At 41.3% G+C, this 72,089-nt stretch overlaps 2 protein-coding genes across 2 annotated transcripts; both read right to left on the bottom strand.

Annotated features, from left to right (window-relative positions):
- Nucleotides 1-28,507: 28,507 nt before the first annotated feature.
- Nucleotides 28,508-30,277, bottom strand: LOC150039563 (syncytin-1-like). The gene has a single exon (XM_090327752.1). It carries the CDS (start codon nucleotides 30,275-30,277, stop codon nucleotides 28,508-28,510), a length of 1,770 nt encoding a protein of 589 aa, XP_090183878.1.
- A 3,613-nt stretch (nucleotides 30,278-33,890) lies between these two features.
- Nucleotides 33,891-36,010, bottom strand: LOC150039562 (endogenous retrovirus group K member 10 Gag polyprotein-like). The gene is made up of 3 exons (XM_090327750.1): nucleotides 35,558-36,010; nucleotides 34,778-35,249; nucleotides 33,891-34,669 (listed from the first exon to the last, which is right to left on the bottom strand). Exons 1-3 carry the CDS (start codon nucleotides 36,008-36,010, stop codon nucleotides 33,891-33,893), a joined length of 1,704 nt encoding a protein of 567 aa, XP_090183876.1.
- Nucleotides 36,011-72,089: the final 36,079 nt, after the last annotated feature.

Here is a 72,089-nt window from a genome sequence, read left to right as displayed (position 1 = left end):
TGTAAAAATGGCAATCTTGATAAGGACTATCTACAAATTCAGTGCAATATTCATCAATATCCCAATGTCATTCTTTAAAGACACATAAGAGGAAATCCAAAAGTTCACTTGGAATAATAAAAGACCCCTTATAGTCTGTCTTCTTGCATGATACATAATGTTTAATCTCACCTTCTCCACCAAAATCTCACCTTTCTCATTGAGACATAGGTGGCCCTGTTTACTAGCAGCAAAGGCTCAAACGCGCAGTTTCAGGTGTCACCACTGCCTCTGTTACTGGGTAGATCCAACTCTGTCATTGATTCTGAGGTGTGTCTGTGATTCACTAAAACTTCAGGTGCAAAGATTCTGAAGCTTGATGCCATGTGTTTATTCCATTTAGTAAAATTATTTTAATGCACTGTATAAGTTAAAACATTTGATAAGAGTCAGGGGTAGTGAAAATATTGTTCTTGAATTCAGGTGTCTGGCAGGGTAATGGGGGGGTGTTGGTGGCTGGGACTATGAAGGTGGAGCTGCTATCAAACCATGGATCATGGTCCCCTTTGTCTGGGAGAAATGACTCCAAAGATGAAATTTGAATGGTGAGGAAAATATGATGATGTACTCAGGAAATTTCTCCTAAACAAATGCTCATGTGGAAGTGGGATAGGGGCTGGGCATATCTGAGGCAGAGCATAAGGGGGCTTCTCATGGCGTTGAGAACCTTCCTTGCGACTTCAGGCATGGAGCAGGGTGTTTTAGATGACCATTGTGAGATGGATGGAATAAGACTGGAGACAAGATGAATGCTGGGATCCTGCAATGCTCTTGCATGAGTGGCTGGTGGCTCACCTGAAAGAACTAATTATGTCTAAAAAAGAAATCAGGAATTTGTTTTGATTATATAATACCTATAATCCGAGGCATATTCAGGATCCTGATCTTAGTATTGTAGTTTAAAAACAACCCAGCAAAGGGAAAAATGCATGAGACTCATACTCCCAGTTTAGAACAAGAACAAAGATTGAAGTAGAGCTGTGGCTCCAGAGCTAGAGTGCTACCTTGAGCAAAGAAAAGCTAAGAAAAACTCCAGGTCTTGAGTTCAAGGCCAGGAATGAAAGAAGGAAGGTAAAAAAAGGGAAGTATGTGAGGAAGGCAAATATATAAATGAAAGAGAGAAGGAACTAGAAATTTAAAACTAGAGAATATTTAAAAGTCATCAGTCCTTCTAAGAAAAGTGTTGGAGTATGGGTTCTATATGTGGTGAACTGGAAGCCCAGCAGTGACTTGTTAACCAAAGAGTCACCATGATGAGCAAAGGATAGAAATCTGCATGAGCCTCTTAGCGGATGGAGTCACAGAAGAGAACCTCAGCTCCCATCCCATAGTTAGAAGTATATAGAGATGGGGAAGTTGGCATCACCTTGATGTCATTGTGTCCATGGAGACTGGAAGCCATGGCTCTGTGAAAGCACAATGTTCTGGTTACTGAGCTGGGAGGCTGAGGAGAGCCAAGTCCTGGCCATGAAGAAATCAGGGTGGCAGCAGAGCAACTCTGCTGCAGTGTGTGCCTGCTTGGCTGTTCTTATTCTGTGGTGGATCAGGCCGGAGCGGGTGATAGTAACAGTTTTGTGGTCACAAGCCCTTCACCAAGAGCTTCCTCTGGGATCCTCATAAGCTACAGGGTTGCTGGTGTTGGGTTGTGTGTGGGGTGGAAGTTACAGAGGGATGGACGCATGGCAAGGTGGGTGAAGAGATGAGAGGAATGATGAGAGCCCAGTTCATTGGTTTCCAAGGTTAATGGGTGGGAGGTAGAGAGGCATGATGGAGGAATGATGGAGGCAGGGGAAGGTGGTGACAGAGTGAGGCCATCTGTAGTGCCAGCCTGGCCATCATCTGAAGCCCATAGGCAGCTTCCTGATCCTTCACTTAGTCCTGCTCCTTGTGGAGGGAATGTCACGTGTACCCAGAGTTAGGGGTGGGGCAATGTTAGTAGCACCTGGAGAACCATTGGCCTCTACCTGGGTGAGGGGTGGTTATGGCTCCCATGCTGGGTGGCCTGATAGCTATGGAACAGATCTCTCCTTAGCTACCACAGTCAGTGGCTGCTCTCCATCTAGGGTTAGGGCATCTGCTCAGCCATCAGGACACCCCATGCCAGGACAGAGGCCTACAATTCAGATGGCAGCACAGGGGTGAAGATGATCTCACCGTAGCCCTAGTTACATGGCTGTCCCTACTTGCAGGACAGGATGAGCTGGGGGAAGATGTTCTCTGTGTTTTTCCACAGCCTATCCCGGCCTCTTCTTCTGTCTGATTAGACCAAGAGAGTACCAGGTTCCCTCTCATAGTCCTGGTTCTTTTTCTTTTACAGTCATGAGGCTTGAACTCAGGTCCTGGGTACAGTCCCTGAGCTCTTTTGCTCAAGGTTGATGCTCTACCATTTGAACCATAGTGCCATTTCCAGCTTTTCCTTTTCATGTGGATCTCTGATATGTCCAGTACTGTGCCTGCAGGGAGGCACTCACCCCACAGACAGAGCCACCTCTGCCGTGACTGTGACTACCCACAACCCTCACACCCACTCCTTGCACACCCCTCGACTCCAGTTTTAGCTCCTCTTGGACTGGGTGTCCAGCCTATCCTTTCCTACACTCACAAAGGGTCTACAATTGTCTTCCCAGGGTCCTTTCTTCTGCCAGCCAGAGTACAGACTGTGCACATCTTGACGATCACAGAGCTCAAAGCCAAAGGCTGAGATGCAGAAGGGGGTGACCCAGTAGCTGCACAGGGCCCATGGATCATCCTGTGCATCCCCCAGCCTGTGACTTCCCCCACCCCCTTGGCAGGGAAGCTCCATGCCCACATCCTGATCCATGGTCCCCTCCAATTCCATTCTCCATTGGATTTTGCAGACTGTCTACCATCAGGATCTAAAATTCTATTCATCACTTTATGTCCTTATCACTGATTTGCTACTTTGACAGGATCTCCCCGTGCCTGGAGAGTGGGCATGTCATGTACTCTCTGTGGAGAAGTTGCCCCAGGAGAAGAAATACGCACTTCATGTGAGTGTTGGACAGGGCAGGAGGGCTCCCTAGGATCAGAAGCCACAGGAGGGGTGCAGATGGGGGAATGCTAGGGGCCCCAGGGGACAGTGGGAGTTAGGGCACAGTTGGTTCCTTCTGCAGGGTTGACACCGGTTCACAAACCCAACAGTATGAGGTTCACATTACAGATGTCAGAGACAGTGCAGATTGCCAATGGGCGCAGGGGTCACTGTCACCCCCAGATGCTGGCTGCATGCTGGGATGCACGCAGAGATGTTTTCAAGATCAGATAATGAGGATGTTGCAGGGTGTAACCATTCTTTTCAGATGGCTCTCTACCTCTCTTGAGCTTCATCTCTATCTTTGGCTTTTTCTTGGCAGTTAACTGGAAATGAGAGTTTCATGGACTTTCCTTTCTGGACTGGCTTCAAACAGAAGCTATGCACAGTTTTCAAACCATACCCTACTGAAGAAGGGAAGCTTGATCTGGTGCTTAACTGGGTTGCACTTTGGCTCTGTTTGCTATGCCTCACGGGAGGGGGCTCATCATTTGTAGACTAAGATCTCATGACCTTCAAAGCCAAATGCTACCTGAAAGTTCAGGGCCCCAGCCTATATGTTGGGCCGGGGTGAATACATTCTCTGTTATGCTGGGTCATCAACCCATGTTTTAAGCTGGAAGTAGGCAGTGCCACATTTGATAAGAACATCTGCCAGAGATTGTCACCTCATGAAAGCAGATTCTAAATTTGTATTCCATTTCCTGTGGTGGAGAAATCCCCTCCAAGTTAGACAGGCTCACATCCACCTGCAGGTCATACTCCTAATGCACCCTTGAGTGTCCTCATGGTATTGGGATCTAAGTTTGTAGGGAATGCTGGTTTAGTCCATGAATTAGCTGGACAAGTGATGACAAACGTGTTGGGGATTAATATGAGAACAATTGAAGAAGCCCTGGAGGAGCATCAACCTGACACTCTGTGGTGCTATAAATCTGACAGGATGTTCCAGACTGAGAAACAATCACATGGCTTTGTGTTTGGCACCCAGACAAGTGAGTGCATGTCTTAGCTGTCAGCCAATACAGAGGAGGACATGAATAAGTGGGTGGAAAGCATCTGTCATACCCCTGTCTGGGGGCAGGTGGAGAGAACATAGGAAGGTAGATACCATGGCTGTGGTGGGGCCAAAAGAAAAAAGGTAATAGAGGCAAAGGAACCAGGTACTGGTAGCTCAAGACTGTCATCCTAGCTACTCAAGAGTTTGAGATCTGAGGATCACAATTCAAAGCCAGCCCAGGACAGAAACTCCATGAGACTCTTATCTACAATAAACTACTGAATGCAAGAAGCTCAAGCTTAGTGACAGCATCCAGGCCTAGCGTTCAAAACCCAGGACTGGCAGAAAAAAGTATCAAAGGACAAGAAGCTGGCCAAAAGTTAGAGGGACTCTATCTTGACAAACAATACAATGGTAAGTTGCACTCAGAAGACTTGCACAAAATCTGGAAATGCCTGAGACCTATCTATGTATGTTTCCTGTTTGTCTAAATACATATGTTTATGCATTTATATATTAGTATAGAGAGACAGATCAATACATATGACTATATATAGCTAGACACTTACTGGTGGGTGGTATACTGTGTGAGAGTTTGTGTTTGTGTTTTGTGGATGGCTATCTCTGTTTAAGAAAGATAGAAAATATGTAAATATCTTTAAAAAAAACTTGATAAAATATAGAGAGACATAAGCTCTTGAGGGAATCTGAAATGACAAGATTATTCACAGGCACGTTTATCCTTATGGATTCCTCAGCAAGTTTTAATTTTTTTCATTATTTTCTTTCTTTTTTTGAACCAGTGCTAAGGATTTCTCTCAGGGACCAGGTGCTGCCAATTACTAATTTTCTCATGGCTGGTACAAGAGGAACTGAGCCACAGTTCCACTTTTGCCTTATTTATTCGTGCTTAACTGAAGATAAAGATTTCTATCAGTGACTTTCTTTCAGGGGCTGGATTCTAACGAGGATCCCCAGACCTCAGCCTTCTCTATAGCTAGAATTAACAATATGAGAACCCAGCACTGGGTTCCAATGCACAGGGCAAGAAATTGAGTGAATCTCTCAACTCCAATTAGCTATAATAAGCTACAAGTGAAAGACCAATACCTTTGAGGAAAAGATGCTGAGGGTTATCACACAGGCCCTATGAGTAAGCCCTAAACCCTGTACACATGTGTGCATGCACACATTGGCAGATACACACACACACATGCACACACACAATATCTCAGGCAATATTGTATTTTGAATTAATATCCAAAGATTGGACAACAGGATAGCAAGTAATAAAATCTGTTTTTCTTGTCTACATTGAGGGAAAGGGATAAGTCACAAGATGCAGAAGCGAAGAATTCAGAGGCAAATGCTGTGAGTGAATAACTTGTAAAAAGCACATTTCTTTTCTTTTCTTTTCTTTTGTTTTTTCTGCCATTCCTGGGGCTTGAACTCAGGGCCTGAGCACTGCTCTTGGCTTTTCCCAAGTCTAGCCCTCTGCCACTTGAGGCGCATTGCCATATGGGTTTTTATATCTGTGTGATATTAAGGACTCAAACCTAGATCTTCATGGATGCTAGGCAAGCACTCTACCACTGGGCCAAACTCTAAACCCCGATAAAGTATTTATAAATAGTCATCATCATCATATCAAAATATCCTTTCTCCTACAAAGAATGAACACTTATCTATGTCTGTAAGACTTTTTTTATGTCACCAATGCTTCTGTGATTTTCCCACTTGCATTTTTACAGATGACAGCACAGATATTCATCAGGAAGAAAAATAGATTACGATACAGAAACCTAACAACGTCCTAGTAGATTGAAGTGAATAATATGTGCAAGATGGCCTGGGTGTTTCATCTATTTGTAGAGTGCTTGGCTACAACACAAAAAGACTCTGGTTTGATTCTGGAGTACTATATACATAGAAAACGCTGGAAGTGGTGTTGTGGCTTGGTGGGACAGCTATAGCCTAAAGAAAGCCTAAGAACAATGGTCAGGCTCTGAGATCAAGTCCCAGGACTAGCAAAGAAAATGTGCAAGAGGCAAAATGCAAGCTGAGAAGGCACTGTGAAGCAAAATGTCTTGTGAAGGGTAAGGGGAATAGTGACAGTTAAGTTTGGATCTTACCTAAGAAAGGCTTCTTGAGCCTGAGACCAGGCTAGCACTTACGCCTAGTTAATGACTTGGGATTTGAACAAAAAGGTGTGCTGTTTCCTACATCCATATTTGAGGTGGGAAGGGAGATTCAGCCTCCAGTATGTCTTTGGGGAGGTGTTCTGTGAGCAAGGAGCTTTGGTCATTGGGCCTTGAAAGGTGACCCTACCTACCTCACAATGGAACAGAATATGGAACCCTGGTAATCAAGCCACTGCATGTGACAACCAGCTCAAGCCAGCTCCCTTGGCCTGTGGCTCAGGAGGAAGAAAGATGTTGCTGTGCTGTTGCCAACGGTCAGGAGGCTCGGATCTCAGGCATGAGAGATATGGATCTCTCACTTGAAGAAGTAGATTCTTGATCAGTGCCAAGCCAAAATTCCCGTATATCAGGCATTTCTCTAGGAAGAAAGCCAGGAAACTCCAGGGCAACTCAGATGAGGTATATTGAGAGGAAACCTATTTGAACCCATCATCCTGCCCACACACTACAACCTTCTTGTGTGCTTTCAAGTGACTCTACTGAGATTAGAGTGTGTCATTTCCAATCTACTCTATTCCAATTCCTCAGTGTGAAGTGTGGTCCCATTCCTACGTTTGAAATATCCACTGTTTTGCCAACATAATGTGATGGTAAGTCAGCTCAGACTCTGAATGAGCCTTGTAACCTATGGATCCCGGAGGAAGGCCTGTTGGAGATGCTGCTGACAAAGCTGATCGCTGCCTATCAGAAAGGTGATCTCTTTTATGTGGGAAACTTCCTGCACAATTTCAAATAGTGGAGGACAATGTAGTAGTTGCTGGAAATTCTCTTGAAAAAGTGAGTGTTCCTCCTCCAAACCCAGGTTTGCTCACCCCTCCTGGCCAAGCCTTGGAATACTTGGCTCATCTCTGAGCCTGTTTGCTTCACTGGGGTGTTCACAGGGGAGCTAAACATGATACAAGTGCACAAACTACTTCATTATGACTGGGACACCATGCCATTTCATTTCCCTCACAAGCTACTGGAGTCTCAACAGTGTGCTTACTGAGAAGTTTGATTTCAAGCATGAGGAAGTGGCTCCCAACTGCAGCCCTCACCTAGGTGACATCCTAGGAAATCCCATTTCGCAGTAAGAAATGAGGTGTCAGTACTAATGGCGGAGGCCTGTGAAATACTGGCGTCAGAGGAAAAGCTTGGTGTGAATCACTTTTGAGCCATCAGGGAGGGATTGTGATAGCTTTGCCTGTTAGAACCTGAAAGCATTTACATTTTGGTGTGTGGTCCAGTGCTGCCACTTGAACCTGAACCCAGGTCTAAATACCATCCCTTTGGTGTTCAAAAATTAGCACTGTACCATTTGAGTCATAGGTCAAGTTCTGGCTTTTTGCTGCCTAATTGAAGACAAGTGCCTTTAGACTTTTACTGACTAGACTGGCTTTCCACTGTGATCTTCAGAGCTCAGCCTGCTGGGTGGCTAAGATTAGAGGAATGAGCATTTAGTTCTTTATTTAGAGCATTCACTTATTGATTTATTTAGAGCATTTACTTAGTTAATTTAAGATGCGTTTACTTTGGACAGATGGATAGAGGCCTCTCTCAGAAGCTTCTGGAAGTGGGGTGTAAAAGTCATCCTGTTCTCAAGTGTCTCTTACCCCCCTCCCAGCACATAAGTGCACATCTCTGCAGGACAGCCACAGCATTAGAGTCCTGCAAGAAAGGGGCTTTGGTAAAAGGCTCAGGATGGAGAGAGAGGGCTCTCACTTTCCTTGTACCAAATGTGCCCACAGCATCATGTGTTCCATCTATACGATGTGAATGGACTTCTACCCCAGTGATTTCTACGAGTTCAAGAACTGCCACACCCTGACACAACTCAAGCTCTATATGAGGCTCCACATGCCGGCTTTGGACCTGCTCTTCTAAACACATACTTTTTGACCAGCTGGAGGAATGTGCAACCAGTAAGACCAAGAAAAAGTAGAAGTCCTGGTGTGGGTGCCTCAGAGCCTGTGAGTAGGAAGTCCGTGTGGGTGCCTCACAGCCTGTGAGTAGGAAGCCCATGTGGTCTAGATATTGGTTGGCCCTTACTTCTACAGAGCTTGGCAAAATGCCCTTTATGGGTGGTGTCAGCCAGGTAATGTCTGTCCTCTGAAAGGACTTGGGAATAAGCACTCATTAGAAAGACCCTACACCTCCTCAGTGTTCAGTCCAACCTCCAGTTCTACAGGTTCCTCCATTAGATCCTCATGGAAGTTGAGTGACACTTCAACTTGCAGAGTCCACTCTGTCCACTCTGTACCTATTTCCATTCTTAGGTTTGGGTCATCGTGGAAGAGCTTATCCTGAACTCCGGATGAAAAACCCACCAATGGAGCTGGTGACTGATGGAGACTGAGAATCATCATTGCACTCCAGAAACCATGGGCCTTCTGTAGAAATTACCAAACAGGTTTAGAGTCCTGTGGATATACCTTTTGCTCTGAACCCCATGTGTGACACAGTTGAACCTGCAGATACTATGGAGGAAGAAAAAGAGCAGCCAGATTTCCTTCCGTTTACTTTCACACTCCACCCAGAGTCAGTCCATCTGAATCAGAGTAACACTCCACTTATTGTGCAAGCTGAAGTGGCACACGCTGGGCTCATGATAAATGTCACCATGGGAAGCAGCAAGCATACTCTCAATACTGGATTCATTGGAGGAAAATGAATCCATCCTCACAGAATATCCAGACCCATCCATCCCCCTAAAAAAGACTCAATCTCCATTCGACAAACCGGAATCCATCCCCCTCTTAACTCAGGAAGGACATTCTGTTTCTCATGAGGAAGGAGACCCTTCTGACGACTCTGAAGTAGAATTGCTGTCTGAAGGCAACTTGGAGGCCAGTCTGGATTTAGAGCTTCCCTGTCCCCTTCCTAAAAAGACATCTCTTTATCTTGCTCTCATGATTCTTGTCAAGTATTCATTGTATTTACTTTGCTAACTATTAAACTCTCATTGTTAATATTATGGTGTGCAGTTCTTCAGTGCTTATTATACTGTGTTTTATTTTCCACTTATAATGTGAGACCTCAGACACATAGGTCCTGGGTGGGCCAAAAACCAGACAGGTCTGGTCCCATAGAAGACAACCTTACTGGATATACAGGGAACTATGAAATGCATGGAATCACCAGGAATCCACGCCAGGCCTCCATGGAAACACAAGTCAGCTACCAAAGCTTAAGGACAGAGCAGATGCCTGGAAATGTGTTTTGTCAATTGGGAGAAGTGCCAGAGTAACTGTAATATTATGTGGGACTCTGTTCTGTGAGTTCAAGTCTGTTTATATATCCATTGTGCTTTGTACAAATATTTAAGAAAATTAAAACTCCACAATAGCATCAAAAATCTACTTTGGCTTTGAATGTGGCCTAGTTGTAGAGAGCTCGCCTAGTATACAAGAAGACCTTGATTCAATTCCTCGGCACTGCATACACAGAAAAAGCAGATGGGGCACTGTGGCTCAGGTGTCAGAGTGCCCCCCTTGAACAAATGTGGCCAAGGACAGTTCCTGGTCCCTCAGTTCAAGCCCCAGGACTAGCCCAACAAGAAATCATACCATTTTCCACACATTTGGAAATAAATCTGTTTTATCTAACCCTACTTCTTTTTTGCCAGTCCAGAGTGTTTGCCACCAAGCCAAACTACTGGCCCCCAACCTTACTATTTTTAATCATTTAATTTTTTTACATAATCATATTTCATGCTGTCTGTATTAATAGTATAAACAGTATGCTTAGTGTAAGAATGTTAAAGGTAAAACATAAGAAATTAATAACTAAAATTCCTTTTTTATTATTTTTATAGCATTACTACAATTTTATGAGAAAAATTACCTAGAATGTTTATTTTAGAGTTCAAGTAATCCATTTTGATAAATATATCAACCTACATCATTTATTTGAACACATTTTAAACTATTTTTTTCAGGAATGAAAATACATACATATTTGTTGTAAATGAAATTTATGACTTGGGGGGAAGGGAAAAAGAAAAGGGGGAAGGGGGTAACAGTGTTTATAAGAAATGTACTCATTACATATGTAACAGCAATCTCTTTGTATATCACTTTGACAACAAATTTTTTGAAAAGTACAATGCATTTAAATGTCTACTTTGGGCAGAATTTTTTTTGCCAGTACTGGGCTTAGACTCAGGATCTGAGCACGATCCTTGTTTTTGTTTTTGTTTATTCTTAAGGTGCAAGTTCTATCACATGTGCCACAGCACCACTTTTATCTTTTTTTATCTATGTTGTGCTGAGGAATTGAACTTGGGTCTTCATTCATGCTCGGCAAGAACTCTTCCACTAGGCTTAACTTATGGCCCCAGTGGGAAGGAAGTTTTCCATAAAATATGTAGGAAATATGTACACTAAGGAAAAGCCATCAAAAATAGAAAAAAAATTATATACTTAGATAACGACATGCCAGTATTATGGCAGATCTCTGTAATTCTAGCTTCAAGAGTGGCCTATTTGGACCGGGAGTTGGCTGGCTGAAGTAAAGTGCTATCCTTGAGCAAGCCCTAGGACAGTGCTCTGGCCATGAGTTGAAGCCATAGGACATGCAAAAAATAATAATTTAATGCCCGTGACTGGTGGCTCACCCTGGTAATCCTAGCTACCCTGGAGGATCGAGGTTCAAAGACGGCCCAGGCATAAAAATCTGTGAGAATCTTATTTCCAAATAATCCAGAAAATTCAAAATGACAATGTGCCTCAAGTGGTAGAGCTCTTGCCTTGAGCTGAAGAGCTTAAGGTAAACATCCAGGCCCAGAGTTCAAGCCCCATGAGTGAAAAAAAGAAAAAGAAAAAGAAAGCCCTTATCTAAGGCTGGAGTGCACACTAGTGGTGGTTTGCTTGCCTAGTATGCACAAAGCCCTGTGTTCAATTACTCTGTACCACTTACACCAAAAAAAAGCTGGAAATGATCTCATAAGGTTGGGTTCTGAGGATCACAGTTCAAAGCCAGGCCAGACACTAAAGTCCATGAAACTGTTACTTCCACTTAAGCGCCAGAAAACCAGAAGTGACACTGTGGCTCAAGGTGTTTAAGGTTGTAGCCTTGAGCTGAGGAGCCCAGGGACACTGCCCAGGTGCACAATTAAAGTCTTACAACCAAAAGAGAGAGAGAGAGAGAGAGAGAGAGAGAGAGAGAGAGAGAGAGAGAGAGAGAGAGAGAGAGAGACAGAGACAGAGAGAGACAGAGAGAGACAGAGAGACACAGAGAGACACAGAGAGACACAGACAGAGACAGAGAGACAGAGACAGAGACATCAAACAGTCAGGCACTGTTGGCTGAAGCGTGTAATTCTACCTACTATGGAGGCTGAGATTGGAGGATCTTGGTTCAAAGCCCAAAGCCAGCCTGGACACATATGTTTGTGAGACTTACATCACCAATTAAATACCAGAAACCAAAAATGGAGCTGTAGAGGAAGAGCGCTAGCCTTGAGCTGAAGAGGTCAGGGACAGTCCAAGGCCCAAATTCCAAGCAACATGACGAATCAATAATAAAAAAGAAGATAGCTAATAGTAATGATGAATAATTTTGGGCTGGGAGTTTGGCCTAGTGGTAGAGTGCTTGCCTAGCATGCACGAAGACCTGGGTTCAATTCCTCAATATCACATACATAGAAAAATGCTGGAAGTGGTGCTGAGGCTGAAGTGGTAGAGCCCTAGCCTTGAGAAAATATAAGGACAGTGCTCAGTCCCTGAGTTCAAGCCCAGGACTGGCCAAATCAAAAGTAGTAGAGCACTGGCATTGAACTGAAGATCTGAGGAACAGCCCAGGCACAGAGTTCAAGCACCGCAAAGAACAACAACAAAATCTATGAAATGGCAGTGGTGGTTTTAAGCTAAGCAAAAATAGAATAGAAACTGGTAAAATACATATTTGTGTGTAAGCAAAATAGCCAGACTTATGCATTAGAATAGGATAGCAACTTGAAAAAAAATTTTGTTTTCCATCTCACTAGGTCCTGTCTCTTAATTTATTCAAGTAAGTAAAATGCTGGGTTTTATAATCGTTGCTCTGAATATTAGAAAATCATAATATCTCTCATTAACCAACAAAGACCAGGAACTGGGGCTTCGTTCAAATGGCAGAGTATCAGACAAGAGAAGAAAAAATTGAAGTAAGAACTTGAAGTTCTTGATCCAGAACCTGCATAGTAACAGAGCAGTAGCCTGGTGATGGTACCCCACACCTATAATCTTAGCTAATCAGGAGGCTAAGATCTGAGAATCAAAGTTTAAAGCCAGCCAAAGTACCCAGTTAACTGCCAGAAAAACCAGAAGTGGCACTGTGGCTCACAGATTAAAGCACTAGCCTTGAGCTGAAGAGCTCAGGGACAGTGCCCAGGCCCAGAGTTCAAGCCCCACAATTGACAAAAATCAAACAAGCAAACAAAACTCACAAAGAAGCCTGCAGACCACAGTGGTTCTGCTGAGTCTCTTCTCTATGGGGATCAGGAAACATTTCACTTTTTCTGTCTCTTCCCATCTCAACATTCATACTAAAATAAGACTGTGTTGAAAGTTTCAATTTATAAAAATGTTTTTCATGAAGCACCCTGAAATATTCCTCGCTTATATCTCAATTGAAGATAGTTGATTTGGGGCTGCATTGGTAGAGTGCTAGCCTTGAGCAGAAAAGGTCAGGGATAGAGCTGAAGCACTCAGTTGAAGACCCAGTGCCAACACACAAAGGAAATTATGCACTTTATACATATTTTTTAATTTCTTAATGAATTTTTCAGTCTGTATAAATATAGGGTACATTCCTTGTTACTTAAGTAAGATTGCTCTTTTTTTTTCTTTTTGCCAGTCCTACGGCTTGGACACAGGGCCTAGACATTTTCACTGGACTCGCTTACCCAAGGTGAGTGCTCTGCCTCTTGAGACACAGCACCACTTCTAGCTTTTATTCTGAGTATGCAGTACCGGTGAATAGAACCTAGGTCTTCATGCATTCTAGGTGAGCACTCTACCATTAGGCTACATTCCCAGGCAGTGAGATTCCTCTTACAGTCATTGTATGTTCATAGAGTTTGATCTCACACACTGTAGGGCCCTGGTTGGCTTTGACCTGTGATCCTAAACCGTGAGTATCCTAAGTAGCTGAAATTAAATTGTGAGCCAGCATGATGACTTCCATTCTTTTTTCTACAAAAATATATGTAGTTATCTAAAATATATCTATAGCTGAAAAAAATGAATCTCTCCCAAACAAATCTTCAAAGAAACAACCATCCTATTAAAAGGTGGGCTAAAGACTTAAAAGAGTATTCTCTGAAGAAAAAATTAAAATGGTCTTTAGACACATGAAGAAATGCTCCATATCTCTAGCAATAAGGGAAATGAAAATCAAAACAACTTTGAGATTCCACCTGACTCCAGTCAGAATGGCCATTATCAAAAAATCTAATAAGAGATACTGGTGGGGAAGTGACCAGGGGGATCACACCTACACTGTTGGTGTGAGTGTAAACTCGTTCAACCACTAGGGAAAGCAGTGTGGTGGTTCCTCAAAAGACTGAACATAGAGCTCCCCTATGATCCAGCAAATCCACTACTTGGCATCTACCCAATTGTCCACAAAAAAGGACATTCTAAAGCCACTAGCACAATGATGCTCATTGCAGCACTATTTACCATAGCAAAGCTATGAAACCAACCCAGATGCCACTCAGTAGATGACTGAATCAAGAAGATGTGGTACTTATACACAATGGAATGCTATGCTGCCATCAGAAGGAAAGACATCGCCCCATTTGTAAGGAAACGGAAAGACTTGGAAAAATTCATATTAAGTGAAGCAAGCCAGACCCAAAGAAACATAAGCTCAATGGTTTCCCCCATTTGTAACAATTAGTTCACATCTAGGACTCTCCTAGCAGAGGATTACAATAACTCAAAAACCTAGGTATATAAGGTCATATAGGATGAGACTAAATGAAAGGATCTCTAGGATATGGGAACAAGAGCTATATCTTGTGTCATCGTTGCTCTTAATCTTGTGTGATTTTTGTCCTTAAACTACTATGTTATTTCTCATCTCTTATTTTGCCCTTTGGTTAATGTCAGATTGTTACTGTATCTGATTTTTTCCCTGGCATATTGTATATATGTTTATTTGTTTATGTCAAATAGGAAAGGGACGGGGGGAAACAAGATGATTGGGAAGGGGAGGGGAGAGGGAACTGGGGACAAAAACATGTGGACTGGAATAAATGTGTGAGAAGTAATGCAGTCCACTACCTGTAAATGTAATCGTAACCCCTCTATACATTACCCTGAAAATAAAAAAGAGACTATAAAAATATCTGTAGAAAATAAGGCTGGATGATGGAAACAACCAGATGCCCTACTACAAAAAATGTGATACACGCACACACACACACACACACACACACACACACACACACACACAATGGAATGATACATAGCCAACCGACAAGATAAAATAATGGCATTCTCGGGGAAGTGGATGAAAAGGAAAAAAATCATATTAAGTGAAGTAAGCCAAACTCAAAGAAACATAGGCCCAAGAATCTCCCTCATTTGTCAAATTCAGTAGAAACCTTGGGCTCTGCTACCAGAGATTTACAATAGAACAAAATCTAGAGACATCGTGTCAAATAAAATGACACTAAATGTAAGGACCTCCAAGATAAAGAAACAAAACTCATACAATGAGTGATTGTTGTCCTTAATGAACTATGTGATCTCTTATCTCTTTTGCTATCCCTTGGTTATATCATATTGTTACAATATTTCACCTTGTTTTCTGATATATTTCATATGTGCCTAATTGGTTATTTGAAATTGGATAGGGAAGGGGGGAAATGAACATGAGTGGGGGTAGGGGAAGTGAAATGGGGACCATATCATTACATGGGGTATCAAAGTTTGAGAAGTTATGCACCTTCTATCTGGTGAATATAATGTAACCCTTCTATAAATTACAACAAAAATAAATACATAAAAAGAAGATCTGCACAGAAAAAAATAATAATGGCATTTTTGGGGTAGTGGATGAAATTAGAGTGAATCCTGTTGAGTGAGATAAGCCAAGACCAAGGAACAAAAGGTAAATGGTATGCTTAATATATGGATATTAGTTTCAAACAGTAGTAGAGCGATGATTGAATAGTTGATACCCAAAGTTCTGGACATAATTTTGGAGATATAAACATAACTACATAGACATAAAAATCTAGGATAGACTATACACTCTATAGACATGTGTTTTATTATAGATTAATCTGTATCTATGACATACAAAGACTCAGCTTAATTTTTCCAAAATGAACCAGGTTGTGGTGGCAGCTCACACTTGTAATTCTATCTACTCAAGGCCTGAAATCCAAAGATCTGGACTAAGTCTGTCTGTTATGAAAATATTCCTGTCTGAAACATCATCTCTGTTATCACAGCCCAGCTGATACACTCTGCCCAACAGTTTCCAAACACCAAAGTCCATCTCCGATCTGAAATACTAGCAAACGTACTCACACAATATTTCCTCTCTGGGAGATAGTTGAAGCAAGTACCAGAATCATTTCCCTGGCTTCAGAGTGGAAGTGGAAATGTATACTCACTAGAAGCCCATCTAGTAAATTACAGTCAATCATCTTTCCTCACGTCTTGTTAGTTAAATTGAACAATGAGTGTTTGGATCAGAAGCGATGTGCATGAGCATACAGGTTGTAAAAGTACTGTAATCCTAGCTACTCAAGTTAAGCTGAGACCTGAGGATTCCAGTTCAAAATCAGCCATGCAATAAATTCCATAAGATTTTTACTCTAATTAACCAGCAAAAAACAGAGCGTTGAATTGTGCGTAAAATGCCACAGGCCTAAGCTTTGCATAAAAGTGGTAAGGGGTAGCATGCAGGATGCCCACTCTCTCCACTCCTTTTTAACATAGTACTAGAATTCCTAGGCAGTGCAATAAGGCAAGAAGCAAGCATAAAGGGGATCCAAGTGGAGAAGGAGGAAATAAAAATATCCCTCTGTGCAGATGACATGATTCTGTATTTAAAGAATCCTATGCACTCTACTCCCAAGCTCCTTGAGCTGATTCAAAGCTTTGGAAGGGTAGCAGGCAATAAAATCATCCCTCAAAAATCAACTGCTTTCCTTTACGCCAACAGTGAGAGGAACGAGGCAATAATCAGGAAAGAAACTCCTTTCACAATAGCCTCAAAGAAAATAAAGTACCTAGGAATTAGCTTAACTAAGAATGTAAAGGACCGTTTAGATGAAAACTTTAAAACCCTAAAAAAGGAAATTAAAGCAGAACTATGGAAATGGAAAAACCTCCCATGCTCCTGGATTGGAAGAATCAACATTGTGAAAATGACAATCTTGCCAAGGGCTATCTACAAATTCAATGCAATACCCATCAACATCCCAATGTCCTTCTTTAAAGAAATAGAAGAGGCAATTCAAAATTTCATATGGAATAGTAAAAGAGCCGTATAGCAAAAACACTTCTTAGCAGAAAGAACAGCTCTGGAGAAATTTCAATTCCAAACTTTAGACTCTATTACAGAGCTATAATTCTTAAAACAGCTTGGTACTTGCAAAAGAACAGGCCTGAAGCCAATGGAATAGAACTGCGGACCCAGATATTAAACCACAGACCTAGGGCCACCTAATCTTTGACAAGGGAGCCAAAAAAATAGAATGGAAGAAAGATAGCCTCTTCAACAAGTTGTGCTGGCAGAACTGGTTAAGCACCTGCAGAAAACTAAGGTTGGGTCCTTCTTTGTCACCTTGCAATAGAATTAACTCCAAATGCATCAAAGACCTGGAGGTAAAAGCTGACACACTGAAAAGTTTACAGGAAGGAATAGGAGATACACTAGGCCTCCTTTGCACAGGTCGAAACTTTCTTAATAAGGACCAAGAATCACAACAAATCAGAGAAAGGCTGGATAAGTGGGACTGCATTAAACTGCAGAGCTTTTGTATGGCAACGGATATAGCTAGTAAACTAATCAGGAAGCCTACAGAGTGGGAGAAGATCTTCACCAACCAAACAACGGACAAAGGCCTCATATCTAAAATATATCAACAACTCAAAAAATTGAATCACTCCAAAACTAACCTCCAAAGTAACACCCATCCCATTAAAAAATGGGCCAAAGACTTAAAGAGAGTCTTCTCTGAAGAAGAAACAAAAATGGCCTATAGATACATGAAGAAATGCTCCACATCCCTGGTCATAAAAGAAATGCAAATGAAAAAAACTCTAAGATTCCACCTCACTCCAGTTAGAATGGCCAGGATCAGGAAAACGAATGACAACGGATGCTGGAGGGGTTGTGGCCAGGAGGGATAACTACTACACTGTTGGTGAGAGTGCAAACTCGTTCAACCCCTATGGAAAGCAGGGTGGCAGTGCCTCAAAAGGCTAAACATAGAATTCCCCTATGACCCAGCAATTCCACTACTTGGCATTTACCCAACAATCCAGAAACAAGGGCATACTAAACCCACTAGCACAACAATGTTCATTGCAGCACTATTCACCATAGCAAAGATATGGAACCAACACAGATGTGCCTCAGTTGATGAGTGGATCAACAAGTTGTGGTATTTGTACACAATGGAATTCTATGCTGCTGTTAGAAAGAACGACTTCGCCCCATTTGTTAGGAAATGGAAAGACTTAGAACAAATCATATTAAGTGAAGTAAGCCAGACTCAAAGGAACTTAGGCTCAGTGGATTCCCTCATTCGTCATAATCAGTAGAAACTTTGGGCTGTACTAGCAGTGATTTGCAATAGAGAAAAAGGCCATATATAAGGCCATATAATGTGAAGGTAATTGAAAGGACCTCCAGGATATTGAAACAAAAGCCACATAATGAATGATTGTTGTACTTAATGTACTATGTTGTCTCTCATCTCCTTTGCTGTCTCTTGGTTTTCCCATATTGGTGTAGTGTCTCACTTTGTTATCTGATATATTGAATTTATTTGTATTTGGATATTTGAAATTTGATAGGGAAGGGGGGAAAACCAAGACGGGTGGGGGTGTAGCGTTGGAGGGAAATGGGTACCAAGACATGTGAATGGGTATCAATGTATGTGTATTAATGCACCTTCTATCTGGCAAATATCATGTAACCCTTTTACTAATTACAATAAAAAATTAAAAAAAAAGAAAGTTGTAATGTGTGGGGAGGATGATGGGGTCAAATACATTTCTTCTTAGAAATATACCTCATCAGGTTGCCCTGGATTTTCCTGGCCTTCGTCTTAGAGAAAGGTCTGTTATACTGGATTTGTGGCTTGGCAATGATCTAGCATGGACATCTCCAAAGAAGACATCCACAACTTCCATGCCTGAGACTCAAGTATCCTGATCTTTGGCAACAGCACAGCAACATCTTTCTTCCTCCTGAGCCACAAGCCAAGTGAGCTGGCTTGTGTTCGTTGTTAGTTACAGTGGCTTGGTTACCAGGGTTCCATATTCTGTTCCATTGTGAGGGAGGCAGGGTCACCCTTCAGGGCCCAATGACCAAAGATCCTTGCTCACAGAAGACCTCACCAAAGACATACTGGAGGCTGAATCTCTCCTCCAATCTCACAATACACATGTGGATGTAGTAAACATCACATCTTATTTGTCCAAACCCAATGTCTTCCACTAGGCCCAACTACCAGTCTGGTCTCAGGCTCAAGGAGCCTTTCTTAGGTAAGATCCAAACTTAAGTGTCAATATTGCCCTCATCCTTTACAAAACATTTGCTTCACAGTGATTTCTCTGCCTGCATTTGGCCCCTTGTCGAATTTTTTTTTGTTTTTGCTAGTCTTGGGACTTGACCTCAGAGTTTGAACATTGTTCTTGGGCTTTCTTTAGGCTTTAGCTGTCCCACCGAGCCACAGCACCACTTGCAGCGTTTTCTATGTATGTGTTAATGAGGAATCAAACCTGAGGCTTTTTGCGTGGTAGCCAAGGACTCTACCACTAGGTCAAACACACAGGGCACCTCGCACATATTTTTGACGTCAATCTACTAGGATATTATTAGGTTTCTGTATCATAATCAATTTTTTCCTGATGATTAGCTTTGCTGTCATGTGTAAAAATGCAAGAGGGTAAAACACAGAAGAAGTACTGAAATTTAAAAAAAAACATTACACACATAGATAAGTGTTCATTCTTTGTAGGAGAAAAGTTATTTTGATATGATGATGATGACTTTATAATTACTATATCGGGGTTGAGAGTTTGGCATAGTGGTAGACTGCTTGCCTAGCATCCATGAAGATCTGGGTTTGATTGCTCATATCACATAGATAGAAAATCTAGATGTGGCACTGTGGCTCAAGTGGCAGAGGGCTAGACTTGAGAAAACCCGAGGACAGTGCTCAGGCCCTGAATTCAAGCCCCAAGACTGGCAGAAAGATAAAAGAAAATAAAAATGCTTTTTACGAGCTAATTCACTCACAGCATTTGCTTCTGAAATCTTCGCTTCTGCATCTTGTGAAATACCCCTTTCCCTCAACGTAGACAAGAAAAAGAGATCCATCCCATGGTCCACTGTTGGGCTAAGAGCTAGTCGTGCAGCAACACATAAATTTTATTCTAATACTTTCCAAATTTTGTACTCAAATATGTTACCTACTTACCAACTTAGGTCAGTTATCCTTATGCTATACATTTTCTTTATTACGACAATATTCTTACACTCCTACGTTAACCCTCTTGTACCTCCCTGACCTTTCATTCTATTTTTCTATCTCTGGACCTCTGCTCGTCTTTCAACCCTTATACTGCACGGATCTACACTTGATGGCTGTTGAGCAATATTGTATATGTAGGTGGTTAATTATTCTCTAGGCTCAGAGGGACTTAAAGACAATAGAGATTGGATTGAGAGGCTTATTGCTTGGGTATAAATCGCTTATCAGTGGTTGTATTAGACTGGTCTGTAAGTGCACAAATAGAAAGAGTGATAATACCAATCAAAACTTGTGAACATCTAGTGTCTGCCAGCTACGGAGGTCTAGGTTGGTTATATCTGAAAAACTATAATCGTATTTAGTAGTAATCTTGCTCCCATTTTCAAATGGGCAGAACAAGAAACTCAAGAAAAATGTCAAATCAAGAAACAACATCCCCCACCCAATGTAAACAGACAATGGAACAGTCACTGGCAAACCTAGAGGAGAGTCTCCCAATTGCTACACAAATGCAATTTATAAACATCATTAATGAAAAATGTGAAAATATAAAGAAAGAGATAATGGAGGAAGCCATAGCTGAACAAGAGGAAAGCAAAAACAAGGTGATAACTGAAAAAGAAGAAGCCATAAAGGAGGCCATAATAAAGGTTTTTCAAAGAAAGATGGACGAATTCATAGAATCCACGAATAAAAACGTGACCAAACTCCAGCAAATGTCCAAAGAAAATAAAGCTACTGAGCTAATCACTCAAAAGGAAATCAAGGAGATAAAGAAATCCATACATGATCTAAAACAAGAGATGCAAGGCATCAAAAGTGAGCGATAAGAAACAAGGGACGAAAAATAAATTAGATAGCTTTGATAGCAGGTTATACAATGCAGAGGAGAGAAATTCCGGGGCTGAAGATAATTTAGGTATTATAGAGAAAGAACAGAAAATGAGTCAATCCAAATCTAGGAAATATGAGAGAGCGCTTCAGGAGGTCCAAGATACAATTAGGAAGCCTAATTTAAGGCTAGTTGGTATTGAGGAGGGCGTGGAGAAAGAGGTCAATGGTATTGGAAATATACTTCAGGGAATCATCTCAGAGAATTTACCAAATATCCAGAAGGGCAGGCCCATCCAGATACGAGAAGCTTTTAGAACCCTAAACTGACCTAACCAGAAAAGAAGATCCCATCGCCACATTGTGATCCGAACTGGATTAATAGAAACGAAAGAAAAGATCCTAAAGGCAGCCAAGGAAAAGGGATCAGTAACCTATAAAGGCAAACCATTCAGAATAACCCCAGATTTCTCAGAGAGACCATGCAAGGACAAAGTGACTAGAAGAATATATGTCATGCCCGTAAATCAAATAACTCTCAACCAAGAATACTGTAGCCAGCTAAGCTCTCATTCATAACTGAGGGAACAATAAAAACATTCCATTCCAGGTAAAGCTGCAACAATATGTCGAAACAAAACCAACACTACAGAGAATTCTCAAAGATGCTCTATACATAGAAAACCAAAATAAATGCAATATTGGGAAAGAAATGGCACCTATACAGCATACAATCTAAGGACCACAAGAACTGTCAAGACACAGGCCCTACTAAAAGCTTTTAAAAAATGGTAGGAACTAATAAATATCTCTTAATCCTACCTCTCAATATTAATAGACTTAACTCTCCAATTAAACGGCATAGGCTGTCTAGTTGGATCAAAAAGCAAGAGCCATCGTTCTGCTGTCTTCAAGAGACACATCTTACCCAAAAACAATCATCTTTTGAAAGGGAGAGGTTGGAATAAACTCTATCAAGCTAACTGCCCCCATAAACAGGCTGGAGTTGCCATCCTCATATCAGATACAATAGACTTCAAACGAAAATTAGTAAGAAAAGACAAAGAAGGTTACTACATACTACTAAAGGGATCTTTCCTCCAGGAAGACATAACGATCCTAAATATTTACACCCAATCCCGGAGCTCCAAACTTCATCAAGCAAACTTTACTTACACTGAAACCATACATAGATCGAAATAAAGTGATTGTTGGTGAGATTCACACACCATTCTCACCTATGGACAGGTCAACAAGGAAAAACTCAACAGAGAAACCTTAGAACTGAAGAACTATATAGACCAACAAGATCTAACAGACATCTGCAGAATATTCCACCCAGTAACAACAAAATGTACGTTTTTCTCAGCAGCACATGGAACATTTTCCAAAATAGACCACATATTAGGCCATAAAACAAACCTGGACAGATTCAGAAACACTAAAATTATTCCATGCACACTCTCAGACAATAAAGGCATTAAATTGGGACTGAACACACATCTCCACCAACGAAAACCCTGTAACTCATGGAGACTGAACAACACATTGTTGAATCAAAAACAATGGGTAATCGAAGAGATCAGACAGATATCCAAATGTTTATGAAATTTAATAATAAGGAGCACACAAATATCAACTCCGTAGGGACACAACAAAGGCAGTACTCAGAGGAAAATTTATAGCGCTGAGTGCCTACAACAGCAAGTTGGAAAAATGGCAAACCAACTAGTTAATGTCTCACCTGAACCTCCTGGAAAAAGAGCAACAAACCAACCCTAAACCCATTAGGAGAAAGCAAATTATTAAAATCAAAGCAGAATTAAATGATTTGGAATAAAAAAACTATAGAAAGAATCAACAAAACAAGGAGTTGGTTCTTTGAAAGAATTAACAAAATTGACAAGCCCTTAGCAAATCTTACCAAAAAAAGGAGAGAGCATATCGAAATAAACAAAATCGCAGATGAAAATGGTAATATCACGACAGAAATTACCAAGATCCAGAATATCATGAGGGAATAAATATTTACACATCCAATCCCGGAGCTCCAAACTTAATCAAGCAAACTTTACTTACACTGAAACCATACATAGATCGAAATACAGTGATTGTTGGTGAGTTTAACACACCACTCTCACCTATGGACAGATCAACAAGGCAAAAACTCAACAGAGAAAACTTAGAACTGAACAACTATATAGACCAAGTAGATCTAACAGACATCTGCAGAATAGTCCACCCAGTAACAACACAATATACGTTTTCCTCAGCATCACATGGAACATTTTCTAAAATAGACCACATCTTAGGCCATAAAACAAACCAGGACAGATTCAGAAACCCTGAAATCATTTAATGCACACTCTCAGACCATAAAGGCATCAAATTGGAACGAAAACCCTGTAACTCATGGAGACTGAACAACACATTGTTGAATCAAAAACAATGGGTAATCGAAGAGATCAGAACAGATATCCAACTGTTTATGAAATTTAACAAATATCAACTCCTTAGGGACACAACAAAGGCAGTACTCAGAGGAAAATTTATAGCGCTGAGTGCCTACAACAGCAAGTTGGAAAAATGGCAAACCAACTAGTTAATGTCTCACCTTAACCTCCTGGAAAAAGAGCAACAAACCAACCCTAAACCCATTAGGAGAAAGCAAATTATTAAAATCAAAGCAGAATTAAATGATTTGGAATAAAAAAAATCTATAGAAAGAATCAACAAAACAAGGAGTTGGTTCTTTGAAAGAATTAACAAAATTGACAAGCCCTTAGCAAATCTTACCAAAAAAAGGAGAGAGCATATCGAAATAAACAAAATCGCAGATGAAAATGGTAATATCACGACAGAAATTACCAAGATCCAGAATATCATGAGGGAATATTTTTCAAACCTTTACGCCAACAAATTTGAGAATCTAGTAGAAATGGATAAATTCCTAGACAATATTAACATACACACACTGAACCAAGAAGAGCTAACCCAACTCAAGAGGCCTATTTCAAGCTCTGAAATAGAAATGGAAATTAGACAACTTCCACTTAAAAAGAGCCCAGGGCCAGATGGATTCACAGCTGAATTCTATAAGGTCTTCAAAGCAGAGCTCACACCAATACACCTCAAGCTCTTCAACGAAATTGAAAATGAAGGTTCTTTACCAAACTCATTCTGTGAAGCCCCATTTCTTTGATGAACATCGATGCAAAACTTCTCAACAAAATACTGGCCAACCGTCTACAACAACTCATCAAAAAAATTATACACTATGATCAAACTGGATTCATCACATGGAGGCAAAGCTGGTTCAACATACACAAATCAATTAATATAATTCAACACATCAACCGGAGCAGGGATAAAATCACATGATTGTATCAATAGATGCGGAAAAGGCATTTGACAAGATCCAAAACCCCTTTATGTTAAAAGATGTGGAGAAACTAGGAATCCATGGAACATTTCTCAATGTAATAAAGGCTGTGTATGAGAAACCCACTGCTAGTATTATACTTAATGGTGAAAATCTAAAGTCATTCCCTCTAAAATCAGGAACGAGACAAGGATGCCCACTCTCTCCACTCCTTTTTAACTTAGTACTAGAATTCCTAGGCAGTGCAATAAGGCAAGAAGCAAGCATAAAGGGGATCCAAGTAGGGAAAGAGGAAATAAAACTATCCCTCTTTGCAGATGACATGATTCTGTATTTAAAGAATCCTATAGAGTCTACTCCCAAGCTCCTTGAGCTGATTCAAAGCTTTGGAAGGGTAGCAGGCCATAAAATCAACCCTCACAAATCAACTGCCTTACTTTACGCCAACACTGAGAGGAACGAGGCAATAATCAGGAAAGAAAATCCTTTCACAATAGCCTCAAAGAAAATAAAGTACCTAGCAAATAGCTTAAGTAAGAATGTAAAGGACCGTTTAGATGAAAACTTTAAAACCCTAAAAAAGGAAATTAAAGCAGAACTAAGGAAATGGAAAAACCTCCCATGCTCCTGGATTGGAAGAATCAACATTGTGAAAATGACAATCTTGCCAAGGGCTATCTACAAATTCAATGCAATACCCATCCACATCCCAATGTCATTCTTTGAAGAAATAGAAGAGGCAATTCAAAATTTTATATGGAATAATAAAAGACCCCGTATAGCAAAAACGCTTCTTAGCAGAAAGAACAACGCTGGAGGAATTTCAATTCCAAACTTAAGACTCTATTACAGAGCTATAATTCTCAAAACAGCTTGGTACTGGCACAAGGACAGGCCTAAAGTCCAATGGAGTAGAACTGCGGACCCAGATATTAAACCACAGACCTATGGCCACCTAATCTTTGACCAGGGAGCCAAAAAAATAGAATGGAAGAAAGATAGCCTCTTCAACAACTTGCGCTCGCAGAAATGGTTAAACACCTGCAGAAAACTAAAGTTGGATCCTTCTTTGTCACTTTGCAGTAGAATTAACTCCAAATGGATCAAAGACCTGGAGGTAAAAGCTGACACACTGAGAAGTTTACAGGAAGGAATAGGAGATACACTAGGCCTCCTTGGCACAGGTCGAAACTTTCTTAATAAGGACCAAGAATCACAACAAATCAGAGAAAGGCTGGATAAGTGGGACTGCATTAAACTGCAGAGCTTTTGTATGGCAATGGATATAGCTAGTAAACTAATCAGTAAGCCTACAGACTGGGAGAAGATCTTCACCAACCAAACAACGGACAAAGGCCTCATATCTAAAATATATCAACAACTCAAAAAATTGAATCACTCCAAAACTAACCTCCAAAGTAACACCCATCCCATTAAAAATGGGCCAAAGACTTAAGAGACTCTTCTCTGAAGAAGAAACAAAAATGGCCTATAGACACATGAAGAAATGCTCCACATCTCTGGTCATAAAAGAAATGCAAATCAAAACAACTCTAAGATTCCACCTCACTCCAGTTAGAATGGCCAGGATCAGGAAAACGAATGACAACAGATACTGGAGGGGATGTGGCTAGGAGGGATCACTACTACACTGTTGGTGGGAGTTGAAACTCGTTCAACCACTATGGAAAGCAGTGTGGCAGTGCATCAAAAGGCTAAACATAGAACTCCCCTATGACCCAGCAATTCCACTACTTGGCATATTTACCCAACAATCCAGAAACAAGGGCATACTAAACCCACTAGCACAACAATGTTCATTGCAGCACTATTCACCATAGCAGCACTATTCACCATAGCAAAGATATGGAACCAACCCAGATGTCCCTCAGTTGATGAGTGGATCAACAAGTTGTGGTATTTTTACACAATGAAATTCTATGCTGCTGTAAGAAAGAATGACATCGGCCCATTTGTTAGGAAATGGAAAGACTTAGAAGAAATCATATTAAGTGAAGTAAGCCCGACTCAAAGGAACTTAGGCTCAGTGGTTTCCCTCATTCGTCATAATCAGTAGAAACCTTGGGCTCTACTAGCAGAGATTTGCAATAGAGCAAAAGGCCATATATAAGGCCATATAATGTGAAGCTAATTGAAAGGACCTCCAGGATATTGAAACAAAAGCCACATAATGAATGATTGTTGTACTTAATGTACTATGTTGTCTCTCATCTCCTTTGCTGTCCCTTGGTTATCCCATGTTGGTATAGTATCTCACTTTGTTATCTGATATATTGAATTTATTTGTATTTGGATATTTGAAATTTGATAGGGAAGGGGCGAAATCCAAGACGGGTGGGGGGTGTGCGGTTGGAGGGAAATGGGTACCAAGATATGTGAATGGGTATCAATGTATGTGAATTAATGCACCTTCTATCTGGCAAATAGCATGTAATCCTTTTACTAATTACAATAAAAAAATTAAAAAAAAGAAAGTTGTTGTGTGTGGGGAGGATGATGGGGTCAAATACATTTCTTCTTAGAAATATACCTCATCTGGTTGCCCTGGATTTTCCTGGCCTTCGTCTTAGAGAAAGGACTGTTATACTGGATTTGTGGCTTGGCAATGATCTAGCATGTACATCTTCGAGTAAGACATCCACAACTTCCATGCCTGAGACTCAAGTTTCCTGATCTTTGGCAACAGTACAGCAACATCTTTCTTCCTCCTGAGCCACAGGCCAAGTGAGATGGCTTGAGTTGGTTGTTAGTTACAGTGGCTTGGTTACCAGGGTTCCATATTCTGTTCCATTGTGAGGGAGGCAGGGTCACCTTTCAGGGCCCAATGACCAAAGATCCTTGCTCACAGAAGACTTCACCAAAGACATACTGGAGGCTGAATCTCTCCTCCAATCTCACAATATACATGTGGATGTATTAAACAGCACACCTTATTTGTCCAATCCCAATGTCTTCCACTGGGCCCGACTACCAGTCTGGTCTCAGGCTCAAGGAGCCTTTCTTAGGTAAGATCTAAACTTAAGGGTCAATATTGCCCTCATCCTTTACAAAACATTTGCTTCACAGTGCCTTCTCTACCTGCATTTTGCCCCTTGTCGAATTTTTTTTTGTTTTTGCTAGTCTTGGGACTTGACTTCAGAGTTTGAACATTGTTCTTGGACTTTCTTTAGGCTTTAGCTGTCCCACCGAGCCACAGCACCACTTGCAGCATTTTCTATGTATGTGGCAATGAGGAATCAAACCTGAGTTTTTTTGCGCAGTTGCCAAGGACTCTACCACTAGGTCAAACACACAGGGCATCTTGCACATAGTTTTGACGTCAATCTACTAGGATATTATTAGGTTTCTGTATCCTAATCAATTTTTTCCTGATGATTAGCTTTGCTGTCATGTGTAAAAAATGCAAGAGGGAAAAACACAGAAGAATTAGTGAAATTTAAAAAAAGCATTACACACTGCCCCGGCCCGCAGGGTTCAGTCAACTGAGACCCGAGAGGGAACCATACCTAAATGAGTGGGACAGACAAACACAAAGAATGAGACCAAGACAGTGCTCTGATCAAGGTCTGTTTATTGAAAGTCAGAGGGGGTTTATATAGGGCTCTAAAGCAGGGGCTAGCGCAGCAGAATTTTTACTTTGCAAGATTCATTATAGGCAGAGAAAGGGGGTTTGGGAAGACAGAAGATGGAGCAAGTGACCTGTTGAGATAACACAGCGTAAATCAGAATAGTCTCTAAATTAACTGTCAAGATACCAGTCCAGATGTCTCCTGGCACGGAGTAAAGCAACCAGTAAATAAAGATAATGATCCAGGTGTCTCTTAGCACAAAGTAAGCAGCCTAAAACTTTTTTTACTAAGCTTATCATATTAAAAGTATTAGACAGCAAGTTAAAAGACCCTGAGGCAGTCTCCAACAAGTCCCCCTTTTTTGTTTTAAATATAGAACGCATATGGCAACATTGGTGATGATAGGCATTAATCTGAGAGGGGAGACAGAGGCACTGATCCTTCATGCACTTTTGGAGGTGGAACAAGGGGAGCGAACTGTTGGTTGGCAGTCGAGTCCCTTATTCAGAACCTCGGGTGTCGTTTTGAGAAGGAGGGGGTTGTCAGGGGAAACGGTCCCGTACTCACAAGGCCACGTCCCATGATGATGCGACACCAACCCCTATGCTATCATGCGTATCTCTGAAGGGGTCCCACGTGCTAGCTTTACTAGCCCCTTTGCACTAGCAGTGCACCTCTTAAGCAGATGCCTTCACCCAGAGGGTGTGCGCTATGTGGGACTAAGGCGCAGTCTCCATAGGAGAGCCATATGGCATATCCAGGTCTTCGAGAGCCAATTGATGATAATGGATTTGTATGGGTTTTGCCATCAGGGTATCTACCTGCTGCTTAATAAATGAAACAAGCCTATTAACAATACATGGTCCAATCATAGCAATTAGTAATAGAGCAAGCAAGGGTCCTAGCAGGGGCAAGAGATAAGGTAAGAGTCCATTGAATCCGCTCCAGAGGGGGTTGTCAGCCAGCTCTTTTCGCCTTCTTTCCAAATCCTCCTGAAGGTTTTTGATTTTGTCCCGGACGATGCCAGACTTGTTTGCATAGAAGCAACATCGTTCCTGTAAAGCCAAACAGATACCTCCCTTTTCCGCAGTTAAAAGATCTAGCCCTCTCCTGTTCTGAAGTACTACCCCTGCCAGGGAGTCTAGCTGGTCCTGTAAATCTCGCACAGTGCTGGACAATGCTTGTACATCTCCAACTAACTGCGTTGATAATCGATGGTACTGATGTAGAGACACACCCAGCCCTGCTGTTCCTGACCCTATAGCTGCGGTGATCCCTAAGGTCGCAAGGAGGGGAATAAGAGTAACTGCTCGTTTGTGTTTCCTTCCTCCTATCATATCAAAACTAGGGATAGGCAGAGGCTCGTCCCCCGACACGACACTTATATCAGGGAGTAATAAGGCAAGAACACAATCACCTGTCCAATTGAGCGGTAGTCTGGGGTAGGCCAAGTTTCCTCCACAGATGAATACTGTGCCATTAGGGGGGCAAAGAGATGGGGTAGGTGAAGAGTAATTATTTAACATCCAACAAATATCAGAGGGGTATGCGCCAACATCAACATCCATGGTATTGTTTTGCATTGCTCCTGAGAGGCAGGTTGTAAAGTTGCCCATAGGCTGTACCCTAAAAGGGAGGCCAGGGGAACACGTATCTTTGGTACTTATATTATAATTGGCAGAAATAGCCAAAGGCATAACCGCCCCCGCTGCCAGGCAAAGCCAACAATCACTAGCAAGCGTGGGGTTAGAGCTGTTGAGTAGGACAAAGGTGATGTTTAGAATATCCATTGTATTTGTATCTAATTCTAACACCTGAGACTTGGGTAAGGCTAGGGGATGATATACAAGCTTAGACAGCTGAGATTTTAATGAATTTAGTACTTGAATATGTTTAACAGCATCCGTGGGCCCTCCTCCATCGGATATGCCTATAGGGGCCTTAATGGGCCAGCAAGAGGGCTTACCAACAGCACCTTCACAGCTGGCAAGCTGTAACTGGGTATGGAGTCTTGTATGTCCAAAAAGAACACTGGTCACATGTGTAGCTGTTCCTCCAGGAGAGGCAGTTATTGTCAGGGAGGCTTGGAAATACTGAAGGCCTTGCTTGCCCAAACAAATAGAGGCTGAGGTATAGCAAGAACTGTGCACTGCCGTGGTATATGTGCAAGATGCTGAGCAATTTTGCCTAGTCTGGTCTGGGTTAGGGGGAACTATTTTTGGCTTGTTTTTACAAATCCATACAGGTTTGTGAAATCCTACAGATTCAGTATTTTTCTCCGCGCGGAGGTAGGCCACCTTAGTTGTGCAGTCAACTGTTTGGGTGTAGCTATTGGGAGCTTCAGACCAATATCCTCCCCTGCATTCACAGGGAGGGCCAAAGAGTGCAGCATAAAGCTCCTTTTTCGAGGGGGTTGGTCCAAAACCTGAGTCTACATTTTTAATTATTATTGAGGCCAAAAGCCATAGAGGCACAAGTTTTGGCTGCATCTTTAATCTGTCAAAACACAGGGGTGGCCACTGAAATATGTTCTATTTCCCAAGAGGTCCCACTTAGCCAATTCACAAACTGCTGGGATGGCTAGAATAGCTCAAAGGCAGCCAATGAAAAGAATTACCAGAATGACGAACAGGATTTTTCATCCACGATTTTCCATATGGTACCTGGAAAAAGAAAAAGAAAAAATTCTCAGAGCCCGTTATAGGCTCTGGAGGGGTATTATTAAAATTTTGGCATCAAAATTTTGAGATCTCGCTGGCTGGTTGCTGGTCATTCTCTAGTACCATGCTGTCAATTGGTTTTAAAAGCCTTTCAGGCAGCCATCTGGCTGACCCTTCAGTATGATCAAACACACATGCTGATCCTCGTCCCCATATCAGGACAGGGTCTGGTCCTTTCCATTGAAATGTTAATGGATCTTTCCACATGGTTTGAGCAAAATTTTTACTTGTTTGGGGGTGCCACAGTCGATCAGCTGCAGACCTTTTATTGGCATCTAGTGTGAGGAAATTAATAACGAATAAAGCATGATGGAGAATATTTTTGGGGGATCCTTTGGTGGGGTATAAATGTCCATTGTTTATTTTATGAAGGGTATTTTTAATTACTTGATGAGCCCTTTCAACAATTCCCTGGCCTTGAGGATTATAGGGGATGCCAGTGACGTGTTTTATTTGCAATTGATGACAAAATTGCTGAAAATTTTTTCCAATATATCCAGGGCCATTATCAGTTTTAATAATATTGGGCTTTCCCATAACAGCCAGACAATTAAGAACATGAGCAATAACATTTTTTGAGGCCTCGCCAGTATGTAGTGTGGCAAAAATGAACCCACTAAAAGTATCAATAGTAACATGAAGGTATTTAAGAGTACCAAAGGAAGGGATATGGGTAACATCCATTTGCCACAATTCATTAGGAACCAACCCTCGAGGATTAACACCTAAATGAGGAACTGGCAATAGGGTGACACAATTTTTACATTGTTTAACAATCTGTCTCGCTTGTTCTCTGGTAATCTTAAACATAAGGCGGAGGGTTTGGGCACTTAAATGATGTAAAGCGTGAGCTTGTTGGGCCTGGGCTAGAGGACTAGGTTGTACATAAAAAACCTGTTTAGTGGCTAAATCAGTTAATTTATTGCCCACAGCAAGGGGTCCGGGGAGCTCAGTATGGGCCCGAATGTGCCCAACAAAAAACGGGTGCTGCCTCTGATGTATGTAAGACTGGATAAGGAAGAAAAGTGGGGAGGCATTGGTGTTAGGTTTGATATAAGGAACGGTCTCAAGTAAAGGAATGGAATGAGCGACATAGGCACTATCTGTATATAAATTAAAGGGTTGGTTGGGGAGTTGTGCAAAGACTTGGAGAACTGCAAAGAGTTCCACCAATTGGGCTGAGGTATAAGGTGTGTCTAGGGAGGCGACCTTGCCCTGGATGGAAAAGGCTGCTTGTCCATTGGCAGAGCCTTCAGTAAACACCAGAGCTGCACCAGCTAATGGCGACTTTTTTGTCAGGGAGGGAAAAGTAAAGGATTGATGCTGCAAAAACTGTAAAAGCTTATTGGCGGGATAATGATTGTCAATTTTCCCAGCAAAGGAAATGCAGGAAATGGCCCAATTAGCATCGTTTTGTATTAGCCACTGTACTTGCGAGGGAGTATAAGGACTAATAATTTCATCAGGGTCTTTGCCAAAAAGCTTGCGGCTTTGTTCTCGTCCCATAGTTATGAGGTCTCCTACCCACATAGGATAAGATGTTAAAACTTTAGAGGGGGAAGCTGGCAAATGAAGCCAGTAAAGGGGACCTCCTTGCCACAATACTCCAGTAGGGGTAACTTTGGTGGCACAAATAATAAGCTGGAAGGGTTTGTTATAATCCAAATAGACAATGTGCTGAGCTGAGATAGCTTGTTCTACCTTAATAAGAGCCTCTGTAGCAAGGGGGGTCAAAGATCGCGGGGAGAGGGGGTCAGAACTCCCTTTGAGTATGTCAAACAAGGGCTTTAACTCACCCGTGGTCAGTTTTAAATAAGGCCTGAGCCAATTAATATCTCCTAAAAGCTTTTGAAAATCATTAAGATTTTTTAAGTGAGAAGTACGTATCTGAATCTTTTGGGATACTATTTTATGAGGGAATAACTCAAAGCCCAGAAACAAATAGGGTGGTTTTAACTGTATCTTGTCAGGGGCAATTTGTAATCCTGCCTTTACAAGTGCCTGGGACATTTCTTGAGACACTTTTAGTAGGGACGTAACCTCCGGTCCTGCCAATAAAATATCATCCATATAATGAATAACATATATGGAGGGGTAAAGCTTTCTAAAGGGGTCAATAACTTGTGCTACAAACTTTTGGCATAGGGTGGGGCTATTAGCCATTCCTTGTGGCAATACCTTCCACTGATACCGGGCCATAGGGCCTTTAAAGTTGATCACAGGTAAGCTGAAAGCAAAATGCTGCCTATCATCAGGATGAAGGGGTATTGTAAAGAAGCAATCCTTTAAATCTATTACTATTTTTTGATAATTATTTGGGATGGCGGCTGGTGAGGGGAGGCCAGGCTGCAGGGCCCCCATAGGGACCATGGCCTTATTAACCTGTCTCAAATCCTGAAGAAGTCGCCATTTTCCTGTTTTCTTTTTAATAACAAAAATGGGTGTGTTCCAAGGAGAGGTAGTAGGTTCAATCCTGCCGGCAGCTAACTGCTCCTGCACTAGCTCTGTGGCTGCTGCCAGCTTTTCAGTAGTAAGGGGCCATTGATCAATCCACACAGGTTCTGTCTGTTTCCAAGTGATCTTATCTGCGTGGAGTGCAGGAATGTCAATGGCCATTATTGAAAATTTTTAAATCCTAGGCCAGTGCGATCTAATTTAGGTGGGATCTCAAGAGGGATGGGGAGGCCCTGCTTTTCTTTACCGAGCCCCTGGCCAGGGAGAAATCCTTGACTAAGCATCTGCTGTGTTACAATCTCATTCGGCCCGCACATAAAAAGCTTCATTTGAGAAAGAATGTCCCTCCCCCATAGGTTAACTGGGATACCTGGAACTACATAGGGCTGGACTGTGCCTTTATTCCCCTCTTGATCTTCCCATGTCAGGATCTTTGAACTCTGGAGGGGGTTGGAGGACTGGCCAATTCCTTTTAAATGTGTCAGGGAAGGGGTGAGGGGCCAAGTGACTGGCCATTGATTTTGAGCAATAATGGTTGCATCAGCTCCTGTATCCAAAAGTCCCTCAAATAACTTTCCTTCCAATTTTAAATGTAATAGGGGTCTAGAGGGGGTAATGGCCTGGACCCAATAAGCATCGGAGGAACCAAAATTGGAGGATTTTCTAGGCTTTGAGAAGCTGGGGTTATTGGTATTCAGAGGTAGTAAAGCCAATTGAGCGATTCTCTGTCCCGGATAAATGGAGACAGGGCCGTCCTGTGCAGAGGCAATGATTTTTATCTCACCTGTGTAATCATTATCAATTATGCCAGGTGAAATATTAAGTCCCTGAATAACTGAGCTGCCTCTTCCTAAAATAAGGCCAAATACATTTGGCGGCAGGGGCCCAAATACTCCAGTGGATAGGAGCTGGGTTCCCGCCTCAGGAGTTAATATTGTATGGGTGGAGGAACAGAGGTCAAGTCCTGCGCTCCCTGGGGTGGCCCGTATGAGGGATGAGACACTGCAGGGGCCACCTGCTGTGGGGTAACAAATCTGACTGCCCCAGAAGTTTGTTGATAGGGGCCCTGAGGCTGGCCCCTCCTGTAGTTTCCCGCCGGCCCAGAAGTTAAAGGTTTTCCTTGAATATTTGTCTTGGAGTGGCACTCGGAAACCCAGTGTCTGCCCTTCTTACACCGTGGACAAAAGGGTGGAATCTGTCCCTGCTGTGGGGAGTTCCCTGGAGCTGAGTTGATAGTTTTGGGCTGGGGGCACTCCCGAGCAAAATGTCCAGCCTGGCGACAGTTAAAACACAGGCGCGTTTTTTCTGGGTGTAACTCTTTAAGCGCCGCTCCGATAGCTAGGCCAATATTGCGGGAGGTGGGGTCTACATCTGAGCAGATTTTTATATAATCAGAGAGAGTCTTAAGTCGCCGATGAGGCCGTAACGCGGCTTGGCAGGCGGAGTTGGCGTTTTCATAAGCCAGGTGTTTAATAAAATCACTCTCAGTTTCATCCCTACCAGAAATACGTTCAGCGGCTTCAGTAAGCCTCCCCACAAACTCATTATAGGGCTCTTGTGGTCCCTGATGAATTTTAGCAATGGAGGAAAAAATAGAACCGGGGGAAGGTATTGCTTTCCAGGCCTGCAGCGCGGCGAGCCGGACTTGTGCTAACAACCCAGGAGGAAACCTGGCTTGCCGCTCATTGGTGTTATAGGGAGCCTGTCCTAATAATTTCTTGAGTGTCCATTTAGCCGTTCCTGGCTCAAGGATATTACTATTTTCTTATTCCCGACACCTCTCTGTATAATCAGCTTTCCAGGAGAGATATTGACCTCTGCTAAGAACTGCTTTTGCCAGGGTTTCCCAGTCGTAAATAGTGAGGTATTGTGAACACAAGCTCTCCAGCAAAGACAGAGTAAAAGGGGCAGTCGGCCCGTAGGAGGAAACAGCATTCTTCAGCTCTTTAATTTGTTTAAATTTGAAAGGCCGATAATTATTTTGGGCTCTAAGGGTTAACCGGGGGCCTCTTCCTCCCTCTTCTTCTGACTCCTCTTCACTCTGATTATCAGAGTGTTCGGTCAGATCTCCTCGAGGGGAGTCATTTTCCGATTCTCCTCCACCCTGCTCCGGGATTCCTGCCTCCTTGTTTTGGCTCTTGCCATTCTGGGGTAATTTAATCTGAGAGCCAGTGACTGGAAAAGCAAGTAAGGGAGCAGCCTGCTGTTTTACCTGAGATTTGCGCGAGCTCTTAGAGGGCCTATCTTTTAACTGGGAGGAGAGGTCCAGATCAAGCTGACCCAAGGCCTGTAACAAATTAGCTTGGTCTTTTTTGGCTTTAAACAGGGCAGAAAGGGCCTTTGTTTCCTCCGTCAACTGCTACACTGCTCGTTGCGTGGTGTCAAGGAAAGTCTGAGAGGATGGGGTTAACTCAGCACTGACAGGACCAAAAAATGGAGGCGCAGAGACGTAAGGAGGGGGGTGGTACCTGTCATGCTGGTGTCGGTCTCCCTCACAGGTAGCAGCGGCTTCCTCTAGGGAAGCCTGGTCCTCCAGGGGAAATCCCTCAGGGGGAGCTGTTAAATTGTTAAAACTGGATAAAGGGATTCTTCTACCTCAGGCATGGGGATAACAACTGAGGGACAGGGAGAAGGGGAACGGGTAACGGCAGCTACAGGTTTAACATCAGGAGTAGTTTTAATATCAGGGGTGTGCGACCGCGATGACGCGATGCTTTTGCAATAATCTTCTCCATCTTTTATGACCTGTGAAGCCTCAGGCTGAACATGCCTTCTCTCAAGAACTTTTCTAACTAATTTCCAATAAGTAAAAGCAGTTACAGGGACCTTCTCTGGTCCAAACACCTTATAGTAATCCTGCAAACAATCCCCTACACGCTTCCACCGGGCCTCATCGATAGTGCCATCCTGAGGGAGCCACGGGCATATATCTCCGAGGAGAACAATAAATTGGGTGAGATCCTTTTTCTTAACCCTAAATCCTTGTGTTTTGAGTGAAGCTTTTAAGCCTTGAACAAACAACTCTGGCTTACTGAGTTTCTGTCCCATTTCATCGAATTTCTCCTACCTTGGCAGCGGACGAAGGCGGTACTCCTCGTCCTCTGAATTTGGGGTGGCTAAGACTGCGCAGTCCTTCTTCGGTGGCGACGGCTTTAGGCGGGGTTCCCGTGCCTCGAGCCCCACGTTGGGCGCCAATCTGCCCCGGCCCGCGGGGTTCAGTCAACTGAGACCCGAGAGGGAACCATACCTAAATGAGTGGGACAGACAAACACAAAGAATGAGACCAAGACAGTGCTCTGATCAAGGTTTGTTTATTGAAAGTCAGAGGGGGTTTATATAGGGCTCTAAAGCAGGGGCTAGCGCAGCAGAATTTTTACTTTGCAAGATTCATTATAGGCAGAGAAAGGGGGTTTGGGAAGACAGAAGATGGAGCAAGTGACCTGTTGAGATAACACAGCGTAAATCAGAATAGTCTCTAAATTAACTGTCAAGATACCAGTCCAGATGTCTCCTGGCACGGAGTAAAGCAACCAGTAAATAAAGATAATGATCCAGGTGTCTCTTAGCACAAAGTAAGCAGCCTAAAACTTTTTTTACTAAGCTTATAATATTAAAAGTATTAGACAGCAAGTTAAAAGACCCTGAGGCAGTCTCCAAAAACACACATAGATAAGTGTTCATTCTTTGTAGGAGAAAGGATATTTTGATATGACTATGATGACTTTATAATTACTACGTCAGGGTTGAGAGTTTGGCATAGTGGTAGAGTGCTTGCCTAGCATCCATGAAGATCTGGGTTTGATTGCTCAGTATCACATAGATAGAAAATCTAGATGTGGCACTGTGGCTCAAGTGGCAGAGGGCTAGACTTGAGAAAACCCGAGGACAGTGCTCAGGCCCTGAATTCAAGCCCCAAGACTGGCAGAAAGATAAAAGAAAATAAAAATGCTTTTTACAAGCTAATGCAGTCACAGCATTTGCTTCTGAAATCTTCGCCTCTGCATCTTGTGAAATACCCCTTTCCCTCAACGTAGACAAGAAAAACAGATCCATCCCATGGTCCACTGTGAGGCCACTGGTTGGACTAAGAGCCAGTCGTGCAGCAACACACAAGTTTTATTCTAATACTTTCCAAACTTTGTTCTCAAATATGCTACCTACTTACCAACTTAAGTCAGTTATCCTTATGCTATATTTTCTTCATGACTACAATATTCTTACACTCCTACGTTAATCCTCTTGTACCTACCCTGACCTCTCTCATTCTTTTTTTCTATCTCTGGAACTCTGCTAGTCTTTCAACCCTTATACTTCACGGATCTACACTTGATGGCTGTTGAGCAATATTGTATATGTAGGTGGTTAATTATTCTCTAGGCTCAGAACACTTAAAGACAATAGAGATTGGATTGAGAGGCTTATTGTTTTGGGTATAAATCGCTTATCAGTGGTTGTATTAGACTGGTCTGTAAGTGCACAAAAAGAAAGTGTCATAATACCAATCAAAACTTGTGAACATCTAGTGTCTGCCAGCTACAGAGATCTAGGTTGGTTATATCTGAAAAACTATAATTGTATTTAGTAGTAATCTTGCTCCCATTTTCAAATTGGCAGAACAAGAAACTCAAGAAAAATGTCAAATCAAGAAACAACATCCCCCACCCAATGTAAACAGACAATGGAACAGTCACTCGCAAACCTATAGGAGAGTCTTCCAAGTGCTACACAAATGCAATTGATAAACATCATTAATGAAAAATGCGAAAATATAAAGAAAGAGATAATGGAGGAAGCCATAGCTGAAAAAGAGGAAAGCATAAAAAAGGTGATAAGTGAAAAAGAAGAAGCCATAAAGGAGGCCATAATAAAGGATTTTCAAAGAAAGATGGATGAATTCATAGAATCCACAAATAAAAACGTGACCAAACTCCAGCAAATGTCCCAAGAAAATAAAGCTACTGAGCTAACCATTCAAAAGGAAATCAAGGAGATAAAGAAATCCATACATGATCTAAAACAAGAGATGCAAGGCATCAAAAATGAGCAATTAGAAGCAAGGGAGATGAAAATAAAGTAGATAGCTTTGATAGCAGGTTAGACAATGCAGAGGAGAGAATTTCCAGGGCTGAAGATAATTTAGGTATTATAGAGAAAAAACAGAAAATGATTCAATCCAAATCTAGGATATATGAGAAAGCGCTTCAGGAGGTCCAAGATACAATTAGGAAGCCTAATTTAAGGATAGTTGGTATTGAGGAGGGATTGGAGAAAGAGGTCAATGGTATTGGAAATATACTTCAGGGAATCATCTCAGAGAATTTCCCAAATATCCAGAAGGGCAGGCCCATCCAGATACGAGAAACTTTTAGAACCCCAAACAGACCTGACAGAAAAGAACATCCCACCGCCACATTGTGATCCGAACTGGATCAATAGAAACGAAAGGAAAGATCCTAAAGGTAGCCAGGGAAAAGGGATCAGTAACCTATAAAGGCAAACCAATCAGAATAACCCCAGATTTCTCAGCAGAGACCATGCAAGCACGAAGTGACTTGAAGAATATATGTCATGCCCTTAAATCAAATAACTACCAACCAAGAATACTGTAGCCAGCTAAGCTCTCATTCATAACTGAGGGAACAATAAAAACATTCCATTCCAGGGAAAAGCTGCAACAATATGTCGAAACAAAACCAACACTACAGAGAATTCCCAAAATAAATGCAATATAGGGAAAGAAATGGCACCTAAACAGCATACCATCCAAGGACCACAAGAACTGTCAAGAGACACAGGCCCTACTAAAAGCTTTTAAAAATGGTAGAAACTAATAAATATCTCTCAATCCTAACTCTCAATATCAATGGACTTAACTCTCCAATTAAACGGCATAGGCTGTCTAGTTGGATCAAAAAGCAAGAGCCATCGTTCTGCTGTCTTCAAGAGACACATCTTACCCAAAAACAATAATCTTTTGAAAGTGAGAGGTTGGAATAAACTCTATCAAGCTAACTGCCCCCATAAACAGGCTGGAGTTGCCATCCTCATATCAGATACAATAGACTTCAAACTAAAATTAGTAAGAAAATACAAAGAAGGTTACTACATACTACTAAAGGGATCTTTCCTAGAGGAAGACATAACGATCCTAAATATTTACACACCCTTTTGAAGATTCTCAAAAGATTGAAGATTCTGTCAGTGTAAGTTAGATTCCAGCATTGATATTAAATAATGCTATGAGTATGGTTTTATATTTGAAATAGCACTGTTGACAAAATCTAACACACATTTGCTTAGTATTTGCTTTTGATTTCCCAAGAAGTTCAGTACAAGCTAACATGTGTGGCATATATCGACTGGGAGAAATGATTCAGAATATGTGACTCATTTGAACAGAAGTCAGTGAAAAGATACAAAAGCAGGATACCCATATTGTGATAATTTGTATCTTTTGCATATTTTGTGTTTGTTATTAATTCCATTTGTGGTGTACATTTCTAGGTAAAAACTTTTAAAATGTTTCCAAACAATTTGTTATTTCAACGGCAAAAAAGACATTTATATGCCTGATAAAATTCACAGAATCCAAATTTTTCCATATTATTTTTTGTTTTTTGTTTTTTTTTGATGGGTCATAGATCTTGAACTCAGCCTGGGCACTATCCCTGAGCTCTTCAGCTCCAGGATACCACCTTACCCTGGAGCCAAGCCCCACTTCCCATTTTCTAAAGGTAAATTGGAGGTAAGAGTCTCAGGTCTTTTTGTGCCAGGATGGCTTTAAACCTTGATCCTCAGATCTCAGCCTCCTGAGTATCTAGGATTATAGAAGTGAGCCACCACCCCATCATGCTCAGCTTTCTGGTTTTTTTTTAAACAAGCCCTTTGGCTGGAACTCGGTCTGAGCACTGTCCTTCAGCTTTCCTCAAGCCTAGTGATCTTCTACTTGAGCCACAGCACTACTTCTGTTTTTTTCTGTGTATGTGGTACTGCGGAATTGAACCTTCGTCTTCATACAAGCACTCTACAACTATGCCAAACTCCCAGCCCCTCCACATTAGTTTTTATGATAGATCTTTCCATGCATCTAGGATGGCTAGAAATCCTTCTTGAGTTTCCCAAGATCAGGGAGTATAGGTGTGTCCCATCCTGTGTGGCTACAAACCATTGTTTAGGGTACAGTTCTCTCTTCATTCTACCCATCTAGAGCAATTTTCATCTTCCATGTATAATCATTAAACATTCAGCTCCTGTTCCTCTCTACTCCATTCTCTGGAACCACCGTGCTTTTTGGCTCTATGGGTTTGTTGATCCTTGGAAGCTCTGGAAGGGAAAACATACCCTAGCTCTTCCTTTATGACTGCTGTATTTTTAGTTTACTGTAATCAAGATTCATCTGTAAAATATAGTAAAATGTTCTTCCTTTTCAATGCATTGTTTTGCATATTTCTATCTTTGCATTATTATTAATAGTTGTGAATGGATTCTCCACATATTTGTTCTAGTCTCTGCTTTCTCTTCCGTTAGGTACAAATCTAGAAATAGAAGTGTTGGACCATATTTCTATGTAATTCCATATTTAGTACTTTTTAGCACTCTCCACGCAATTTTTGATTGTTTTATATTCCTTGCAGAAATATTCCAGAGTTCTACTTCTTCTCACTTCCTTCCCAGTAATAGTTAGACTTTGAAAGTTGTTTTTTTGTATGCGTGTGTGTGTGTGTGTTTGTGTGTGTGTGTATGAGGATCTTTTTTTAAAACTATATTTATATTAACATATTTAAAGTAATGATTTCATTGTAATTTTAATTTTTCTCATGACTGTTAATATTGAACTTCTTTCTACATTTTGAACTACTATTTCTATATATTCTTTTTAGAAAATCCTCTCCAATCTCCAATTTTTTCCGTTTTTTTGTGGGGTAGTGGGGAAAGTCATGGGGCTTGGACCTTGGGCCGTGAGCTCTTTAGTTTAAGGCTATTGTCCTACCCTGAGTATTGCCCCTCAGTTCTTCTGCTCACAGCTCCCTACCCCTCTTCCCATTATATACAGAACAAACGTCATCCTCAGTCTTTTTGAAAAAGTAAAACATACAGTAAATTTGTAGTATGAATCAGCAAGAAATAAATTTCTTTCCAGGTGCAGTGACTTCTACCTGTAATCCTAGCTACTCAGATATCAGGCTGATATCTAATGATTTGCTTCAAAGCCAGCCTGGGCATTAGAAAGTCTATGAGACTCTCATCTACAGTTAACCACTAGAATATGGGAAATTGCACTGTGGCTTCATAGGTAGAGTGATAGACTTGAGTTGAAGAGCTCAGGAACAGTGCCCAGGCCCAGAGTTCAAGCCTTACAAATCCCCCAGCCAAAAAAAAGAAAAAAAAGTTTCTTCCCCAAGTGATTACTATGCCAGACATAGAACATTAACATTCTGGGTGTACTTCACAGTATTATTACTTGATACCCTAAGATTTTGCAATATTCTCACAGAACCAGCATATGTCATCATATAATATAGTTCCTTTTCAATGGAATAATTCCATTTATAACCTAAATCTACTTCCCCGACTTATTTTTGTCGATACCACAATTGCTCTACCATGATATGCCACAAGCCATTAAACATTTTATGGTGGGTAATTGGAAAGGAGTCTCATGGAATTTTGTGCCAGGCTGGCTTTGAACCATGGTCCTCAGATCTCAGTCTCCTGAGTAGCTAGGATGACAGGCGTGAGCCACCAACACCTGGCTTGCCTTTTTATTTTTTGTGGGTCCTGGGACTTGAACTCTGGGCCTAGGCACCATCCCTAAGCTTTTCAGGTCAATATTTCATGTAAGTCTAAACATTTAAGTAAAGCAATACAATTCCAACAAAAAAAGAATAAAATTCCAGACATGGTGTGTCTATAACTCAGTGCTAATTACTTGATGAAAATGTGTCATTGCAGAAGCTGGTGTCATTTGATGATGTAGCTGTGGATTTCAGCTGGAAGGAGTGGCAGCATCTGGACAATGCTCAGAGGACTCTGTACAGAGATGTAATGCTGGAGATCTACAGCAACCTGGTGTATTTAGGTAAGCAAAAGTCAAATTCACTTGCAAGGCCAAGTGCCTTGTTATTTTGCAGATACGTGAATGTTTATCAAACTTTCAATACTATTTAAATGAAAGATTCCAGGCCCTGAGAAGTATCATTAATTTCTAAAGAAAACCTAAGGTAATTTTGTACTCATTCTTCAGGATACCTTCAGGATACTTTGACAACAGTTCTAAATTATGTTTCCTCTAATGGAGACGACATTCCAAACTTACACAGTAATTGTAAGTGGATAAACCATCCAGAATAGAATATATATCATTATTGGAAATAGGATCTACAAATCACTAAACAGTGAGTTTATAATAGAAACCTGGCACTAGGTGCAATGTTTCATGCCTGTAATCTTAAAATACACAGGAGGAAGAAATCTAAGAATTCTAATTTGAAGCCAGCAATGGCTTAAAAATTGCCATGAAACTCTATAACTCCAAGTAACCCCTCCAAAATGTTAGTGGAGTGTCAAGAGTTTGACTTTGTGGTTGAGTGCTTGCCTAGCATGCATGAAGACCTATGCATGTAAGTGGAGCTGGGACTCAAACTGGTATTTTTCTAGCCTTGAGCAAGACAGCTAAGTTTATGCCATACAAAATGAATGCAGAGCTGGAGAAAAGTCAACCATGGAGCCAGTGAGAAATGAGAGAAAAGATTTAATAGATAACTTGTGAGTAGGATGTCTGCGAAATTAAAGCAATGATGACCCAGCATAAGCAATAACTCTCTACTGTTTCTAATTTACAGGGCCCTATGTTCCCAAACCTGTATTAATTGACAAGCTAGAGCACTGTGCAGACCTCTGGATAGGAAATTCCTCTGACAAGAATATCACAGGTGAGGGAATGCATCTTCATATTGATGTTGGAGCCTGAGCCCCATTGGAAAGTTCATGTTGTGATGTACTGAGCAATAATATTCTTAGTTACCCTAAATCCTGTGTGGAACCTATGGAATTCTTTGTGAATGAATCAAGAATCATTTTCTTTTCCCAATCCTATGCTTGGTCTCAGGGCCTGAGCATGGTCCTTGGGTTTTCTCAAGGCTAGCTCTCTACTTCTTGAGGCATAGCACCACTTCTGGCTTTTTCTTTGTATGTAGTACCAAGGAACTGAACCAGGTCTTTGTGCATGCTAGCCCAAACCCCCGGCACCAAGAATCATAGGGTGATATAATGAATTGTATGTGGCAGTAGAGTTAAAGTTAGATTTCTCTGTAGAAATCACTGTGAAGCAAAATAAAATGAGAAAGCCATGAGCCCGTGGCTCATGCCTGTAATCCTAGCTACTTAGGAGGCTTAGATCTGAGGATCAAGGTTCAAAGACTGACCTATCACAAAAACACCTTACACTCTTCTCTCCAATGAACCAATAGAAAATGAGAAGTGGGGTTGAGGCTAAAACATTGGGCAGTAGCCTTGAGCTGAAGAGCTCAGGAAGAACAGCCAGGTCTAGAATTCAAGTCCCATGACTGCAAAACAAGAAAGAAAGAAAGAAAGAAAGAAAGAAAGAAAGAAAGAAAGAAAGAAAGAAAGAAAGAAAGAAAGAAAGAGAAAGAAAGAAGAAAGAGGGAAGGAAGAGGGAAGGAAGGAAAGGAAGGAAGAAAGGAAGAAAGAAAGAAAGAAAGAAAGAAAGAAAGAAAGAAAGAAAGAAATTTCATTTCTTTAAAACTAAGACTATAAATGATTGAGCAAACAAGGAATAACTCAGGGCATTATTCTCTGATAAGGATAATATCTTTTTGCTGGTAGGAAGAGACTGGTATTCAGAACCAGACCTTTCCACCAGAAATTGAGCCTAGTGGTAGAGTGCTTGCCTACCATGCACAAAGACACAGGTTTGATTCCTTATTACCACATACATAGAAAAAGCCAGGAGTAATGAATTCATTGGTACGGTTCTAGTCTTGAGAAAACCCAAGGACAGTGGTTAGGTCCTAAGTTCAAACCCAGGAATGGAAGGAAAAAAAAACAACACAGTTTCAATCAACATAAGAAAATTAACTATACAATGAGCTGGGGATTTTCTGGTCTTCCATCGTTCTGAGGGACAGGAGTGTTAGAAAAGGAATTTTTATAAGACTTCAAATGGAAAGAAACAAATTTCAAAATTCCCACAAATACCTAAATTGAGACTTTAGTGAGAAGTTGTAACTGAAGGGATATAGGTGTAAGTCCTTACTCTCAAGAATCGTTCTTGCTTGGATCAAAGGCAAACAGACATATAAACCAGACTTGTGGCCGCTGAATCTAGAAAAAATTCGTGTTCCTCACTTAATGGTTAATAAGCAAACAGCATTGAAACTGGGTAAGGTAATCCTATCTGCTACTCAGGACCTGAGACTCTTATCTGTAGTTAACTCTAGAAAAGAGGAAGTGGGGCTGTAGCTCAAGGGTAGGGGTTATAGTCTTCTGCTGAAGTGTTCAGGGACAGGGCCGAGGCCTATGAACTACAAAAAAAAAGAAAAGAAAAGAAAAGAAAGTTTTAAAAAGATGCAAAACAGCACAATATTTAGATTATTTCTCAAAAATAAAAGAAAGGCAGCTATTCCTCAATGTATAAACAAAACAGTATTTGAAAAAAAAACAGCTGCAGGTATAGTATAGGTAGTACGCAGCTTAAAACTGTAGCAATACATAGTTGGGTAATTTCAATAAATATTTCCTGTGATATAAAAAGAGAACTATTATATAAGTACCGCGCGCTAACCGATTGCGCCACTGGAGCACTCCTTTGTTGTCCCTTGGTTATCTCATATTGGTATAGTATCTCACTTTGTCATCTGATTTATTGAATTTATTTGTATTTGGATATTTGAAATTTGATAGGGAAGGGGGGAAAATCAAGACGGGTGGGGGTGTGGGGGGGGAGGGATACGGGTACCAAGACATGTGAAAGGGTATCAATGTATGTGAATTAATGCACCTTCTCTCTGGCCAATATCATGTAACCCTTTTACTAATTACAATAAAAAAAATACAAAAAAAGAGAACTAAAACACAGAAAAACATTATTGGTCATTGTAAAATATCATTTTCTTAATATGTTAGGGAGAAAAGCATATATTTCTCACAAATCAATTTCCACTTTTATATTTTAAAATATCTAACACTTAGGATGGGAAAGTAAAGTCATTACCTTTAGAGTAAGGAATATTTGTATCTCATGTATGTTTGTGTCTTTTTTTCTATGACTCATTTTAGATGTCCAGGTAATGGAAAATGTGTTCAAGACCTGCCAGGAAAGTCCACATGAATGTCTTTGTGAAGAAGCAGTTGCAAGTAGTATCGAAGTGGAGGAAAACGTGAGATTAGCAACAACTTTAAATTTGAGCACTACACATAATCCAGAGCTGACTAGTAATAACGGTAACAACTTAGGGGTGAGGACTGAGGAGTTCATAAAGTGTCAGAACATGCTTCTGTCTCTTAAGCCTGATGAGATGCATGCTGCATATAGATCTCGTATGTCTCCTGTTCTTAAAAAATCCATCGGATATTCAGAGCATTTTATTCATGATTGTGACAGTCCAAAAGATCTGCAGTATCATAATTCTGTTCTCCCTGCCCAAGAAATTCTTCAGGGAGGGAGGAAAACTGCTAAATGTACTGTGTGATGAAAAATATTGTACTTAACACCGACCATCACTACACATCCGAAAATGTACACAGGAGAGACTCCTCATACATGTAGTGAATGTGAGAAATCTTTCAGTAATGAAATACGCCTTACAATACCTCAGAGCAAATATCCTGAGATATGTGATGCGTACATCAAGTGTGAAAATTAATTTCTGAGAAGTCAGACCTGACTCTCCAACCTCGATCTCCAAGAGAAGACAAACCTTATGAATATGAGGAACGTAATAAAATTTCTGCCCAGAATTCAGCTCTCAGCACACATCAGAGATCTCACACAGAAGAAAAATCTTATGAATGGGATAAATGTGGGAAGACTTTTAGACTGAAATCATACCTCACTTTGCACCAGAGAAGACACACAGAAGAGAAACCTTATAAATGTAACAAATGAGAAAAGTCTTTCACCCAGAAGATACACTTATTTTTGTCGATACCACAATTGCTCTACCATGATATGCCACAAGCCATTAAACATTTTATGGTGGGTAATTGGAAAGGAGTGTCATGGAATTTTGTGCCAGGCTGGATTTGAACTATGGTCCTCAGATCTCATTCTCCTGAGTAGCTAGGATGACGGGCGTGAGCCATCAACACCTGCCTTGCCTTTTTATTTTTTTGTGGGTCTTGGGACTTGAACTCTGGGCCTAGGCAGCATCCCTAAGCTTTTCAGGTCAATATTTCATGTAAGTCTAAACATTTAAGTAAAGGAATACAATTCCAACAAAAAAAGAATAAAATTCCAGACATGGTGTGCTTATAACTCAGTGCTAATTACTTGATGAAAATGTGCCATTCCAGAAGCTGGTGTCATTTGATGATGTAGCTGTGGATTTCAGCTGGAAGGAGTGGCAGCATCTGGACAATGCTCAGAGGACCCTGTACAGAGATGTAATGCTGGAGACCTACAGCAACCTGGTGTCCTTAGGTGAGCAAAAGTCAAATTCACTTGCAAGGCCAAGTGCCTTGTTATTTTGCAGATACGTGAATGTTTACCAAACTTTCAATACTATTTAAATGAAAGATTCCAGGCCCTGAGAAGTATCATTACTTTCTAAAGAAAACCTAAGGTAATTTTGTACTCATTCTTCAGGATACCTTCAGGATACTTTGACAACAGTTCTAAATTATGTTTCCTCTAATGGAGACGACATTCCAAACTTACACAGTAATTGTAAGTGGATAAACCATCCAGAATAGAATATATATCATTATTGGAAATAGGATCTACAAATCACTAAACAGTGAGTTTATAATGGAAACCTGGCACTAGGTGCAATGTTTCATGCCCGTAATCTTAAAATATTCAGGAGTAAGAAATCTAAGAATTCTAATTTGAAGCCAGCAATGGCATAAAAATTGCCATGAAACTCTATAACTCCAAGTAACCCCTCAAAAATGTTAGTGGAGTGTCAAGAGTTTGACTTTGTGGTTGAGTGCTTGCCTAGCATGCATGAAGACCTATGCATGTAAGTGGAGCTGGGACTCAAACTGGTATTTTTCTAGCCTTGAGCAGGCAGCAAAGTTTATGCCATACAAAATGAATCCAGAGCTGGGGAAAAGTCAACCATGGAGCCAGTGAGAAATGAGAAAAAATATTTAATAGATAACTTGTGAGTAGGATTTCTGTGAACTTAAAGCAATGATAACACAGCATAAGCAATAATTCCCTACTGTTTCTAATTTACAGGGCCCTGTGTTCCCAAACCTGTATTAATTGACAAGCTAGAGCACTGTGCAGAACTCTGGATAGGAAATTCCTCTGACAAGAATATCACAGGTGAATGAATGCATCTTCATATTGATGTTGGAGCCTGAGCCCCATTGGTAAGTTCATGTTGTGATGTACTGAGCAATAATATTCTTAGTTACCCTAAATCCTGTGTGGAACATATGGAATTCTTTGTGAATGAATCAAGAATCATTTTCTTTTCCCAATCCTATGCCTGGTCTCAGGGCCTGAGCATGGTCCTTGGGTTTTCTCAAGGATAGCTCTCTAGTTCTTGAGTCATAGCAACACTTCTGGCTTTTTCTTTGTATGTAGTACCAAGGAACTGAACCAGGTCTTTGTGCATGCTAGCCCAAACCCCGGCACCAAGAATCATAGGGTGATATGACGAATTCTATGTGGCAGTAGAGTTAAAGTTAGATTTCTCTGTAGAAATCACTGTGAAACAAAATAAAATGAGAAAGCCATGAGCCCGTGGCTCATGCCTGTAATCCTAGCTACTTAGGAGGCTGAGATCTGAGGATCAAGGTTCAAAGACTGACCAATCACAAAAACACCTTAGACTCTTCTCTCCAATGAACCAATAGAAAATGAGAAGTGGGGTTGAGGCTAAAGACATAGGGCAGTAGCCTTGAGCTGAAGAGCTCAGGAAGAACAGCCAGGACTAGAATTCAAGTCCCATGACTGCAAAACAAGAAAGAAAGAAAGAAAGAAAGAAAGAAAGAAAGAAAGAAAGAAAGAAAGAAAGAAAGAAAGAACGAAAGAGAAAGAAAGAAGAAAGAGGAAAGAAAGAGGGAAGGAAGGAAAGGAAGAAAGAAAGAAAGAAAGAAAGAAAGAAAGAAAGAAAGAAAGAAAGAAAGAAAGAAAGAAATTTCATTTCTTTAAAACTAAGACTATAAATGATTGAGCAAACAAGGAATAAGTCAGGGCATTATTCTCTGATAAGGATAATATCTTTTTGCTGGTAGGAAGAGCCTGGTATTCAGAACCAGACCTTTCCACCAGAAATTGAGCCTAGTGGTAGAGTGCTTGCCTACCATGCACAAAGACACCGGTTTGATTCCTTATTACCACATACATAGAAAAAGCCAGAAGTAATGACTTCATTGATAGGGTTCTAGTCTTGAGAAAACCCAAGGACAGTGGTTAGGTCCTAAGTTCAAACCCAGGAATGGAAAAAAAAACAACAAAGTTTCAATCAACATAAGAAAATTAACTAGACAATGAGCTGGGGATTTTCTGGTCTTCCAACGTTCTGAGGGACAGGAGTGTTAGAAAAGGAATTTTTATAAGACTTCAAATGGAAAGAAACAAATTTCAAAATTCCCACAAATACCTAAATTGAGACTTTAGTGAGAAGTTGTAACTGAAGGGATATAGGTGTAAGTCCTTACTCTCAAGAATCGTTCTTGCTTGGATCAAAGGCAAACAGACATATAAACCAGACTTGTGGCCGCTGAATCTAGAAAAAATTCGTGTTCCTCACTTAATGGTTAATAAGCAAACAGCATTGAAACTGGGTAAGGTAATCCTATCTGCTACTCAGGACCTGAGACTCTTATCTGTAGTTAACTCTAGAAAAGAGGAAGTGGGGCTGTAGCTCAAGGGTAGGGGTTATAGTCTTCTGCTGAAGTGTTCAGGAACAGGGCCGAGGCCTATGAACTACAAAAAAAAGAAAAGAAAAGAAAAGAAAGTTTTAAAAAGATGCAAAACAGCACAGTATTTAGATTATTTCTCAAAAATAAAACAAAGGCAGCTATTCCTTAATGTATAAACAAAACATTATTTGAAAAAAAAACAGCTGCAGGTATAGTATAGGTAGTACTCAGCTTAAAACTGTAGCAATACATAGTTGGGTAATTTCAATAAATATTTCCTGTGATATAAAAGAAAACTAAAACACAGAAAAACATTATTGGTCATTGTAAAATATCATTTTCTTAATATGTTAGGAAGAAAAGCATATATTTCTCACAAATCAATTTCCACTTTTATATTTTAAAATATCTAACACTTAGGATGGGATAGTAAAGTCATTACCTTTACAGTAAGGAATATTTGTATCTCATGTATGTTTGTGTCTTTTTTTCTATGACTCATTTTAGATGTCCAGGTAATGGAAAATGTGTTCAAGACCTGCCAGGAAAGTCCACATGAATGTCTTTGTGAAGTAGCAGTTGCAAGTAGTATCGAAGTGGAGGAAAACGTGAGATTAGCAACAACTTTAAATTTGAGCTCTACACATAATCCAGAGCTGATTAGTAATAACGGCAACAACTTAGGGGTGAGGACTGAGGAGTTCATAAAGTGTCAGAACATGCTTCTGTCTCCTAAGCCTGATGAGATGCATGCTGCATATAGATCTCATATGTCTCCTGTTCTTAAAAAATCCATCGGATATTCAGAGCATTTTATTCATGATTGTGACAGTCCAAAAGATCTGCAGTATCATAATTCTGTTCTCCCTGCCCAAGAAATTCTTCAGGGAGGGAGGAAAACTGCTAAATGTACTGTGTGATGAAAAATATTGTACTTAACACCGACCATCACTACACATCCGAAAATGTACACAGGAGAGACTCCTCATACATGTAGTGAATGTGAGAAATCTTTCAGTAATGAAATACGCCTTACAATACCTCAGAGCAAATATCCTGAGATATGTGATGCGTACATCAAGTGTGAAAATTAATTTCTGAGAAGTCAGACCTGACTCTCCAACCTCGATCTCCAAGAGAAGACAAACCTTATGAATATGAGGAACGTAATAAAATTTCTGCCCAGAATTCAGCTCTCAGCACACATCAGAGATCTCACACAGAAGAGAAATCTTATGAATGGGATAAATGTGGGAAGACTTTTAGACTGAAATCATACCTCACTTTGCACCAGAGAAGACACACAGAAGAGAAACCTTATGAATGTAACAAATGTGAAAAGTCTTTCACCCAGAAGATACACCTTCGAGTTCATCAAATAACACACACAGGAGAGAAATCTCATAAGTGTAATGAATGTGGAAAGTCTTTCCAAGGGAAGGGAAAACTTCGTGTTCATCAGAGAATACACACAGGAGTGAAACCTTATGAATGTAACCAATGTGTAAAGTCTTTCCGACAGAAATCTTCCCTCAAATTGCATCAAAGAACACACATAGGAGAGAAACCTTATGTGTGCAACAAATGTGGAAAGATCTTCAAGTGGAAGTCATACCTTGATGGGCATAATAGAACACACACAGGAGAGAAAACTTATGCATGTAGTGAATGCGGAAAGTCTTTCAAATGGAAGGTAAAACTCCATGTTCATCAGAGAATATACTCAGGAGAAACACCTTATGAGTGTAACATATGTGGAAAGTCCTTCACACAGAAGCCAAACCTCAACATGCATAAGACAATTCAAACAGGAGGAAAACCTTATGAATGTAACCGATGTGGAATGTCTTTCAAATGGAAGTCTTCCCTCAAATGGCATCAGAGAACACAGACAGGAGAGAAACTGTACGAGTGCATCAAATGTGGTAAGACCTTCAGATGGAAGTCACATTACAGGAGGCATAACAGAATTCACACATATTAGAAACCTTAGGAATATAACCAAAGTTGAAAGTCTTTCGTGCAGTATTCACCCTTCAGGAAGCGTAAGAGAGTTCACACATATGAGAAGCCTTAGCAATGTAATAAATAGGAAAGACTTTTTAGTCTGTGGAAGAAAACTCAGCTTGTGTCACAGAACCAACACAAGATAAAACCCTTAATGAATGTAGCAAATGTTCAGTCTTTTCCCCAGAAGGCACAAGTCAAGATTTATCACTAAACACCCACAGGATAGAATCCTATGAATAAAATGAAAGGGAAATTTTTTTGAAGAACTCATAGTTGAGTTTGCATGATACCACACAGACACAGGATAAAAATCGTATGAATATAAGAATATGAAAAATCCATCATGAACGCATGACTAAGTATAAAATGCACATAGGAGAGAAAAACCTTATGAATATTACAAATGTGGAAAGTGTTTGACCTGGAAGGCATACTTCTGTGTTCATCACAAACCTGATTCCCATAGAAGAAAAGAAAACTAATGAATAGAACAAATGTGCAAAGACTTTTAATCAGAAGTCAGTCTTCAGTACATTTCAGAAGATACACAATAGAGAAATTCTGAGTAATGAAAAACATTTAGCTATATATAGAATCTCTGTATATGGGAGCATTAGGGTAAGTCTTCTAAACAAAGTCAACCGTCAGCAAGCATTAAGAGCACTCACAGAAGAAATAATAGCATGTAGGAAAACCTTTGTCAGAAACCTCTAAAAGCTGACTGTGTGGCTTAGTGGTAGAGTGCTAACCTATCAAGGATGAAGGCCTGGGTTAGATTCCTCAATACTACGTGAAAAGAGCAAGCCAGAAGCAGCACTGTGGTTCAAATGGTAGAGTGACAACCTTGAGCAAAAGTAGCTCAGGCCCTGAGTTCAAGCCTAAGGATTGGAGAGAGAGAGAGAGAGAGAGAGAGAGAGAGAGAGAGAGAGAGAGAGAGACAGAGAGAGAGAGAGAGAGAGACAGAGAGGGAGAGAAAGAGAGAGAGAGACAGAGAGACACAGAGACAGAGACAGAGAGACAGAGAGAGAGAGAGACAAAGAGAGAAAAGAGAGAGAAAGAGAGAGAAACAGGAACTTCTAAATTTTACAGAGATAGAGAAGGAGAGAGAGAAGGAGACAGAAACTAATTTCTAAACTTTACAGTGTTTCTATTTCCTTAAAAATTCGTCTAGGTCATCCTTTCTGACAGAAGCACAGAATTCCATTGTGTAAAAATACCATATTTGATCTACTCATCAACTGACGGGCATCTGGGTTGGTTCCATACCTTTGCTATAGTAAATAGTGCTGTGATAAATGTTATTGTTCTAGTGAATTTAGTATGTCCTATCTGGACGATTGGCAAGTAGTGAAATTGCTGGATCACAGGGGAGCTCTATGTTTAGTCTTTTTGGGATACTGCCATAGTGCTTTCCATAGTGGTTGAACAAGTTTGCAATCCCACCAGCAGTGTAGTAGTGATCCCTCCTGGCCACATCCCCTCCAGCATACGTTATTAGATTTCTGGATCTTGGCCATTCTAACTGGAGTGAGGAGGAAAAGGGAAAGAGGAACTGAAACTTTCTCTCCTTACAGATGACATGATTCTGTATTTAAAAAACCCTATAGACCCTACTCCAAAGCTGCTTGAGCTGATATGAAACTTTGGTAATGTAGCAGGGTATAAAATTAACCCTCAATGTCAACTGCCTTCCTATATGCCAACAAATGAGAGGAATGAGGCAAGAATCAGGATAGCAACTCATTTGGCTATCAAAGAAAATAAATACCTAGGAATTAACTTAGAATGTAAAGCACCTTTTTGATGGAACTATAAACCCTGGAGAAGGAAATTAACGCAGAACTGAGGAAATGCAAAAACCTATGCTCCTGGTTTGGAAGAAGTAATATTGTAAAAATGGCAAGCTTGATAAGGACTATCTACAATATTCATCAATATCCCAATGTCATTCTTTAAAGAAACAGAAGAGGAAATCCAAAATTTCACTTGGAATAATAAAAGACCCCTTATAGTCTGTCTTCTTGCATGATACATAATGTTTAATCTCACCTTCTCCACCAAAATCTCACCTTTCTCATTGAGACATAGTTGGCCCTGTTTACTAGCAGCAAAGGCTCAAACGCGCAGTTTCAGGTGTCACCACTGCCTCTGTTACTGGGTAGATCCAACTCTGTCATCGATTCTGAGGTCTGCTGTGGGAGTCTTGGTCACAAGTTGTTCTGTGGCTTCAGCTGCCAGCCTGTGCCTATTTGCTTCCTTTTCCTCCAGCAGCCTACAACAGGGAATGATGTTCAGGCGCTGATGCTCTCCTTCATATGCAGGGCAGGATGAGCCCAACCCTCCCTCATCTTCCTCTTCCAATTTTTGGGAAAAAATGTGCTGGCAGAAGTCCTCAGGTGTGGTGCATGGCTGATCCACATTTTTAATCCAGGCTGGTCAGGAGGCTGAGATCTGAGTATGGAAGTTCCAAGTCACCTAGAACAGGAAAGTCTGATAGATTCTTACTACCACAAATAAAAACACCTGGGAATGGAGTTTGGGCTCAAGTGGTAAAGGGCTAGTCTTGAGTACAAATGCTTAGTGCCCAGGCCCTGAGTTCAGGCTCCAGCACTGCCAACAACCTCACTTTAGTGAGATTTTAGCTTTATCCATGTAGGCACATCTCACTGGAATCTTTGCTGGTAGAGATAGTCTTCATAATTTTGTCTCAAGGTAAAGGTCCTCCTGGGGTAGTACACAAAAGGTGTCATGGAGAGAGGAGCCCCACTTGCTAAAGGTTTGAAGATGGCATAGGTCAAGGCAGCATGGAGTTGGCACATCAGTCTTTTTCCTAGCACCACCTACCAGTGAATGTCAAATGATATTGATTGTTGTGGGATTGTGTGATTGAAGTGCCCCATTAAGGGCAGTGTTAGCACATCCAAACTTGGATACCAGGAATGCTGTAATCTCAAAGCTAAGATTTCTGTTGGCTACAGAAATGCTGGTGTGTCTGTTATTCACCAAAATTTCAGGTGCAAAGATTCTGAAGCTTGATGCCATGTGTTTATTCCATTTAGTAAAATTATTTTAATGCACTGTATAAGTTAAAACATTTGATAAGAGTCAGGGGTAGTGAAAACATTGTTCTTGAATTCAGGTGTCTGGCAGGGTAATGGGGGGGTGTTGGTGGCTGGGAATATGAAGCTGGAGCTGCTATCAAACCATGGATCATGTTCCTCTTTGTCTGGGAGAAATGACTCCAAAGATGAAATTTGAATGGTGAGGAAAAGATGATGATGTACTCAGGAAATTTCTCCTAAACAAATGCTCATGTGGAAGTGGGATGGGGGCTGGGCATGTCTGAGGCAGACCTTAAGGGGGCTTCTCATGGCGTTGAGAACGTTCCTTGCGACTTCAGGCATGCAGCAGGGTGTTTTAGATGACCATTGTGAGATGGATGGAATAAGACTGGAGACAAGATGAATGCTGTGATCCTGCAATGCTCTTGCATGAGTGGCTGGTGGCTCACCTGAAAGGACTAATTATGTCTAAAAAAGAAATCAGGAATTTGTTTTGATTAGATAATACCTGTAATCAGAGGCATATTCAGGATCCTGATCTTAGTATTGTGGTTTAAAACCAACCCAGCAAAGGGAAAAATGCATGAGACTCTTACTCCCAGTTTAGAGCAAGAACAAAGATTGAAGTAGAGCTGTGGCTCAAGAGCTAGAGTGCTACCTTGAGCAAAGAAAAGCTAAGAAAAAGCTCCAGGTTTTGAGTTCAAGGCCAGGAATTAAAGAAGGAAGGTAAAAAAAGAGAAGTATGTGAAGAAGGGAAATATATAAATGAAAAAGAGAAGGAACTAGAAATTTAAAACTAGAGAATATTTAAGAGTCATCAGTCCTTCTAAGAAAAGTGTTGGAGTATGGGTTCTATATGTGGTGAACTGGAAGCCCAGCAGTGACTTGTTAACCAAAGAGTCACCATGATGAGCAAAGGATAGAAATCTGCATGAGCCTCTTAGCGGATGGAGTGACAGAAGAGAACCTCAGCTCCCATCCCATAGTTAGAAGTATATAGAGATGGGGAAGTTGCCATCACCTTGATGTCATTGTGTCCATGGAGACTGGAAGCCATGGCTCTGTGAAAGCACAATGTTCTGGTTACTGAGCTGAGAGGCTGAGGAGAGCCAAGTCCTGGCCATGAAGAAATCAGAGTGGCAGCAGAGCAACTCTGCTGCAGTGTGTGCCTGCTTGGCTGTTCTTATTCTGTGGTGGATCAGGCCGGAGCGGGTGATAGTAACTGTTTTGTGGTCACAAGCCCTTCACCAAGAGCTTCCTCTGGGATCCTCATAAGCTACAGGGTGGCTGGTGGTGGGATGTGTGTGGGGTGGAAGTGACAGAGGGATGGACGCATGGCAAGGTGGGTGAAGAGATGAGAGGAATGATGAGAGCCCAGTTCATTGGTTTCCAAGGTTAATGGGTGGGAGGTAGAGAGGCATGATGGAGGCAGGGGAAGGTGGTGACAGATTGAGGCCATCTGTAGTGCCAGCCTGGCCATCATCTGAAGCCCATAGGCAGCTTCCTGATCCTTCACTTAGTCCTGCTCCTTGTGGAGGGAATGTCACGTGTACCCAGAGCTAGGGGTGGGGCAATGTTAGTAGCACCTGGAGAACCATTGGCCTCTACCTGGGTGAGGGGTGGTTATGGCTCCCATGCTGGGTGGCCTGATAGCTATGGAACAGATCTCTCCTTAGCTACCACAGTCAGTGGCTGCTCTCCATCTAGGGTTAGGGCACCTGCTCAGCCATCAGGACACCCCATGCAGGACAGAGGCCTACAATTCAGATGGCAGCACAGGGGTGAAGATGATCTCACCTTAGCCCTAGTTACATGGCTGTCCCTGCATGCTGGACAGGATGAGCTGGGGGAAGATGTTCTCTGTGTTTTTCCACAGCCTATCCCGGCCTCTTCTTGTCTGATTAGACCAAGAGAGTACCAGGTTCCCTCTCATAGTCCTGGCTCTTTTTCTTTTACAGTCATGAGGCTTGAACTCAGGTCCTGGGTACTGTCCCTGAGCTCTTTTGCTCAAGGTTGATGCTCTACCATTTGAACCATAGTGCCATTTCCAGCTTTTTCTTTTCATGTGGATCTCTGATACGTCCAGTGCTGTGCCTGCAGGGAGGCACTCACCCCACAGATAGAGCCACCTCTGCCGTGACTGTGACTGCCCACAACCCTCACACCCAATCCTTGCACACCCCTCGACTCCAGTTTTAGCTCCTCTTGGACTGGGTGTCCAGCCTACCCCTTCCTACACTCACAAAGGGTCTACAATTGTCTTCCCAGGGTCCTTTCTTCTGCCAGCCAGAGTACAGACTGTGCACATCTTGACGATAACAGAGCTCAAAGCCAAAGGCTGAGATGCAGAAGGGGGTGACCCAGTAGCTGCACAGGGCCCATGGATCATCCTGTGCATCCCCCAGCCTGTGACTTCCCCCACCCCCTTGGCAGGGAAGCTCCATGCCCACATCCTGATCCCTGGTCCCCTCCAATTCCATTCTCCCTTGGATTTTGCAGACTGTCTACCATCAGTATCTAAAATTCTATTCATCACTTTATGTCCTTATCACTGATTTGCTACTTTGGCAGGATCTCCCCGTGCCTGGAGAGTGGGCATGTCATGTACTCTCTGTGGAGAAGTTGCCCCAGGAGAAGAAATATGCACTTCATGTGAGTGTTGGACAGGGCAGGAGGGCTCCCAAGGATCAGAAGCCACAGGAGGGGTGCAGATGGGGGAATGCTAGGGGCCCCAGGGGACAGTGGGAGTTAGGGCACAGTTGGTTCCTTCTGCAGGGTTGACACCGCTTCACAAACCCAACAGAATGAGGTTCACATTACAGATGTCAGAGACAGTTCAGATTGCCAATGGGCGGAGGGGTCACTGTCACCCCCAGATGCTGGCTGCATGCTGGGATGCATGCAGAGATGTTTTCAAGATCAGATAATGAGGATGTTGCAGGGTGTAACCATTCTTTTCAGATGGCTCTCTAGCTCTCTTGAGCTTCATCTCTATCTTTGTCTTTTTCTTGGCAGTTAACTGGAAATGAGAGTTTCATGGACTTTCCTTTCTGGACTGGCTTCAAACAGAAGCTATGCACAGTTTTCAAACCATACCCTACTGAAGAAGGGAAGCTTGATCTGGTGCTTAACTGGGTTGCACTTTGGCTCCGTTTGCTATGCCTCACGGGAGGGGGCTCATCATTTGTAGACTAAGATCTCATGACCTTCAAAGCCAAATGCTACCTGAAAGTTCAGGGTCCCAGCCTATGTGTTGGGCCGGGGTGAATACATTCTCTGTTATGCTGGGTCATCAACCCATGTTTTAAGCTGGAAGTAGGCAGTGCCGCATTTGATAAGAACATCTGCCAGAGATTGTCACCTCATGAAAGCAGATTCTAAATTTGTATTCCATTTCCTGTGGTGGAGAAATCCCCTCCAAGTTAGACAGGCTCACATCCACCTGCAGGTCACACTCCTAATGTACCCTTGAGTGTCCTCATGGTATTGGGATCTAAGTTTGTAGGGAATGCTGCTTTAGTCCATGAATTAGCTGGACAAGTGATGACAAACGTGTTGTGGATTAATATGAGAACAATTTAAGAAGCCCTGGAGGAGCATCAACCTGACCCTCTGTGGTGCTATAAATCTGATAGGATGTTCCAGACTGAGAAACAATCACATGGCTTTGTGTTTGGCATCCAGACAAGTGAGTGCATGTCTTAGCTGTCAGCCAATACAGAGGAGGACATGAATAAGTGGGTGGAAAGCATCTGTCAGACCCCTGTCTGGGGGCAGGTGGAGAGAACATAGGAAGGTAGATACCATGGCTGTGCTGGGGCCTAAAAAAGGGTAAAAGAGGCAAAGGAACCAGGTACTGGTAGCTCAAGACTGTCATCCTAGCTACTCAGGAGTTTGAGATCTGAGGATCACAATTCAAAGCCAGCCCAGGACAGAAACTCCATGAGACTCTTATCTGCAATAAACTACTGAATGCAAGAAGCTCAAGCTCAGTGACAGCATCCAGGCCTAGCGTTCAAAACCGAGGACTGGCAGAAAAAAGTATCAAAGGACAAGAAGCTGGCCAAAAGTTAGAGGGACTCTATCTTGACAAACAATACAATGGTAAGTTGCACTCAGAAGTCTTGCACAAAATCTGGAAATGCGTGAGACCTATCTATGTATGTTTCCTGTTTGTCTAAATACATATGTTTATGCATTTATATATTAGTATAGAGAGACAGATCAATACATATGACTATACATATATACATAGCCAGACACTTATGGGTGGGTGGTATACTGTGTGAGAGTTTGTGTTTGTGTTTTGTGGATGGCTATCTCTGTTTAAGAAAGATAGAAAATATATAAATATCTTTAAAAAAACTTGAAAAAAATATAGAGAGTCATAAGCTCTTGAGGGAATCTGAAATGACAAGATTATTCACAGGCACGTTTATCCTTATGGATTCCTCAGCAAGTTTTAATTTTTTTCATTATTTTCTTTCTTTTTTTGAACCAGTGCTAAGGATTTCTCTCAGGGACCAGGTGCTGCCAATTACTAATTTTCTCATGGCTGCTACAAGAGGAACTGAGCCACAGTTCCACTTTTGCCTTATTTATTCGTGCTTAACTGAAGATAAAGATTTCTATCAGTGACTTTCTTTCAGGGGCTGGATTCTAACGAGGATCCCCAGACCTCAGCCTTCTCTATAGCTACAATTAACAATATGAGAACCCAGCACTGGGTTCCAATGCACAGGGCAAGAAATTGAGTGAATCTCTCAACTCCAATTAGCTATAATAAGCTACAAGTGAAAGACCAATACCTTTGAGGAAAAGATGCTGAGGGTTATCACACAGGCCCTATGAGTAAGCCCTAAACCCTGTACACATGTGTGCATGCACACATTGGCAGATACACACACACATGCACACACACAATATTTCAGGCAATATTGTATTTTGAATTAATATCCAAAGATTGGACAACAGGATAGCAAGTAATAAAATCTGTTTTTCTTGTCTACATTGAGGGAAAGGGATAAGTCACAAGATGCAGAAGCGAAGAATTCAGAGGCAAATGCTGTGAGTGAATAACTTGTAAAAAGCACATTTCTTTTCTTTTCTTTTCTTTTGTTTTTTCTGCCATTCCTGGGGCTTGAACTCAGGGCCTGAGCACTGCTCTTGGCTTTTCCCAAGTCTAGCCCTCTGCCACTTGAGCCACATTGCCATATGGATTTTTATATCTGTGTGATATTAAGGACTCAAACCTAGATCTTCATGGATGCTAGGCAAGCACTCTACCACTGGGCCAAACTCTAAACCCCGATAAAGTATTTATAAATAGTCATCATCATCATATCAAAATATCCTTTCTCCTACAAAGAATGAACACTTATCTATGTCTGTAAGACTTTTTTTATGTCACCAATGCTTCTGTGATTTTCCCACTTGCATTTTTACAGATGACAGCACAGACATTCATCAGGAAGAAAAATAAATTAGGATACAGAAACCTAACAACGTCCTAGTAGATTGAGGTGAAAAATATGTGCAAGATGGCCTGGGTGTTTCATCTATATGTAGAGTGCTGGGCTATGACACAAAAAGACTCCGGTTTGATTCTGCAGTACCATATACATAGAAAACGCTGGAAGTGGTGCTGTGGCTTGGTGGGACAGCTATAGCCTAAAGAAAGCCTAAGAAAAATGGTCAGGCTCTGAGATCAAGTCCCAGGACTGGCAAAAAATTGTGCAAGAGGCTGAGAAGGCACTGTGAAGCAAAATGTCTTGTGAAGGGTAAGGGGAATAGTGACAGTTAAGTTTGGATCTTACCTAAGAAAGGCTCCTTGAGTCTGAGACCAGGCTAGCACTTACGCCTAGTTAATGACTTGGGATTTGAACAAAAAGGTGTGCTGTTTACTACATCCATATGTGAGGTGGGAAGGGAGATTCAGCCTCCAGTATGTCTTTGGGGAGGTCTTCTGTGAGCAAGGAGCTTTGGTCATTGGGCCTTGAAAGGTGACCCTACCTCCCTCACAATGGAACAGAATATGGAAACATGGTAACCAAGACACTGTATGTGACAACCAGCTCAAGCCAGCTCCCTTGGCCTGTGGCTCAGGAACCAGAAAGATGTTGCTGTGCTGTTGCCAAAGGTCAGGAGGCTCGGATCTCAGGCATGAGAGATATGGATGTCTCACTTGAAGAAGTAGATGCTGCATCAGTGCCAAGCCAAAATTCCAGTATATCAGGCATTTCTCTAGGAAGAAAGCCAGGAAACTCCAGGGCAACTCAGATGAGGTATATTGAGAGGAAACCTATTTGAACCCATCATCCTGCCCACACACTACAACCTTCTTGTGTGTTTTCAAGTGACTCTACTGAAATTAGAGTGTGTCATTTCCAATCTACTCTATTCCAGTTCCTCTGTGTGAAGTGTGGTCCCATTCCTACGTTTGAAATATCCACTGTTTTGCCAACATAGTGTGATGGTAAGTCAGCTCAGACTCTGAATGAGCCTTGTAACCTATGGATCCTGGAGGAAGGCCTGTTGGAGATGCTGCTGACAAAGCTGATCCCTGCCTACCAGAAAGGTGATCTCTTTTATGTGGGAAACTTTCTGCACAATTTCAAATAGTGGAGGACAATGTAGTAGTTGCTGGAAATTCTCTTGAAAAAGTGAGTGTTCCCCCTCCAAACCCAGGTTTGCTCACCCCTCCTGGCCAAGTCTTGGAATACTTTGCTCCTCTCTGAGCCTGTTTGCTTCACTGGGGTGTTCACAGGGGAGCTAAGCATGATACAAGTGCGCAAACTACTTTATTATAACTGGGACACCATGCCATTTCATTTCCCTCACAAGCTACTGGAGTCTCAACAGTGTGCTTACTGAGAAGTTGGATTTCAGGCATGAGGAAGTGGCTCCCAACTGCAGCCCTCACCTAGGTGACATCCTAGGAAATCCCATTTCCCAGTAAGAAATGAGGTGTCAGTACTAATGGCGGAGGCCTGTGAAATACTGGAGTCAGAGGAAAAGCTGGGGGCTGAATCACTTTTGAGCCATCAGGGAGGGATTGTGATAGCTTTGCCTGTTAGAACCTGAAAGCATTTACATTTTGGTGTGTGGTCCAGTGCTGCCACTTGAACCTGAACCCAGGTCTAAATGCCATCCCTTTGGTGTTCAAAAATTAGCACTGTACCATTTGAGTCATAGGTCAAGTTCTGGCTTTTTGCTGCCTAATTGAAGACAAGTGCCTTTAGACTTTTACTGACTAGACTGGCTTTCCACTGTGATCTTCAGAGCTCAGCCTGCTGGGTGGCTAAGATTAGAGGAATGAGCATTTAGTTCTTTATGTAGAGCATTCACCTATTGATTTATTTAGAGCATTTATTTAGTTAATTTAAGGTGCGTTTACTTTGGACAGATGCATAGAGGCCTCTCTCAGAAGCTTCTGGAAGTGGGGTGTAAAAGTCATCCTGTTCTCGAGTGTCTCTTACCCCCCTCCCAGCACATAAGTGCACATCTCTGCAGGACAGCCACAGCATTAGAGTCCTGCAAGAAAGGGCCTTTTGTAGAAGGCTCAGGATGGAGAGAGAAGGCTCTCACTTTCCTTGTACCGAATGTGCCCACAGCATCATGTGTTCCATCTATACGATGTGAATGGACTTCTACCCCAGTGATTTCTACGAGTTCAAGAACTGCCACACCCTGACACAACTCAAGCTCTATATGAGGCTCCACATGCCGGCTTTGGACCTGCTCTTCTAAACACATACTTTTTGACCAGCTGGAGGAATGTGCAACCAGTAAGACCAAGAAAAAGTAGAAGTCCTGGTGTGGGTGCCTCAGAGCCTGTGAGTAGGAAGCCCATGTGGTCTAGATATTGGTTGGCCCTTACTTCTACAGAGCTTGGCAAAATGCCCTTTATGGGTGGTGTCAGCCAGGTAATGTCTGTCCTCTGAAAGGACTCGGCAATTAGCACTCATTAGAAAGACCCTACACCTCCTCAGTGTTCAGTCCAAACTCCAGTTCTACAGGTTCCTCCATTAGATCCTCATGGAAGTTGAGTGACACTTCAACTTTCAGAGTCCACTCTGTCCACTCTGTACCTATTTCCATTCTTAGGTTTGGGTCATCGTGGAAGAGCTTATCCTGAACTCCGGATGAAAAACCCACCAATGGAGCTGGTGACTGATGGAGACTGAGAATCATCACTGCACTCCAGAAAGCATGGGCCTTCTGTAGAAATTACCAAACAGGTTTAGAGTCCTGTGGATATACCTTTTGCTCTGAACCCCATGTGTGACACAGTTGAACCTGCAGATACTATGGAGGAAGAAAAAGAGCAGCCAGATTTCCTTCCGTTTCCTTTCACACTCCACCCAGAGTCAGTCCATCTGAGTCAGAGTAACACTCCACTTATTGTGCAAGCTGAAGGGGCACACGCTGGGCTCATGGAAAATGTCCCCATGGGAAGCAGCAAGTGTACTCTCAATACTGGATTCATTGGAGGAAAATGAATCCATCCTCACAGAATATCCAGACCCATCCATCTCACTAAAAGAGACTCAATCTCCATTCGACAAAACACAATCCATCCCCCCACTGTGGCTCAAGGTGTTTAAGGTTGTAGCCTTGAGCTGAAGAGCCCAGGGACACTGCCCAGGTGCACAATTAAAGTCTTACAACCAAAAGAGAGAGAGAAAGAGAGACAGAGAGAGAGAGAGAGAGAGAGAGAGAGAGAGAGAGAGAGAGAGAGAGAGAGAGAGAGAGAGACAGAGAGAGAGACAGAGAGAGACAGAGAGAGAGACAGAGAGAGAGACAGAGAGAGAGGCAGAGAGAGAGGCAGAGAGAGAGGGAAAGAGACAGGCAGACAGACAGAGACAGACAGAGACAGAGAGAAAGAGACAGAGACATCAAACAGTCAGGCACTGTTGGCTGAAGCGTGTAATTCTACCTACTATGGAGGCTGAGATTGGAGGATCTTGGTTCAAAGCCCAAAGCCAGCCTGGACACATATGTTTGTGAGACTTACATCACCAATTAACTACCAGAAACCAAAAATGGAGCTGTAGAGGAAGAGCGCTAGCCTTGAGCTGAAGAGGTCAGGGACAGTCCAGGCCCAAAGTCCAAGCAACATGAAGAATCAACAATAAAAAAGAAGATAGCTAATAGTAATGATGAATAATTTTGGGCTGGGAGTTTGGCCTAGTGGTAGAGTGCTTGCCTAGCATGCACGAAGACCTGGGTTCAATTCCTCAATACCACATACATAGAAAAATGCTGGAAGTGGTGCTTAGGCTGAAGTGGTAGAGCCCTAGCCTTGAGAAAATATAAGGACAGTGCTCAGTCCCTGAGTTCAAGGCCAGGACTGGCCAAATCAAAAGTAGTAGAGCACTGGCATTGAACTGAAGATCTGAGGAACAGCCCAGGCACAGAGTTCAAGCACCGCAAACAACAACAACAAAATCTATGAAATGGCAGTGGTGGTTTTAAGCTAAGCAAAAATAGAGTAGAAAGTGGTAAAATACATATTTGTGTGTAAGCAAAATAGCCAGTCTTATGCATTAGAACAGGATAGCAACTTGAAAAAAATTTTGTTTTCCATCTCACTAGGTCCTGTCTCTTAATTTATTCAAGTAAGTAAAATGCTGGGTTTTATAATCATTGCTCTGAATATTAGAAAATCATAATATCTCTCATTAACCAACAAAGACCAGGAAATGGGGCTGTTCAAATGGCAGAGTATCAGGCAAGAGAAGAAAAAATTGAAGTAAGAACTTGAAGTTCTTGATCCAGAACCTGCATAGTAACAGAGCAGTAGCCTGGTGATGGTACCTCACACCTATAATCTTAGCTAATCAGGAGGCTAAGATCTGAGAATCAAAGTTTAAAGCCAGCCAAAGTACCCAGTTAACTGCCAGAAAAACCAGAACTAGCACTGTGGCTCACAGATTAAAGCACTAGCCTTGAGCTGAAGAGCTCAGGGACAGTGCCCAGGCCCAGAGTTCAAGCCCCACAATTGACAAAAATCAAACAAGCAAACAAAACTCACAAAGAAGCCTGCAGACCACAGTAGTTCTGCTGAGTCTCTTCTCTATGGGGATCAGGAAACATTTCACTTTTTCTGTCTCTTCCCATCTCAACATTCATACTAAAATAAGACTGTGTTGAAAGTTTCAATTTATAAAAATGTTTTTCATGAAGCACCCTGAAATATTCCTCGCTTATATCTCAATTGAAGATAGTTGATTTGGGGCTGCATTGGTAGAGTGCTAGCCTTGAGCAGAAAAGGTCAGGGATAGAGCTGAAGCACTCAGTTGAAGACCCAGTGCCAACACACAAAAAAATTATGCACTTTATACATATTTTCTAATTTCTTAATGAATTTTTCAGTCTGTATAAATATAGGGTACATTCCTTGTTACTTAAGTAAGATTGCTCTTTTTTTTCTTTTTGCCAGTCCTACGGCTTGGACTCAGGGCCTAGACATTTTCATTGGACTCGCTTGCCCAAGGTGAGTGCTCTGCCTCTTGAGACACAGCTCCACTTCTAGCTTTTTTTCTGAGTATGCGGTACCGGTGAATAGAACCTAGGTCTTCATGCATTCTAGGTGAGCACTCTACCATTAGGCTACATTCCCAGGCAGTGAGATTCCTCTTACAGTCATTGTATGTTCACAGAGTTTGATCTCACACACTGTAGGGCCCTGGTTGGCTTTGACCTGTGATCCTAAGTCCTGAGCCTCCTAAGTAGCTGAAATTAAGTTGTGAGACAGCATGATGGCTTCCATTCTTTTTTCTACAAAAATATATGTAGTTATCTAAAATATATCTATAGCTGAAAAAAATGAATCTCTCCCAAACAAATCTTCAAAGAAACAACCATCCTATTAAAAGGTGGGCTAAAGACTTAAAAGAGTATTCTCTGAAGAAAAAATTAAAATGGGCTTTAGCCACATGAAGAAATGCTCCATATCTCTAGCAATAAGGGAAATGAAAATCAAAACAACTTTGAGATTCCACCTGACTGCAGTCAGAATGGCCATTATCAAAAAATCTAATAAGAGATACTGGTGGGGAAGTGACCAGGGGGGATCACACCTACACTGTTGGTGTGAGTGTAAACTCGTTCAACCACTAGGGAAAGCAGTGTGGTGGTTCCTCAAAAGACTGAACATAGAGCTCCCCTATGATCCAGCAAATCCTCTACTTGGCATCTACCCAATTGTCCAGAAAAAAGGACATTCTAAAGCCACTAGCACAATGATGCTCATTGCAGCACTATTTACCATAGCAAAGCTATGAAACCAACCCAGATGCCACTCAGTAGATGACTGAATCAAGAAGATGTGGTACTTATACACAATGGAATGCTATGCTGCCATCAGAAGGAAAGACATCGCCCCATTTGTAAGGAAATGGAAAGACTTGGAAAAATTCGTATTAAGTGAAGCAAGCCAGACCCAAAGAAACATAAGCTCAATGGTTTCCCTCATTTGTAACAATTAGTTCACATCTAGGACTCTCCTAGCAGAGGATTACAATAACTCAAAAACCTAGGTATATAAGGTCATATAGGATGAGACTAAATGAAAGGATCTCTAGGATATGGGAACAAGAGCTATATCTTGTGTCATCGTTGCTCTTAATCTTGTGTGATTTTTGTTCTTAAACTACTATGTTATTTCTCATCTCTTATTTTGCCCTTTGGTTAATGTCAGATTGTTACTGTATCTGATTTTTTCCCTGGCATATTGTATATATGTTTATTTGTTTATGTCAAATAGGAAAGGGAAGGGGGGAAACAAGATGATTGGGAAGGGGAGGGGAGAGGGAACTGGGGACAAAAACATGTGGAGTGGAATAAATGTGTGAGAAGTAATGCAGTCCACTACCTGTAAATGTAATCGTAACCCCTCTATACATTACCCTGAAAATAAAAAAGAGACTATAAAAATATCTGTAGAAAATGAGGTTGGATGATGGAAACAACCAGATGCCCTACTACAAAAAATGTGATACACACACACACACACAAACACACACACACACACACACACACACACACACACAATGTAATGATACGTAGCCAACCGACAAGATAAAATAATGGCATTCTCGGGGAAATGGATGAAAAGGAAAAAAAATCATACTAAGTGAAGTAAGCCAAACTCAAAGGAACATAGGCCCAAGAGTCTCCCTCATTTGTCAAATTCAGTAGAAACCTTGGGCTCTGCTACCAGAGATTTATAATAGAACAAAATCTAGAGACATCGTGACAAATAGTATGACACTAAATGTAAGGACCTCCAAGATAAAGAAACAAAACTCATGTAATGAGTGATTGTTGTCCTTAATGAACTATGTGATCTCTTATCTCTTTTGCTATCCCTTGGTTATATCATATTGTTAGAATATTTCACCTTGTTTTCTGATATATTTCATATGTGCCTAATTGGTTATTTGAAATTGGATAGGGAAGGGGGGAAATGAACATGAGTGGGGGTAGGGGAAGTGAAATGGGGACCATATCATTACATGGGGTATTAAAGTTTGAGAAGTAATGCACCTTCTATCTGGTGAATATAATGTAACCCTTCTATAAATTACAACAAAAATAAATACATAAAAAGAAGATCTGCACAGAAAAAAATAATAATGGCATTTTTGGGGTAGTGGATGAAATTAGAGTGAATCCTGTTGAGTGAGATAAGTCAAGACCAAGGAACAAAAGGTACATGGTATCCTTAATATATGGATATTAGTTTCAAACAGTAGTAGAGCGATCATTGAATAGTTGATACCCAAAATTCTGGACATAATTTTGGAGATATAAACATAACTACATAGACATAAAATTTGGATAGACTATACACTCTATAGACATGTGTTTTATTATAGATTAATCTGTATCTATGACATACAATGACTCAGCTTAATTTTTACTATATTCTAAAATCTATGTGCCAGTGATTGTGTAGCGATTCCCTTCTTGAATACTTGTTGGTTAAACATGACATTTGAAATATGATGTAAAATTCAATGTCAATAAATTTTTTAAAAAAGAGGCTAGAAATTAATACCACTAATGTACTTGCTCTAAGTGGTACAGAAATTTTCTTAATGAATCAAGGGGTTTTATTACATCTTTATGCAATTATTTTAGTTCTGAGTGTTCTACACTCAATGATACTTCTGGAAATATGATATAGCTGACTGTGTAGATGGTATGAAGACATACTGGCCTAAACGTAGAATAAAGCATTGGTAAGTGGCTGTTAGCTGTCCAAATTCTACTGGAATATGTGGAATGAATTTATTAAGCACAATGCAGGCTCTTAGTCAGATCAGGATCAAGATTATGTGGTTCCATCAGATGAATGAGGAAAGATCAGAAAAATCTACTTAGATATCCAGATATACTTTTGAAACTAAGGTATCTGGACTCCTTTTTTTTCTTTCTTGGTGGGGAGGTTGAACTTTGGACCTGGGCAAGGTCTCTTAGTTCTTTTTCCTCAAGGCTAATGATGTACCAGTTTTAGCCACAACTCCACTTAGTTTTTGGGTGGCGAAGTGGAGAGAAGAATCTTACAGTTTTTTTGTTTTCATTTTTTTGCTTGCAAAGGCTTTGATTCACCTTCTCCCTGGCTAGTAGAATGATAATTATGACACTCCAGTGCCTGTCTAGTGATTTTTTGAAAATTGGACTTTCTTCCAAATCACGTAACTCGTTCCTAGCAAAGTTTTGAAGCCTGACTTAAATGTGACAGATTTTTGTCACTTGGAGACACTCTGTGCTGAACGTTAGTAATCTACCAGCTGAGTCACAGTGGCACTTCCAGTTTTTGTTTATGTGGTGCTGAGGAATGGAATCCAGGGTTTCATACATGCTAGGCAAGCTTCATTTTCAGCCCAAGGTTTTATGTTTTGTTTTTTCAGTGTTGTTGCTTCTAAGGTACTGTATGATGTTCTTTCATTTTCTTTGCTTTTTACCTCTTTTCTTCTTTTTCCCTTTAGTTTTATTCTCTGTAGTCACTGTGTTGAATTCGGGTACCCTGTGTCTTGTACATAGGTTTAGGTGATTTGGGGAATGGAGAGGGTATAATAAAATGGTAAAAAAAAAACAAAGGAAAAGGGTGAACCAATTGAACAGTGATACTTGGAAGACACTAAACGGAAATGAACTGAACAATCTGGGTGGAGAGGGGCTGAGGGTAGGAAAACAGAGAAAAAGGAGGGAGGGGATAACAATTTTCTTAAGAAATGTGTTCATTACTTATGTAACCGTATGCCAACTATATATTGACTTAACAAAACAAATTAACTTAAAAAATAATTTAGCTGGGTATGGTGGCTCACACTTGTAAATGTAGCTACTCAAGAGGCTGGGATCCAAGGATAGCAGTTCAAAGTCAGCCTGGGCACTGAAGTCCATGTGACTCTTATCTCCAATTAACCACCAGAAACCCAGAAGTGGCCGTATGGCTCAAGGGATAGGGCAGTAGTCTTGAGCTGAAAAGCTCAGTGACAAGACCCAGTTGCAGAATTGCAGTCCCATGACTTGAATGATGAATGATACTAGCCAGGCTCTGTGCGCTCACACTTGGAATCCTATCTACACAGAATCAGGTTTGAATCCAGCCCAAACAAATTGCATGATATTCTTATTTACAGTTCATTACCAAAAATCTGGAGGTGGAGCTGTGGATCAAGTGGTAGAACACTAGCCTGAAGCAAAAAAAAAATTTAAGGACAGTTGCCAGGCCCTGGGTTCAAGTCCCAGGACTTGCATAAAACAAACAAAATGTGACCCTGAGTCGTCCATCATTTGGTGTTATAGTTCAATATTCTTGATATGCGTCTTAGAAATTAAGTCCCTAGCAAATACTCTCCCCTGAAATTCTGCTTCATAGCTGATTCATAGAATTTCAGCATCATTACTATCACCTTCCCATTAGCATAGCAGTCTACTACTGAAAATTTGAACAATTTTTGAGTAATCCTAATAAATCTGTGTATCATCTGCACACACATCTAATCAGCAGCAGCTATGATCTACTATTATCTAAATGTCTTTAATCCCTTCTTGAGTTAATGAGCCTTAAAGAGTAAAAAATATGAAATAGTTATGAAACTAACAGTCACCATTCTTCTACCTAATATTGTAATATAAGTTTATAAATGCAAGGACTATTCTGCAGTGTGCAGAAGATAGATTCTAATTATAATATTCTCATGAAGTATAGTTTTTAAGAAACATGTTGCTTGCTTTGGGAAAGCAAAGGCAAGGAAAATGATATAAGTAAGTTCCCTATTTATCAGAAGGAAAATACTATTGGGTTTAGATCAACTTTCATTCATTCCGTGCTGACCAAACAAATATTTGCAATTCCTGAGGCCAATCACTTCATTGTGATGCACAATCAGCCAGCTTAGATCAATCTTCCAAAAAAGGAAAGGAACAAATGAGAAGCAATTAAGGTTTCCAAAATGAACCAGGTGATGGTGGCAGCTCCCACTTGTAAATCTATCTTCTCAAGGCCTGAAATCCAAGGATCTGGATTAAGTCTGTCTGTTATGAAAATATTCCTGTCTGAAACATCATCTCTGTTATCACAGCCCAGCTGATACACTCGGCTCAACAGGTTCCAAACACCAAAGTACATCTCCTATCTGAAATACTAGCAAACGTACTCACACATTATTTCCTCTTTGGGAGATAGTTGAAACATGTACCAGAAACATTTCCCTGGCTTCAGAGTGGAAGTGGAAATATACACTCACTGTAAGCCCATCTAGTAAATTAGAGTCAATCATCTTTCCTCACATCTTGTTAGTTAAATTGAACAATGAGTGTTTGGATCAGAAGCGATGTGTATGAGCATACAGGTTGTAAAAGTACTGTAATCATAGCTACTCAAGATAAGCTGAGACCTGAGGATTCCAGTTCAAAATCAGCCATGGGATATATGATATTTGCCAGATAGAAGGTGCATTAATTCACATACATTGATACCCTTTCACATGTCTTGGTACCCATTTCCCTCCAAAACCACACCCCCACCCGTCTGATTTTTGCACTGCCTAGGAATTCTAGTAGGATGTTAAAAAGGAGTGGAGAGAGTGGGCATCCTGAATGCTACCCCTTACCCCTTTTATGCAAAGCTTAGGCCTGTGGCATTTTAATCACAATTCAACGCTCTGTTTTTTGCTGGTTAATTAGAGGTAAAAATCTAATGGAATTTATTACAATAAAAAGAATTTAAAAAAAATAAAGTTGTAGTGTGTGGGGAGGATGATGGGGTCAAATACATTTCTTCTTAGAAATATACCTCATCTGGTTGCCCTGGATTTTCCTGGCCTTCTTCTTAGACAAAGGACTGTTATACTGGATTTGTGGCTTGGCAATGATCTAGCATGTACATCTTCGAGTAAGACATCCACAACTTCCATGCCTGAGACTCGAGTTTCCTGACCTTTGGCAACAGCACAGCAACATCTTTCTTCCTCCTGAGCCACAGGCCAAGTGAGCTGGCTTGAGTTGGTTGTTAGTTACAGTGGATTGGTTACCAGGGTTCCATATTCTGTTCCATTGTGAGGGAGGCAGGGTCACCTTTCAGGGCCCAATGACCAAAGATCCTTGCTCACAAAAGACCTCACCAAAGACATACTGGAGGCTGAATCTCTCCTCCAATCTCACAATATACATGTGGATGTAGTAAACAGCACACCTTATTTGTCCAATCCCAATGTCTTCCACTAGGCCGAACTACCAGTCTGGTCTCAGGCTCAAGGAGCCTTTCTTAGGTAAGATCCAAACTTAAGGTCAATATTGCCCTCATCCTTTACAAAACATTTGCTTCACAGTGCCTTCTCTGCCTGCATTTTGCCCCTTGTCGAAATTTTTTGTTTTTGCTAGTCTTGGGACTTGACCTCAGAGTCTGAACATTGTTCTTGGACTTTCTTTGGGCTTTAGCTGTCCCACCAAGCCACAGCACCACTTGCAGCGTTTTCTATGTATGTGGTAATGAGGAATCAAACCTGAGTCTTTTTGCGTGGTAGCCAAGGACTCTACCACTAGGTCAAACACACAGGGCATCTTGCACATATTTTTGACGTCAATCTACTAGGATATTATTAGGTTTCTGTATCCTAATCAATTTTTTCCTGATGATTAGCTTTGCTGTCGTGTGTAAAAAATGCAAGAGGGAAAAACACAGAAAAATCAGTGAATTTTAAAACAAAGCATTACACACATAGATAAGTGTTCATTCTTTGTAGGAGAAAGGATATATTGACATGATGATGATGACTTTATAATTACTATGTCAGGCTTGAGAGTTTGGCATAGTGGTAGAGTGCTTGCCTAGCATCCATGAAGATCTGGGTTTGATTGCTCAGTATCACATAGATAGAAAATCTAGATGTGGCACTGTGGCTCAAGTGGCAGAGGGCTAGACTTGAGAAAACCCGAGGACAGTGCTCAGGCCATATATTCAAGACCCAAGACTGGCAGAAAGGTAAAAGAAAATAAAAATGCTTTTTACGAGCTAATTCACTCACAGCATTTGCTTCTGAAATCTTCGCTTCTGCATCTTGTGAAATACCCCTTTACCTCAACGTAGACAAGAAAAACAGATCAATCCCATGGTCCACTGTGAGGCCACTGGTTGGGCTAAGAGCTAGTCGTGCAGCAACACATAAGTTTTATTCTAATACTTTCCAAACTTTGTACTCAAATATGCTACCTACTTACCAAATTATGTCAGTTATCCTTATGCTATACCTTTTTTTCATTACTACAATATTCTTACACTCCTCCGTTAATCCTTTTGTACCTCCCCTAACCTCTCTCAATCTTTTTTTTTATCTCTGAACCTCTGCTCGTCTTTCAACCCTTATACTGCAGGGATCTACACTTGATGGCTGTTGAGTAATATTGTATATGTAGGTGGTTAATTATTCTGTAGGCTCAGAGGGACTTAAAGACAATAGAGATTGGATTGAGAGGCT

Source organism: Megascapheus bottae, unplaced genomic scaffold, assembly GCF_031878675.1.
Source record: "Megascapheus bottae isolate mThoBot1 unplaced genomic scaffold, mThoBot2.hap1 HAP1_SCAFFOLD_68, whole genome shotgun sequence".
Classification (NCBI taxonomy): Eukaryota; Metazoa; Chordata; class Mammalia; order Rodentia; family Geomyidae; genus Megascapheus; species Megascapheus bottae.
Note: the sequence above shows the minus strand (reverse complement) of the source record. Positions and strands in the feature narration are given on the sequence as shown.

Bases quoted from the DNA above. Each gene is read 5' to 3' on its own strand.
- LOC150039562 (XM_090327750.1), bottom strand. From the start codon at position 36,010: ATGGGACAGAAACTCAGTAAGCCAGAGTTGTTTGTTCAAGGCTTAAAA. The intron at 35,250-35,557 runs GTAGAAGAATCC...AATTTGTTACAG, and splicing joins TTGTTATCCCCATGCCTGAG to GCCTTGGGTCAGCTTGATCT. The intron at 34,670-34,777 runs GTCAATATCTCT...AGAAATTATTAG, and splicing joins AAAAGCAGTTCTTAGCAGAG to GACAGGCTCCCTATAACACC.
- LOC150039563 (XM_090327752.1), bottom strand. From the start codon at position 30,277: ATGCAGCCAAAACTTGTGCCTCTATGGCTTTTGGCCTCAATAATAATT.